The sequence below is a fragment of the Miscanthus floridulus genome, chromosome 14 (assembly GCF_019320115.1).
Source record: "Miscanthus floridulus cultivar M001 chromosome 14, ASM1932011v1, whole genome shotgun sequence".
In the NCBI taxonomy this organism is placed as follows: Eukaryota; Viridiplantae; Streptophyta; class Magnoliopsida; order Poales; family Poaceae; genus Miscanthus; species Miscanthus floridulus.
In genome coordinates this window covers 80,421,117-80,493,205 of record NC_089593.1, presented here as the reverse complement: position 1 = coordinate 80,493,205, position 72,089 = coordinate 80,421,117, and the positions used below count along the sequence as shown (strand labels likewise).

The window sequence follows — 72,089 nt, the reverse complement described above, 5'->3', positions numbered from 1 at the left end:
TAACAGTGGCAGTGGTCATTGAGTAGGTTACATCTATGGCCGACCATTCTTTCGGTATTGTGAGGCACAAGAGAGTGCACTCATACGGGCATTGGACTTCATCGATACAAGCAGATACATAATCCGTGACATCAATTACCATATATGGCTATAGAGGAATGTTAGTGTGCATGGCCCGATCGATCCAGGCAGTGATTCTGATAGTAATTAATGTTTATTTAGCTAGGTTTTCAAGGTCGTAGTGTAATTGGGTTCTAATTTTAATATGTACGGCTTTGTGTGTTTAATTATTATCATGCATGTAATTCGTGTAACATTTATTGGGCAACTAGAAATATACATTCCAGTGTCGTATTGGTCTCAAAATTATTCTTAGGCTTGCACATGCCACGTGTGAAGGAAACACCAAGTTTGGGATTTTCCAGAGATGGTTTGCTACTTTCTGAGGTTTAATTGAATTTCCGCGCGACGACACCGTTTAATTATAGGTTGAACTGAGTCTACCCACGAAAAGATCTAGAATAGTGCCAAACTTTTACACAGGCTCTAATGTGCCCTAGGGATAAGAATTTTGTGGAGGTGGATGAAAAAATCTATTGGGTCCAAGATGAAATTCACCCTCGTTTGTCTCATTCGACACAGAGAAAAATATAATAAATAAAAAAAAGATTAGAAAAACCTTAGATCCTGTGTGGGGTCTTAATTTGGGTGTACAATCTTATCAAAAAAATTCAAGCCATTTCAACATAGGCGGAGTATACATGCTTCACAGAGGTACATGTACCCTTTCATCGAACCACGACTATACACATAGGTTATTAAGGTTTCTGTGGTTCATAGGCATTTCGGTGTCGTATTGGTCTCAAACTTTTTCTTAGGCTTGCACATGCCACATGTGAAGAAAACACCAAGTTTGGGATTTTCTGGAGATGGTTTGCTACTTTATGAGGTTTAATTGAATTTCCGTGCGACAACACCGATTAATTATTGGTTGAACTGAGTCTACCCACGAAAAGATCCAGAATGGTGCCAAACTTTTACATAGTCTCTAATATGCCCTAGGGATTAGAATTTTGTGGAGGTGGATGAAAAAATCTATTGGGTCCAAGATGAAATTCACCCTCTTTTGTCTCATTTAGGACATAGAAAAATATAATAAATAAAAAAACTGATCAGAAAAACCTAAGATCCTGTGTGGGGTTTTAATTTGGGTGTACATGCTTGCCAAAAAATTTCAAGCCATTTCGATATAGGCGGAGTATACATGCTTCACAGTGGTACATGCGCCCTTTCATCGAACCATGACTATACACATAGGATATCAAGGTTTCTGTGGTTCATACACATTCCGATGTCGTATTGGTCTCAAACTTTTTCTTAGGCTTGCACGTGCCACGTGTGAAGGAAATACCTAGTTTGGGATTTTCCAAAGATGATTTGCTACTTTCTAAGGTTTAATTGAATTTCCGCGTGACGGCACCGATTAATTATAGGTTGAACTGAGTCTACCCACGAAAAGATCCGAAATGGTGCTAAACTTTTACACAGGCTCTAATATACCCTAGGGATAAGAATTTTGTGGAGGTGGATGAAAAAATCTATTGGGTCCAAGATGAAATTCACCCTCTTTTATCTCATTCAGCACACAGAAAAATATAATAAATAAAAAAACTAATCAAAAAAAACTAAGATCCTATGTGGGGTCTTAATTTGGGTGTACAAGCTTGCCAAAAAAATTTCAAGCCATTTCGACATAAGAATACATATGCTTCTATTTATTTAGTATATAAAAGAAAATTTTTAATATATATAAACATCACTGTCGGTTTCAAAAAACTGGCATTGATGAGAATAAACCGACAGTGATACTGGTTATCACTGTCGGTTTATTTTTGAAAATCAGCAATGATATATAAAAAATTAAAAAAAATTATGCCAGCCCTCAGGTTCAAGCGCGGGTCTCGGGCTGCAGAGTTCAGAGACTTAACCGCTGCGCTAGTATAGGATGTGTGCCAAGAGTTATTTACTTTTTCCTTTTGACCTTTATGCCGTTTAAAAAATTATAAAATAGAACAAAAAAATTTGGGCCGCCTGGGACTCGAACACGGGTCTCGGGGGCTAAGTTGAGGGGTCTTAACCGTTGCGCCAGTAGGAGGAGTTCAAAAGAAAACGAAAACTTATCCTACTTAACACCTAAGTTAACACCTAACTGCTACACAACATCACTGCCGGTTTAGGAAATGACCCGACAGCGATGTACCCCATCACTGTCGGTTTGCAAGCAAAACCGACAGTGATGAGCTATTTCCCAAAATAAATTAATAATTTATAAAATAGAACAAAAAAATTGGGTCGCCTGGGACTCAAACACGGGTCTCGAGGGCTAAGTTGAGGGGTCTTAACCGTTGCACCAGTAGGAGGAGTTCGAAAGGAGATGGAAACTTATCCTACTTAACACCTAACTACTACAGCACATCACTGCCGGTTTGGGGAGTGACTCGGCAGTGATGTGCTCCATCACTGTCGGTTTACAAGCAGAACTGGCAGTGATGAACTACTGCTATAAAAGTGGCGTGGGTTGAAATTATCCCAATTCATTTCAACCCCATGCCAACCCCTCCCCCCACGCTGCCGGAGCACCACCCTGCGCCGGAGCACCGCCCCACGCCGTCCACCGCCCCACGCCAGAGCACCGCCCCACGCCGTCCACCGCCCCAAGCCGGAGCACCATGTTGTCCGTGCCAAGCTGGAGCACTGCGTCGTCCGTCCCACCGTTGAGGCCTTTAGGAGCACACGGACAGCTGCTTTCCCACCCCCATGGTGAGTGCGTGGCTCACTGCCCGCTATGTGTCTGATGAAATATCCCACAACTGCTTACTTGAATCAGTTTGATCATGCAGTGTGTGCTGTCATACAGTTTGATCATGCAACTATGAATGCTAGAACCTAGGTTTGCCACACAGTGTGTGCTGTTTGTTTCTTTGTGTTTCTAGACGCATTGCTAGTAAGTAGTACATTGTTACTTAGTAGCACGTTGCTCAACTCTATTCATCAGTATACTTGGGTTACTTGTTAGGGACTTCATCCCGATTAGGTATAGGAAGTGGATTGGGAAATATGATGACCCATGGAGGGTTCCTGAAAGTGAGAAGGATTACATATGGGATGTCAAGATCCCAGAGTATTTCACTTTTCCAACCGAGTATGATAGGGAGTTAGTCAAGAAAAAAGCAAAAGAAATCATTGGGACATGCTTCAAGAATTTCAAGGGGACATTGTACAAGAATTTTGTCCTCCAAAATAAAGAGCCAGATTTTGATGGTGGACAGTTTAGCAAGCAGAAGGACTTCTGGCAGGATTTCAAGGAATATAGGTTATCCGAGGAGTACTTAGCACTGAGCAAGAAGAATAAGGAGAACTTGCAGAAAGCGACGAATCCTCATCATCTTGGCTCTCGTGGCTATGCCAAAAAGATGCCAGAATTTGAAGCAGAACTTCAAAAGATGGATTGCCTTGCTGAGGAAGGCATTCAGGTTGAGACAGTCGATTGGGAGCCTAGATCGGTATTATACTGTATGGGGAGGAATGTACGGCACGCCGAGGATAGGAGCTTTAGCTCCACAAATGAACCCATGAGTGAACTCATCCAGAGGATCTCCCAGGTAACTGAGGAGGTGAGGCAAGGGACTTGCACTTGTAATAGGGAGAAAGACGTGCTCACCCAAGCACTCGGAACCAAGGAGCACCCTAGTCACACTAGAGGAACCGGTGTTGTTCCTTGGAAACTAGCATTCCCCCAAGAATCTAACACTTACTGGAGCCGCTCGAGGGGTAGAGCGGAACAAGAGGCAGAGTATTTGAGGCGACTAAAAGAGATGGAAGACAGAATGGAAGCACGGATTGAGGCGACTGTTGAAGAGCGAGTCGAGCAAATTTTGTTGTCCAAAGGGTCAGGAGTACCATAAAACCCTACTCCTACTGCCTTTTGCCCATAGCTTAGGGGTCACGGCAGCTGCGGATCGACCCCGCTTGACGAAGAAGAGGCGAATGTGCCTCATCCAGTGGATGGCATCACTGAACCTGTCAATGTCAAGTTGTACATCCGTCAGGAATGGAGAAAGGACAAGGTGGCGCTTGGCCAGGCCAGGCCTGCGGGAGATGGGATAATTAATGGCCGCCCAATTCCACAGGGGTACACTCACGTCACCATTGATAGAATACTTGATAAGAAGTTTAACAAGATACCCATTGAGTACCCCATAGCGGAAGACAGGCCGAAACTTGGTTAAAACAAGGGCTCTCAAGTGGCCTGGCGCAAGCGCTTCATTAAGCTTGACCATCAATTGTCCTCTGATGATGAGGACGGCTACAAGTCTTCGCCCACTCGCGATGATCACTCACCATCTCCCAACAGAGATCACTCCCCTCCTCATCCAGAGCCATCACCCCCGAGAAGATAGAGGTGTCCTTCTATTCCTCTTCATCCGACTCCATCTTCATCAGCCTCGAGAAAAGAGACTCCTCCTCCATCTTCATTAGCGTCGGGAAAACAGAATTCTCGTTGTCATCCTCCTCCTCCTCCTCCACCTCAGCCCAAAACAAGATCAAGGACATCCTCGCAGTCGTAGAAAAGGTCCTTGGATTCAGTCGCTAATGCTCTCAAAGTGGACCAACAGAAAAGAAAAAGGCCGTTCAGTGGCAGCGTTACCACCTTGATGAAAGAAAAAATTACAGCACACATCTCGAAGGAAGATTGTGTTAGTTTCTTCAATCTCTGTGCCTCACTGCCTTCGTATTTGTTGAAGTCCAAATTCGAAAGGCAAACACAGAATAAATACGCTACAACAAGAGACAAAGAAATACACAATAAAGATTTAAGGAACATACAGAAGTATGTCGAAGACAACCCAGGATTAACCATGGAAGAGGCCGCAAACATCTATTATGATGTACAAGGGATGGGAACACCGGCAATGAAGTATGAAAGGGGCAATCTTTTGGTTCCTGATGATGAGTATAAAAATTTGACAACATATATGCACCAGTTGCATGAATATTACATGGCTCAAGCAACAGAGATGGACGACTTTGGTTTTGAGGTTATTATCCATTCGCCACATGTTTTCCATTATCCTGAAGAAGAAAAGTGGGAGTGCTTGTTTCAGCTATACCAGAAACGCTCTCTCGATGTTCAAATGTTGACGCTGTGGACTATGTAAGTACCCTACACACACGATATTACAATTAACTACTCTCTCAAGACAAATTGTTAACTTTTGAGTACTTCCCATGATTTTATGTAGGTGTATAGCAAAATTTTGCATTCTAAAAAGCAAATGGGATTACATAGGCTTCTTGGACCCCTTGTGAGTCAATGAGAGGACATGTCTAGGCCTCTATGGATATGATGTGGAAGACCTGAAACAGAGATTGATTGTTGTTTTCGATGAATTCACGATGAAGAAGAAAACCCACATACTTCTAGCCTACAACTGCGAGTATGTGTTCTCGGCTTTTAATTTTATGCTTCTTTTTTTGTTAAGATTATTCGATAATTAGGATTCTATGATTGTAGCAACCATTTCGTCTTCATTTGTGTCAATCTTGCCAAAAATCTGATCGAGGTGTGGGACTCGAAGAAAAAACCATTTCATCATCTGGATACACTGGTGGCAGTGCTGAATTAGTAAGCGATCCTAATAACATATTATTTTCTAATCACACATACCGCTTTCTAATGTTTCTCCCTTTAATGTTGCTCAGTGTTCGAAGAAGACATATCGGTGGGACACCGGTCCCATTCAAGGTTGTCGAAATGGAGGGGAAGTACCTGTCACAGCCGGCGGGAAACAATGAATGCGGGTTTTATGTAATGTGGGCAATGCTTCGCTACATCGGTGGGAAATCGGAAGAAGCCGATAAGTTGGTGTGTATAATCCCCATTTCATTTATGTCTGTTAATAATTCAACAAAATGATTTAATGTTCCTCTTTGGATATCATCTTTTTTGAACGACAACACAAGAAATATAACCACCAAAGGCTGTTAGACATGGAGATCGTCGCACTGCAATTGGAGCTCGCAAAATTCATCTTAGCCGAGGTATTGGAAAAAGATGGAGTATTTTCCAGTGCACAATCTGTGAGGTACAAGGACCAGTATGGTCCAGAGTGGCTCGCCAGATTATTGTAAGATGTCTGAGAAGCATTGCATAATCTGTGGAGTCCGAGACCATTTCTTTTTTATTTTGAGGGATCAAGATCTGGATAAGAAGATTTGAACTATAACCATAACATTTGTAATGTTTAATATTGATGGACCAATCGTCTACGTAGCGTATATAAAGCAAAACCTGATTCCACAAAAAAATATAAATTAAAATCAATTATAAAACAATAAAATGTGAATGGGCCATCACTGCTGGTTAGCAATGAACCGACAGTGTTGTCTTGCAAAACACTACCTGTTATCAACAAACCGACATTATTGTCTTGCAAAACACTATCGGCTTGAGCCATGAACCGACTGTGTTGTCTTGCTCAACACTGCCAGCTTGAGCCATCAACCGACAGTGTTGTGTAGCTCAACACTGCCGGCTTGAGCCATGAACCGATAGTGTAGGCTTGCTCAACACTGTTGGCTTGAGCCAAGAACCGACACTCTTGAAGCAACCATCACTGTCGGTTGGGACTACAAACCGGCAGTGTTGTTCAACTAGACACTATTGGGTGGAGCCAAAAATCAACACTGTTTCATGTAGATCAGTGTCGGTTTTTAAGAACCGACAGTGATGTCAACCCCCCATCACTGCCGGTATGCCACTGTCGGTTCAAAATCCGGCAGTGAAGGGGGTTTTTGAACTGACAGTAATGTCCAGATCTGGGGTAGTGATATCTGATGCGATTAAGGATGATGTTAGGGGCACTAATACTTAAGGATGATTGTCTATCTCAAATCATGAGTGGTTTTGGAGATAACCCAGCAGCAAGCGTGACATCGCGGCATGGTTTTGGAGATGACCAAGTAGCAAGCGTGACATCGCGATGCTCTACATAGGACAAGGAACAAAATTGAGCTAAAAAGAAAAGCTCAAGAAATAAAATATGTTTTGGTAGTGCATGGATGAAATTGAACTCAAAACCTCCTACAACTAAAAAGAACAAAGTGTGGACATTTTTTGGTGCAACATTTATTTTGGTTCGTTCGTCTGCCCATGCCTGCAATCCCATGACATCTTAATTACTGATTGATCATGTCATTCTCCTTGATTGAATATTGCCTGTCATGTGACAAAGGAATCATGGCAAAATAGGAAGTACAAAATTATTGTGCTATCCATATACACATTGCATGTTTGCATGCACCAGAATACATGGCAATGAGCAAAAGGAAAGAGAATTAACACAGAAGGAAAGAGAATTAAGACAAAAGGAACCTCTTTGCAAAAGGGACAGCTTTTTCCTCCTTTCATTTGGTTTCACGCTCACATGTTCCATCACCCTTGCTTGCTGTTTCTTGCGTGAACCATAGTTGATGTCATCTGTCTTCCATGGCTCAGCCTCCCAATCCTAAGAGAAGGTCCCTACCTCTCCCTGACTAGAGATCTGGCCTACCAGAGGATCTCCTCGAGTCCATCAGGCAGCGTCTCGCATCAGGCCATGATGCGGCGTCCTTTCGATCCGCTTGCTCTCCATGGCGCGCTGCCATCCTGTTCGCGACCTTGGGGCCGCTCCTGCTGCTCCTGTTCAACCCTGACTCGAACCGCATTGGCTTCTACTGCGTCCCGAAGAAGAAGGTCTTGTCCTTGTGTGGGTGGTTGGCACTCATGGATGAGGTGGCGTCTATGATGCTGCTAAATCCATTCGCCGGTGCCTGTGCCCCCTGCATTGAGCTCCCGCCAGTAGGCGAACACGTCGCGGTGGCATCCTCATCGGAACACATGTCTAGGGTCCACGGCCAGTGGGTCCTCCATCCCACCAACGGCTACGGGGACGTAGATGCCGCAGGCAGAGCCATCAAGCTAGAAGATATGAGGGACGTGTTCTTCCGTGAGATCGTGCTCTCAGCACCGCCTGACGCCGCCGGCCGCGAGTGCATGGCCATGGCCATGCTTGGGTGCTCCACAGAGGTCGCATTCTACTAGGTTGGAGTCAACAGTGCATGGACGCTGCTCGACACCAAAATGGAGTTCTCCATGGGGTCCATCGTCCACTGCCAAGACAAGTTCTTAGCGATCGACTGCACTAGAGAAATCTCCATCTACAGCAGCAACGCCGCCAGTGCTACTCCAACCGCGACGCTGCTGCCATCGCTGTCGCCACCTATGGGGCTCTGCCACCATAGCTACCTGGAATCAAACGGTGAGCTGCACATTGTGGGTGCCATGGTGAGCACATTCCACAAGACATAGAGCTTCACCTACAGTAGCACGATCTACAAGTGCAACCTCCACGACCGTATGCCGGAGTGGTCCAGGGTGAGGGACATCGGTGATCAGACACTGTTCGTGTCTAAACATTTCAATGAAAGCTTCAGTGGAACAAGTGTATCCAGGTACAAGGAGAACAAAATCTACATGTCTGAGCCATTGTATGGGGGGATCCATACGACTTGGTCCATCGACTAGAAATCGTTGATATTGCTACCGGCGCATCCGAAGTGAAGCCCGTCCAGGAAAAGGTGTAGGGTTCCGAGGCTCTAGGTTGGATTTGACCCAATCTCTAGAAGCTCTAGAGTTTGTGAGCCTCCGACGCCGCGCACTCCGTGACTGTGTTAAATTTATCAACTTTGCTTTTTGGATTAAATGTCACTTTAACATTGGTATTTAATTTAACAGTATTGTTATCTTATCGTGCGATCCGTGTGTTTTTAGTATAAATTGTTAGTTACCCCGTAGCAATGCACAAGCACGCTACCTAGTACAATGTTTAAGGACTAAAACGGTAATCGATTGTTCTAGGATGAAACTAAGTCCGAAAGAAAAATTTAAGGATTGAAATAGTCATATTTAGGATGAAACTAAGCTTAGAATGATAGTTGAAGGACCAAAATAACTATTCTGCCTTCATTTAATATTAGGGTTGAGGTGGGCCAATCGACCTGGGGGGTTGCTTGACCTCTCCCTAAGTCCTCTGCTATCCATCCAACTGTCGTTACCTCATGTATGTCTCGCATGCATTCCCTCGGTTGGTGACCCTACTAAGCATTACTCATGCAATTGGTGGGGGCATCCCTTCCAAGTGAGATCCATATTGTTCCTTGGATTCAACTGACATTCATTCCACACTTCTAAGCAGTCCTAGATGTGTTACCTTGCATGTGACCACTGTGGAATAGAAGACTTGCCATGCTAGGGTCGGTTAAGCCATCCCTTGGGCCACTTTGGTCCAATTTCATCTAGCGATGTTTCTACCCATATAAACACAACTAATAGAAGGCATTAGATTAAGCCATATATCTATGGTGTATCTTATGAAATCCATTGCTTTATATCATCTTGGAGGTTGGAGAAAATGAGTTCAGGGCCAGCAACAAAGAACTTGCCCCTAGTTGGACATTTGCTTGTCCTGAGGAAAGTCTAGGAATTAAAGATAAAAGATTGAACAAGAACTAAAGTGATTTTAACTCACAACTTCGCAAGATATAAAGCTAGCATAAATATTATTCCAAGATATCCTCATACCTATAGGGTTTGAAGTGCCTATGATGCTTGCCTTTGGAGGTTGAGGAATGGAATAGCTCGATTGAAAACATAGTTTCCCTCCTCTTTCAAGCATGCTTACAATTTTGATATATTTCAAAAAGAAATCTCTAGCCCACTATACTCCTCAAGTAGTACTCATAGATCACTCAAGTGGTTATTATACATCGATGCCAACGGACAATGGCCATTCTCTTTCCCTACAACCTATAGGCTTATGTGGCACTCAGTTAGGGATAAAGAAGGCTTACGTATATTGTGCATATTGTTGAGCCAAAGATTATTCCTATCGAAGATTATGCCCTATCCTGTTGTGATCATCATAGTAGAAATGTTTAGGGTGAGTGACAGAATGGACTCACGCTCAAGGATGTATTAAACGCAAGTAGAGGGCTTGTGTCTGATAGGTATATATATAGTCTAGAATTGATGACCTCCTTATTCTGAAAAAGGATCCCATTCTTTGGAACGTGTGGACATTTGAGATAATGGTTCTCATCCCTCTCCTTTTTTCTTTTTCTCTCTTCTTTTTTTTGTGTTCTCTCTTTTTTCCTTTTTTTGTGTTATCTCTTTTTCCTTTTCCTTTTTAGACTGCAATCCATGCTAATGTTTTGCAAGGTACTTTTGAAGGAGAAAAGGAAAAAATGGTGGAGCATTTATTCTAATAGACTATATGAGTGCATGGCTTCAAGGATACACGAAGAAAATGAACTATGGTTTATAAGTGATCCAAAATTGTAGGGAACATCGTCTCCCCGTCAAAATTGTCCCTAGGGGGGTTTCCTTGTGAAAATTCCTAGGGAAAACATTCTCCTACCTTTTTTGCATCTCCCCCTACGGTTTCATCAATAAGGAAACTGATTGATTCCAGTAGTGAATATAGATGCGTCTATATAAAAAAGCCACATATCCAGCACCTCACCACAGACGCGACTAGTAAAGCGTGTCTGCTATAGTACAACTATAGATGCACCTTCCTAACGCGCGTCTGTACTAAGTCGCCAGCGGGGGTCGCCGGTCCGGAGAGGTCAACACACGTCTGTAATAAAGCGCTTACTGCAGACGCGTGTTGGTAAAATGCGTCTGAGATAAATCTACAGATGCGTGTATATAAAACGCGTTTGTATCTGTAGCAGTTATTATAGACGCGTGTTGTGATTTCTGAGTCTCGGATAACGTGATGAAACTCTAGGGATGCGCGTACGCAACACGCGTCTGTAGTAAGATCTCTTATTGCAGACGCGTGTGTTGTTGCAGACGCGTCCTACTCTATATGTGTCTGTACTTTATGGCTCTTGGCCTACGTACTTCGCCGTTGCAACGTGCTAACGAGTAGAGGGCTGTGGCTCTTGCGCGGCTGTGAGGAGCGCAGGTGGAGTTGGTGGGCGGCGAGCTATTGCCGGAGTTGCGTAGTGTGACTGCAGGCGGGCAACGGGTGGACTTGCGCTCCGCGTGCGTAGGCGGGCGGTTGAATGAGGGGTGTGCGTTAGCCGGCAGGACACGCTACTATGGTGGGTGGTAGGCCAGAGGGGCTCGCTGTTGCAGTGGGCGGAGGTGGGCGGCCAGGCGTAGGTGAGCAAGTCTTAAGCTCGAGCCGCCGGCACTCCTCTCTTTCCCTCTTCTTTGTCGGAGCACCGCCGCATTGCTCAACGGCGAAATTCATCACCATTGTTCCATCTTCTCCCAATTTCCCACGCTCTAAGCTCCGCCTAGTTCTTGTGGTCCTCCTTGAACCCCTGTAGTCACCTCTCGCCGCCACAATCGCCCTTGGCGTCGGTTGCCATCATGGCCGTGCCACCATAGCTGCCATGGGCAGCTCGCCGTGGCCAGCTCGTTCCGGTGGTCCTCTAGTGATCCCATTTATTGTTTTAGCTCTTCTGCAACTCCATGATGCTCATTGGCTCCATTGTTTTACCTCTAACACACAGGTTACGCTGGAACGACAACCTTGCCACTAGTTCATGTCGCCGCACGTGCCATCACCGCCGGCCATCTAGCTCCGCCTTGTCCCCAGTTCAACCAAGCAGCGCATCGACATCGCGGTGAGCTGCTGATGCTTCCTGAGCCCTTAGGCTAACCTATACCATGTTGTATCTGCCGGAGCACCGCCATGCCACCTTCTGTGTCCACTGCACTACCATGGATGTGGTCAAGCTCAAGTCTGACTCTAACTCGTTCCTCTCTATAGTGTACTTGATCAGGTGTGCTTCGACCGTGCTTCGCCATCTCGAGCTATAGGGGATCACCAGTGTGCTCAGCTCTCCTCCCTAGTCCTCCCTGCTCTCATCTTTAGCCTCATGTTCTCTGGCATGTGCTTCTTTATGAACAGTGGTGAGCTTGTGTGAAATTGTGATGAAGTTGCTTATGTGAAACTTGCAATGTGAACTAAGTCTACTGAAAAATGTGATTTTTATTACTAAAGCATTGATGAATTTGCTTATATTCTTCCATTTTCACTCCAACCATTGACAAACCAGCAACAATATATATGTAATAATATATAAATAGATGCATTTCTAGCCAAAGTATGTGACATAGTTTGCGTCATAGAGGTTTACTACTTCATCAGAGTAATTACATCATCACCAAAAGTACGTCATCACAGAGTTTACATTCACATAGTTTCATCAGCAAAAGTTAACACAACATCACATCATCATTAGTTGTTCACCGGTGGCAGAGGCATGGCACCCTGCAACTTGCTATGGAGGTCATGCACATTCTGAACCACGGACGCCAGTTGGTCACCAAGGTCGTCCAGGTTCTTCTTGAGACACTTCTCCTTTTCTTCGTTCTCAGTCTTCTCTTTCTTGAGTTCGTCAACACTCCGCTGAAGACCGCCTATGCTCTTCATGATAGGTTTCAGAACCACTGCCTGTAGGGCCTCATTCATGGTACTTAGAGGGAGCTGATAAGATCGAACCTATATACACAAAAATAGTTATAGGAACATATATGAAAATCCAGCATAAATCTAGATACTGTGACAAAAAACCTACATATAAGTTTCATTTGCATTCATATAAGTTTCATTATCCGGCATACATATCAGAATCATATAAGTTTCATATAATCAATTATAGGATACAAAGTCCATGACCTTGTGAACACCATAATCATAGCAAATTAGAAAAATAAAACATCTAGCTGCCGCTAACAATGCACATAAAGATTTAGAGCGGCCCCAAAGAGATGAAACCCAATCTACTCAAATCACAATGCTGAAATATTGAAGTGGCACCATCAAAATTATTCACAAGATTAAAATCATGATCTATGATAAACATCTAGATAAAGCAATCTACTCAAATCACAATGCTGCTGCAAAATACAATATATGATAGTTTACATTGCTTGTATCAAAACTTGAGCTGCATCTGCATTTATTCTACACTAAGTTGTTTTCTCTGCTCCATCTAGGTTCGGGATGAGAGAATGGCATGAGCCAAATTATTTTAGCAACAAACTCATCCAATTCAGAGGCTACTAACAAAACTATCATGAAATTAAGAAAGAAAACGTACATATAAGCAGTTGTAATCTAAAGAGTGTGAATTACCTGGCCATGGGTGGAGCTTGAACCGCTGACTTCGCCACAGTTGACGCCACTGCGGAGCCATAAATGACATGTCCTAGCTCCTCCCTCGAAGCAGTGGTTGTACATCTTGGTGGCAGACAAGGCCTTCTTGTCCTTCGTCCTCACCGCTGCCAGGTGCTTCGCCTTCCTAGTGATGACTGCAGCCTTCTTCTTCAACCTCGGCGGGGCGGCCAGGATGGCCTTCTTCTTGAAGGCCGGCGTCTTCTCGAACCCTGGCGGGGGTTCACCTCTTCCTTCACCGCTACTGAGGTGAGGAATGGCGGGCGAACCTCCCCTTCTTCCCATCCCTCTGGTTGTGCCACCTCTCTGGCCTCATCATCTTTGACGGTGGCGATTGTGGCGGCGGCCGGGGAGGCAAGAGGAGTGGAGGTGGCTGCGCGTGAGGCGGGGAAGGCAAGAGAGGAGTGGAGAGACGAGATGCCGGAGTGAAGGCGAGTGAAGGAGTGGTAGTTCCAATGCTTTGAACTGCCACACATCTCTGTTGGAGTGGTGAAGGGACGCCCTTCGGATGCGGATGGCTGCAGCCGGTTCCTCATTTGGCTTACTACAGACGATTGTTAATAACACGGGTCTGAAGTAGGACCCTGATAGGACGGCCCCATCACCACCCTGTTTTAATGCATTGGAATCCTTTTAAAAAATAAACACCGGTCCTCGTTTGAACCTACGAACGTAGCGCAATGGTTAACTCACTGGGTTGTTGGCCTGAAGGTCTCGGGATCGATCCCCGCAGGGGTATAAATTGTTTGCCTTTTATTTTACTACTACAGACGCGTTTTTACAACACGCGTCTATAATAGGAAATCTTTTGCGGATGAATGCTTAGTTTGGTTGACAAGATAATTTCAAATCAAAAAGTTGTCAACTACAAAGTTTCATAACTTATCGAGATCTACAACTTTTATTTTGGTAGTTTCTCCATCCGAGGTCATTTAAAAAATTCAAATTTCAAATTTCAAAATTTCAGAAATTTAAACTTAGTTTTCTATGACAAGATGATTTCAAATGAAAAAGTTGTCAACTACAAAGTTTCATGGCTTTTCGAGATCTACAATTTTTATTTTGGTTCTTTCTCCATCCGAGGTCGTTTGAAAAATTCAAATTTTAGTAGTTAATTTTTAAAATTGGGCGTCTATTTGTAGAGACGGCTCAATAGAGTAGTGTGGAACATCAGAAACACCATCACAAAACAGAAATATAACACGAATTACAACTAAAACATCTCAGTTTTCATCATTGCTACTCAGGATCGAACATAGGTCATTTGAAAATTGTGAATTTTAGTAGTTAATTTTTAAAATTCAGCATCTATTTGTAGAGACAGCTCAATAGAGTAGTGTGGAACATCACAAACACCATCACAAACAAAAATATAACAAGAGTTACAACTAAAACATCTTAGTTTTCATCACTGCTACTCAGGATCAAACATCAACCATCACCAAAAGCAAAAGTTTCAATCATGTCTTCTAGATATATATACATATCAACACTCGTGCCCACTGGCAATCAAGCAAGAACCTACGACACTCATTGTGGATCCTACACTCCTTGTTGTAGAATAGGGCCCACTGCTCCCATGCTACCCATCCGGCGATGTCGCCGTAGCCTTCGCCTCGGCACTGATGCTCGTCCTACCGAGGCACCAGATGGGCCAAAGGAGGCATATTAGGCCTCACTGCACATGGCACGACCAAGTCATCCTACAACACCACCCTTGCCTATTGGTGGCGCCATGCATAGTTCTTGTTCTTCCATGTCGCATTGTTCGCCGTCGGACCCGCTTCATCACACTCGACCTTCCGCAACAACCGCAGGGCAGTGGCGTCGTTGGCGGCACTACTGTTGGACCTATGGAGCACAAGAGAGAGAACATACATAGCCATTTCATTCCCTGACTCGGCGGCATGCTCCAGCATATCAAGCCATGGCATGACGGTGCCGCGGTCTTCCACGAAGACGATAGACATCCTAGCTTTGAAGGTGTATGATGGGTTCAGGAAAGAACATTTCAACCTACATGCCATGCTCTTCACCACTATCACTGATATTCTAGGACATCTTAGCATGTTTGGGCAGAGCAAAGAAGAAAAAGACTGCTTTCATTGCTTAGATGACACGAAGACTGTTTGGCTGAATAACTCAAAGAAGAGGGTCTATGTAAGGCACCGACATTTCCTTCCTAAGTCTCATCCATACCTGGAGATGAAACGTCAGTTTGATGGCACTAGGGAGACAGGATCTACACCAAGGCATTTCAGCGGGCAATAGGTATATGAACAGGTGGTAGAGGATACCATGCCTAAAGTTGACCCAGAGAGCACTGTCCTTGGAAAATGAAAGCGCAGTGCAAAAGCAAAGAGTGCCAATAAGAAGAGGTGGAAGAAAATGTCAATCCTATGGGAACTGCCTTACTAGAAAGACATAGCGGTCTACCACAGCATCGATCTCATGCATGTGAAAAAGAATGTCTGTGGGAGTTTGCTTGGGACACTCATGAATGAGAAATGGAAAACCAAGGACCATGCAAAAGCAAGAGCTAACCTAGAGGAATCGGACATAAGGCCTGAGCTCTGCCCTGATGGTACCAGTGCTCAGCCACCTCTATCTACCATAAACCTGACCCGAGAAGAGAAGTAGGAATTGTGCGACTTCTTTTGTAGTGTCAAACTTCCCTCTAAATACGCAGCCAACATCCGAAAGCTTGTGCCTACAAGAGAAAACAAGATGCTTCCCATGAAGGCTCATGATTGCGATGTCATGCTCACAACGATGCTTGCAGTTGGTATTCGAAACATATTGCTAGAAAAAACCTGAATGGCAATCATGAGCCTCTGCTCCTTCTTTAATGCAATCTCTCAAAAGGTCATTGATGAACAATCACTGGAAGATCTTGAAAAGAACATGAATGAGGTGATGTGTCTCACTGAGGCTTACTTCCAGCTGACTTTCTTTGACATATCCATCCATCTCATTTACATTTAGTTAAGGAGATCAGGTATCTTGGACCAATGTTCCTCCACCACATGTATCCATATGAGAGATTTATGAGCACTCTAAATAGGTATGACAAGAGTCAGGTCCATCCTGAGGGAAGCATGGCACAATGCTATTCTACTGAGGAGGTGGTCGACTTGTGCCTCGGTTACATGGACCCCACCAATCCAATTGGCATCTCCAAGTCTTGCCATGAGGGAAGGCTAGCGGGTAGAGGGTGTGTTGGGGAGAAGCACATTACTCTAGAGAGAGATGCCAATGAACGAGCCCACTTTCTAGTGTTGCAGCACACAGCAGATGTGGAACCTTACATCAAAGAGCATATGGAGATGTTGAGGCAACAAAAGTCACACCAGGGTGAAGCTTGGTTAGCAAGGGCACATATGAGTGGGTTCAACATCTGGTTCAGAGATCGACTTGCTAGTTCAACCTCTTGCACAGACAAAATGCTTCGAAAGCTAGCAAAGGGGCCTTTCTTCACAGTCACAACCTATCAAGGCTATGACATAAATGGATATACCTTTTACACCATTGATCAAGACAAGAAGACCATGTACCAGAATAGTGTTGTTCATGTAGATGCATTTGACAGCAAGATGTAGAAGACAGCGTACTATGGTAAGATTGAAGAGATATGGGAACTCTTGTATGCAGGCTTCAAGGTGCCTGTTTTTTGGTGTCGATGGGTTCAGGGAAGTCAGGGTGTCATGAAAGATAGGTATGGATTCACTATGGTTGACCTCAACCAAGTTGGGTACAGGGATGAACCATTTGTAGTCGCAAGTCAGGTTTCCCAAGTCTTCTATGTGCGTGACACTAGAAACAAAGAAATGACAAGTGGTTGTCCCTAGGAAAAAGCAGGTTGTTGGACTTGAAAATCCAGTGGATGAGGAAGAGTTCAATCAATCCAATGAAGTGCCTCCTTTGGATACTTCCATCCTCCCTATGATTTTGGCGAGTGAGCTCACTCCATACCTAAGAGATGGTCGTAAAGAGGTTGCCCCTGGGCAAAAAGACGCCGAAAACGGCAAGTACACAAAAAAAGTTGGCCATGTGAGTTTATGAACAATGTGCAATCTCATTTTTAGTTAACAATATATATTTGTCATCACTCTTACTTACAATGTGATGTTACTTTCAGGAACTTTTAGAAAGGGATTGTGGCTAATGAGAGAAGTTCATGTCATCTAGTCTAGGATGTTAAGCCCATAACTCCTTGTAATGTGTATGGTACCTTGTGGATATATGCTTAAATTTGCTTATCAAGACTACTTCATTTCATTTGTCTCATGACATGCATAGGGTATATATGCCGCTAGAATTTGATGTGTCATATCAGCACACATATGAGCAGCACACATAATCATCCATTCATATCATAGGAGCAGCACACACTTATGAGCAACACACACATATATAGCTAATTAACATGTAGGTGTCCATACATATCCCCATAGCATCCAGTCACTGCTATGGTCTTAACAACAACACACATAACATATATATACATAGATAGCTCTCTTCTCCTCCTTAGCCAACATCTTCTTTAACTCATGAGCATCCAGTACATAAGCCTCCAGTATTTGAGCACACAACACATACATGAAACCAGCAGCATCCAATGGCTGCTATGGTCATCACAGCAACACAAATATGCACCACATATAACATATATATTCATAGATAGCTAATTAATTTAAGGTGTTCATACATGCACTACTGGAATCTCGATTTTTTCTGACGGTGCGAAAACCCACGGAAAAATTCGAATACCGTCAGAAAAATATTTTTTTGACGGTGTACCCTCAGAAAAATACCAACAGAAATATAATGACAGAAAAATCTAATTTTTATGTAGGTTCACCGTCAGAAACAATTTTTCTGTGGGTCTCACATGCACAGAAAAATTGTGTTCGCCCAGATTAAAACTAATTTTTCTGTGTGTTAATCCACACAGAAAAAGAAATAAACGCACAGAAAAACACATGTTTTTTTCTGTCGGTCTAGGTGAACTCACAGAAAAATTCATTTCACCCAGATTAAAAAAAATATAATAGATAGCATACATATAAAGATCCAAATGTTCAACACATTCATTAATGACATCCGGGCTACATATAGATGATGTTCAAATGATCCGGCATCAATACATTCAAAAGCATTACCATCTCATCTCAAAGTTCAAGTCTCAGTCAAGATGAGTAAAGTACCAGCATGCATCATTGAGTCATATTATACCTAAAACTAAAGCTAACAGATTAGAGCCTATCAAGGGCCTTGAGGTACTTCTGCTTGCGGATGTCAAAGAAGATCTTCATGGAGTAGCGGTTGTCCTCCAGCTTGGTGAAGCCGCTGAGGTACCTCTCCACCTCGTCCCACTCGCCGCCCTGCACGAGGTCCTCGAAGTGCTTCATGTTGAAGTAGAAGCCCGACTCCTGCTCCAGCCTACACGGGCAACCGCAAAAAGCATTAGAAATCCCAGCTCACCCAGCAAAGAAAGGCTCCAAAACCCCATTCATGATCATGGCGAGTACTCACTTGTGCACCGTCTCCTTGAACTTCTCCTCATCGAGGAACTGCAGGATGAGGAAAACCAGCTCCCTGCTAAGAGACGACATGGCTCCCCTGATCACAGTCGGAGCCTCCAGCTCTCAAAAACCCGCCTAAACCTCGGGCTGCCACCCATGCAGGCATTGAAGGTTGCTACTGCTACCTCACTTATAGTGCCACAATACTTTTCCAAAAGTACCACAAACTAATAAACTAGTGAATTCTACATTTTCACAACCACAATTGAACATAGTTTTGCAATTCAGTTAGCCAAATCAACTTGGATCATGATTCCTGGCTGACCAAACCATGCTTTAAAATGTCCCATGGGGAGAAGAAGTCCAGCACTCCTGAGGCATCAAATAAAAATGACCCATGGGGCAAATCAGAAAATACATGGGACAAAAGAAAAGGAAATGGAGGTGATGGTGCCTGGGAGAAGAAGTCTGATGATGGCCATGGCAATTGGGAGCATCCCAGCAACTGGAAATGCCAGGGGCAAAAAGAAGGCAGATGGTAACTGGAAATGCTGGAGATGGAATTGGAAGACCAAATGCCAAGTCTAATGCAGGATCCAGTTGGGGTGAGAAAGATAAGATGGAGTCTGATGAGCATCTGAAAGTCCCAAAAGAATCAGACACATGGAATACAGGGAAATCAAATGGAAGTCCATGGGATAACACTGATGCACTACAGGATTCCTGGATTAACAGTATTTCACCTGGAGCAAAAGAACAAGAGCAAAAGAACTCGAGAAATGGCTCAGATTTACCCATTATCAGCATGACAACTGCAACTTAATTTCACCTGGAGCTTAATTTAATTCTCTCTCTCTAATGGGAATTGAACTGGCCACAGAACTGGTTGCTTGTACTGGTACAAGCCATCCTAGTTAAGCAGCAAACAGAACAAAATATCCCAAGTACCAGCTCATAAGGTGCTAAAGTGCAGAAGTTCTCTAATGGAAACTTAATTCATCATAGCCACTCAAGAGTAGTACAAAACAAAAAAAGTCACAAGGTACGTGAATGGTGGAGGCAGGCAAGCGCTGCTCCAACATACATGTAATCACTTGATCGATAAGAAAAGATGAACTTAAAACTCAAGGCTAACCTCACTATTGATTAAATATAGACATCATCAACCACATTTCTATGTTTCCAAGTGACATTGACACATCATAAGCATTAATAGTGGGAATGGGTTTAAGGTAGGCAAAAGGGGATGATATTGGAACTGCATTAACATGTGTAATTGCACCCGTTCATATCAAGTTGACAGATGAAATTCCATCCATACATAACAGATTGAACGGTGTACAAAAAGAAAAGACAAGTATACATGCAAGTCCAAACGCTTGCAAACAAACAAAATGTTCTGTTTCATATTTACTGAGATTTTGGGAAACAAGATGTCCATAACAAAACCAGTGTGGAACATTCAAATGAATTAGACTGATAAACAAATCGAAGTTAGTATTCATATGGATCCACTATCTGAACTGGGTTACAAATGAGGTCAATATGAGCTTTTTATGAATCTTTGTCCAAACGAATACATCTCAACATTCTTGCCAGTTTCCGAGTCTCCTAGACCCCATGTGCATGTTAGCAAGACAATTTAATATGCAACGTGTAAATTGGTGCAGAAAATGCAAAAAATAAGGTACTTCAGCTCCCTGACTTAACAATCACTATACTGCTTTACATCATGACAGAGTATTGTAGGTCTAACCAACAAATGCTGAGTCATTGCTCCACTTATTTTCGATTCCTACCAAAGATGCATTAAACAAATGCAAGAAAGAGGCTGAACACACACTGCTTTTATTGAAAAGCAATTGTTTGTGTATGCTGCACAAAAACACACATCAAAGCCAATAATTCTAGTCGAGCAAAGCAGCATGGGATCAAAATTCACACACACACATATGGTCCGTCCAGGTTTTTTGAAAGCAGTAGGAACTAGGGACATTGGTTCAGAATTTCAGATACAAAATATATATCAGTCTATCTCAGCAGATTATACCTCTTCTTTTTCTTCCTACTCTAACCAATCCCAAGCAGGATAAACTACAGTGCTTAGCTGCTTCAGATAATTAAGACCAAAAGAGCAGGGGAATGGAATGAAGCCAACACTGATAATTTGACTAATGGTAAAGTGTCTGTACCAACATAGCCCACATAATATTCATTACTATCACTGCATATATTTTACCTTAACTATGAAGTCCTCTGCCTGCACATCAACACCATTAGCTTTTTAAACACTTCAGGCACCAACCCTTGCCACTTGAGATACCCACCTGGATCCATTGGAGGCTGCCATAGTCGCCGTCCACCTTGACGGATCCGGCCATGGTTGCCGAATCCCATACTCTCCTGTATGTCACCGCCCCTCGAGCCGCCCAGGTAGCCCGCACTACCTCCACCACCACCCATGCCACGGCGTCGGATCTGGAGGAGGGCGGGAGGGAGGCGGCGGGACCAGATCTAGAGGGGAGGGGCGGCGCGGCGGCCGGATCCGGGGAAATCCGGGAGGGAGGGAGGGAGGGAGGCGGTGGGGCCAGATCCAGAGGGGAGGGGCGGCGCGGCTGCCGGATCTAGGGAGAGAGAGGGGGCGGCGTGGCGGCCGGATCCAGGGAGAGAGAGGGGGCGGCAGGGAAGGAGAGGAAGGGGCCGGTCGCCGGGGAAGAGAGGGCGGCACCGGGGAAGAGAGGGAGGGGAGGGGCCGGCCACCGGTGGGATCCGGGGAGAGAGCGAGCTGGGGCGAAGGGAGGGGAGGGAGCGAGCCGGGCGAGATGGAGGGAAGGGAGGGGAGGGAGCGAGCCCGCCGGATCCGGGAGAGGGAGGGGGCGCTGGGGTCTGGGTGCGGAGGAAGAAGAAGGGTTCGGGTGCGGAGGAGGGGGTGGGGGGAGCTGGGTAGGAAGAAGGGAGGTGGGAGGGGGAGGGGGCGCTGGGGTTCGGGTGCGGAGGAGGGGGAGGGGGGCTCCTAGTGGTGGTTTGAATTTTTCTGTGCGTTTTAAAATAACCCACAGAATAATTACGATTTTTTCTGTGCGTGCATGTATTTTTCTGTGCGTTTTTAAAGAACCGACAGAATAAATTGTATTTTTCTGTGAGTGCTAATTTTTTCCGTGTGTGTATTTTCATGCACAGAAAAATCATATAATTATTCTGTGGGTTTTCGTATTTTTCTGTCGATATATTTTGAAACCGACAGAAAAATTACAATTTTTCTGTGTGTCGAAAAAAACACACAGAAAAATTCATCACCCACAGAAATATTCGAGTTTCTAGTAGTGATGAGCATCCAGCACATAGATAGCTAATTAACTTAAGGTGTCCATACAGTATATCACCACACATAGATGAGCCAATATCCATACAGCATATCACCACACAGTACATATATTAATTAAGGTAACTTAAGGTCATCAATGTTTCAGTGGCATGATCACTTCGACTTCTTAGCCAGGACGTCGTCCACCTCCTTGGTTAGGCCCTCCAACTTCTGAGTCACGGCAACCAACTGGCCACCCATGGTGTCCACCATCTCCTTAGTAGGTCTCTTCTCCTCCTTCTCAGCATGCATCTTTTTCAACTCTTGTATTTTCATAGCTTGATTGTTCAGCAACTCCTTGATGTCGTCAAGCGTCCAGTGAATAGCCAAGAGCTTTTCCTGTAGTGCTTTCATAACCACTGCTAGCAGGGCCTCATGCATGGTACCTGGAGGGAGCCTAAAATCACGAGCCTACATATATGCACAGAAATAGTTCAGTTAAATTCTTACAATGCTGAAACTAAAACTGAAGCTAGAAAATTCTTGACAATGCTATTTTCTAAAACTAAGGTAACTAAAGCCTGAACATATGACAAACACTAACTTACACTAAATTACAACTAACTAACATTCAGAATAAGATAACTGAAGCCTGAAGTAACATTCAGTGAACTAAAATAGTTAACTAAAACATTCAGTTAACTGGAACTGCAATGCTGAAATAGAAAATGCAGGAAACATATCATGCCAAATACTAACTTTTAGATAACTCTAAATAAGCTAGTCTTCTCATCACAACACCAGGTAGTCTTCTCATCACAGCATCAGGTAGTCTTCTCATCACAGAAAATGCAGGAAACATATCACGCCAAATACTAACTTTTAGATAACTCTAAATACTAACTTTCTCATCACAACATCAGGTAGTTCACATAAGTGCTTGTCTTCTCATCACACAATAATAGCAGAGAATTTAAATAGCACTAAAACCCTAAATAAGCTAGATCACAATTACTGAAACTGTAATTTATATAGCACAATATATATAAGCAGCAGAGCAAACACAACAGTGTGCACAAGCATAGCAGCCTAGGTAGTGATAAGCATAGCATATAATGCCAAGCACTGATCATGAAACCCTAACTAAGCAGGCCATGGTTGGAGCTTACCTCACTATGCTTGGAGACGCACTTGAAGCCGGTGCACATCTAACGAAGGCATGTCTTCCCATTAGCGTTGAAGTTGTGCCTGCACTTCCCCACCACTGGTTCGCAATCCGATGACATGTCCACCTCTACGCGACCGACATCGGCTCCTTCTCTACCCTCCTCCTCCTCACCTCCTCCAGCTTCATCACTGCCGGCGAGGAAGAAGAGGGCCCCACCGTCGAGGAAGAGTGCATGCCCTTCTTCTTCACCACCACCGATGAGGCAGACACAACCTTCTGCTTCTTGAACCACGACGAGCGCACCAGGACGTCCTCCACCTCGACCTTCACGTCCACCACCGGGACGGCCACTGATGACGAGGGCGCGGCCATGGAGGAAGAGGCAAAATGCCTAGTCCCTGGGTCCCTTTGTTTGTGGCACCTCGCGGGCTTCGTCATCTCCAAGGGCGGCGGCAGCTGTGGCGGCAGAGAGGGTGGCAGCAGTTATTTTATTAATATGAAAGGGACGCGCAAGTTCGGATCTAAATCTAAAGGGAAATAGTAGTATAGACGTGCCTTGACTACACACGTCAGAAGTGACAACTACTCTAGATGCGCCTTTACTACACGCGTTTGTAGTAATTAATTACTGCCGACACGTATTCCCAACACGCGTCTGCAGTAGTTAAATTCATAATTTCAATTTTTAATCTTCGAATACAATTTTAGTGCAGTAAATGGACTAAAATGGAAATGTCGTAAACATAAAAGTTATAGAACTCATCAATATCTACAACTTTTATTTTGGAAAACTTTTCATGTGACTTTGTATAATTCAAAATTTGAATTTCAAAAAATGAGAAGTTCAAACAAGATTTTCAAACACCAAATGATGTTAGATGAAAAAGTCATGAACATAAAAGTTGTAGATCTCAACAAGATCTACAACTTTTATTTTGGAAAACTTTTCATGTGACTCTGTTTGGACCATTCAAATTTTGAATATAAAAAAAGACAAATTCAAACAACATTTTGAAACACCAAGTGAATTCATATGAAAAAGTCATGAACATGAAAGTTGTACAACTCATCAAGATGTTTAATTTTTATTTTGGTCATTTCTTCTTCTGAGAAAGTGATAGTAACGTTGTTCGCAAATTTTACATAAATCTCATATGATTTCATAAATTATAAGGGAGATATGTAGATTTTATGAACAATGTTACTACCACTTTCTCGGATAAAGAAATGACCAAAATAAAAGTAATAGATCTAGATTAATTCTATAACTTTTTTGTTGATAACTTTTTTAGCTGAAACCATTTACTGCTTCAAAATATTGTTTGAAGTTGCTATTTCTTGAAATTCAAATTTTAAATTGATAAAATACAGTCACATGAAAAAATGACAAAAATAATAGTTGTAACAACACAATAAATGGGTAGAGTATGATTTTACAAAAATTTGGGAAAAAATCATCAAATTGGAAGTTAGTATAAGGGAGAGAGACTAGTTACAAGTTTTAGCCAGAGATTAAAAAGAAAAAGCACACTTGTTCATCAATCTTTGAACCAATAGAAATTATCGCGTACCCTATTTAAATTATTCAAACCATTTTATGTTCGAACTCCTTACATAGCGCAATGGAAAGACACTTGCTTCTGGGCCTGTAGGTCTTAGGTTCGATCCCTGGGTGGGACACAATTTTTTGACCTGCTTTTTTTATTGCTACAAACGCGTCTTGGCCACATGCGTCTATAGTAAGAAATGTTCTTTTGCCTGCCCATTTTTTCCAAATTTCTTAGCCTTCCCGCATTCCCCAAGTCCATTCACATCCAACTTCCCGCATTCTAGGGTTCTGTTGTTCGCTCCCCGCCGCTGTCGCCACATCCGTGCGCCTCCGCTGTCTTCGCCCCCGTCCAATCCCACATTCTAGGGTTCCACCGCTGCCACATCCGCCCACCGTCTGCATTCGTGCGCCTGTGTCCGCCCGCCTTCATCTCTGATGTCGTTCACCGAGGTCTGATAGCCACCGTCTCCGATGCTGTCCTCCGCCATTGTCTCCAAGTCCATCCAGCAGGGCACGACGCACCGTCTCCAAAGCGGCTGGGCATGGCGGTGGCTGCTCCAAAGGTACTATGAGTGGAGTAGAGGCCGTAGGTCGATGGCATCTTCCGCTTCCAACAACCCCTTTGTCCTCTCTGATAGTGCTAGCCTCCTCCTTCGACCCCACCTGGTGAGTTCTAACATGGATTTTCTTCAGTGAGATGTAGCAGCTTTGTGATTTTGCAATAGCCAAGGATTTGTAGTAGAAAATGCTATTATCAAGTCTCTATTTGTTTCTGGTTGAGGGGTTTTTGATGGATAGTTGCCAGGTATAGTAGATAGATAAGGAGCAGTAGATGGATTTTTGAAAATTAGAATGTCTGGTTATGCTTGTATGACGGATCCTGGTAGTTTTGTTCTGGTTGAGTGGATTGAGATGTTCTTGTGCCTATGACATTAATGAAATACTAGACTAGTAGCATTGGTTTCTAGAGCCTGAACTCGTACATTAATTTTAGTCTTATCATGTAGATGCTATACAATGGGTTGTAAATATTGATCTGGACTATTACCTTTGCTATATTACTAAACACTTGCTCATACTCTACTTGTGCTTGTTGATCAGTATAAACTCTTATGGGTCATACTTAGCTGAGAATTTCAGTTAGTATTACATAATGTTGTATTTTATGTTGCTTCCTAAACTATTGATCTGGTTGTTGATGATCTAGTTGAGTGGATTGAGATGTTCTATAGCTTGAACTTGTAGATGTATTTTAGTCTACTCTGAATTTTCTATTCTGAATTGTACATCATCTCATGACATTTTTGCTGTTGTTTTCACTGTATATGTGTCAAACATGGCTCTGCGGTGCTGTGAAAGGTGTCTGCACTGCTAGCTATTGACTGTTGTTACAGTCCCTATCAGAATGGTAAGATGCAGCTTTGTGATATACTAACACTAGTTACTATTAGATGTTAGTGCTCTATCATGTTCACTAACAACCTTGCTCACCTTTGTTTGATAGGCGTCTGATCATGCATCTATGGCATCATCAGTAGGAGAAGACGAAGAACCAACTAACATTGGAGAGGAGGGACACAACAGAGATGCTAATGAAGAGGAGGAAGAGAGAGATGCGGATGCAAGGGACCAAGAGGGAGATGGTACTGCAGAGGATGAAGAGAGAGATGCTAATGCAGAGGCACATCAATCTGAACCTCCTCATAAACCCTGGACAAGAAAGAGGATAGTCACCCGGTGGCCAGATGACAAGCTAACCATCACATGGCTCACTCCGACTGGGTTTCTCACAGAGAAGAGGGCCCAAATAAGAATGAGGAGGCTGGTTGGTCTGATTGCTAGACAAAGGATCTCCTTGGTCCTGCCTTCATTCAATTCACTAAGTGAATAAGACAAGATCACTATATTTGATGAGTCCAGCCTTGGTTGGAGTTTTCAGAAGAATTGTAGGCTATAGTGTGTAAGAAGATAATGTAGATGGTAGCCAAGAGTTGGAGAATCCACAAAAGCGACCTTGCACGCAATTTCATCAACAAAGGGTTGGATGCCATGGTGAAGCACACATACATTCTGAAAGAAGATTGGGCGGCATTTGTGCAATTGAAGGACAATGAAGAAGCAAAGGCAGCAAGTGAGAAGTACAAGAAGCTTTGAGAGAGGAACAAGCATGACCACTACCTAGGGATAGGAGGGTATGAAGGGAAAGCCACAAAGTGGGAGCAGGAGGACAGGGAGTTAGCTGCCCAAGGCATTAGTAATCCTTGGGACCAGTTTCCAGGTGGCCGCCCAAGGAATTTTCTATGTGCACGGAGTACTTTGGTTAGGTTAGAAGGAAGTGCTAAGATTCATTGGTTGAAAGATTCAACTGAAAGTGTATCTAAGCTAATTTTAGAGAAGCAAGAAGCCCTTAAGTCTTCAGGGCTCTCTTTCATTAGGGAAAAGGATGTGCTCATAGAGGTCTTGGGCAGCATAGAACAGACAGGCCGCGTGCATGGTGTGTCTAGTTATAGTGGTTGGAAGCATTGGCCGGACTGCACCGGCATGTACAGAAAGAGGAAGCAATCAACAAGTGATGTGGATGTGGAAGCCATCAAAGAAGAAGTTAAAAGCCAAGTGTCAGAAGAAATTACCAAGAAAGTCACAAATGATAGCATGGCCATGCTGCGTGACCAAGGAGTGCATTTGAGGTCACCTTCCAACACCCCTAGCCCTGTAGGTGGTCAGAAGAGCAGATGTGCCTCAGCATCGGATGCAGTCGAAAGAGACTACTTCAATGGACTTGAGGCAACTCCAGATCCAGATAATGTGGACCTTCTGACAGAGGCAACACCGTGTAGCCTAGTAATCAACCCTAGAGGTTATCAGATGAAGGTAGCAAGGGGTCGGGTCTTCCCAGCACAAACTGTCATATGTTAACAACTAGTAATGGAACATTATGCCATTGTACATATGGACTATGTACATCCGGAACATGAGGATAGACCGCTGAGTCCGCCTCCAAGTCCTGAGGTAAGAACTCTTGGATAGGCTCTACACACGAGGGTCCAGTGGAGGAGAGGCCAGATTATGGTATCACCAAAGGTTCTCTCTTCTCCAAAGTTATCAAGACCTCCACTGCTTGTGAGTTCCAAAAGCAATCTAAAGGACTTTGTGTTAGGCAATGAGAAGGCGAAGAGTAGTGCCTCTAAGAGTGCAACTATTGACAAGCCAAACAGTGGCACTACTATAGAATAGAGTGCTTCAAAGGAGACTGATGCAGCGCCAAAGCAGCCTAAGTCCACAACTGCTCCAGCTGACCCACCGATAAAGCCAAAGAAGGCTAAGTCCACAACTGCTCTAGCTAACCCATCAAAATAGCCTGCAACAGTCAAGAGTGACAGCAAACTAGAGCAGCAGCAGAAGGTGGACAAACCCACCAAATCATCTAAGAGTGACCCTAGGGGTTCTGTATGGAACAGGGCCAATGCCAAGTTCAAATTTGGAGAGCGATTCCTATCATAAACAGAGCTTGAGAAGGCAGGACCTGGGTGTGTTGCTCTTCATGCTTGGTACATGAAAGAATGTGAAGAGAAGAGGACAACCATGATGGTTGCTGTGTTCAAGAAACAACATTTTTGACATCTGGTAGACATTGTTTTTCGCTGTGGGATTAGAAGACTTGTTTTACCTCTTCAAACTTAATGGATTGGATGTAGGACTTCTTCGCGTGTTGTCACTGTAAGTACAATTTCATCTATTTTCTGGCCTTATTCATTTTTAGCTAGGGATGCTCTTCATATATTTGCTTGCTAAATTGCTTTTGTATGCTTCTTTATTCCTAGATGCTTGATTATAGAAGCTAGGGCCAAAGATGTGTCTGTTGGCATTATTGATCCAGATCTAGTGTTAATAAAGACTATAAACACTGATAGAGGCTTTAGCGTGGATTATCTGGAATATTGCCTAAGGAAATATGCCAAGAAAAAGTTTGTGATGTTTGCACATAACTGTGGTGGGCACTGGATTGTTGTCATCATCGCTTAAATGTGGCAGAAGGTGATATACCTTGACTCCAATAGAGGCAAGAAGTGAGATTTGACTCCTATCAAATCTATGATAGATGAGTGAGTATTGTCTAACCTACTATTGACCCATGTATTTCTTTCTTAATTATGTTAGTGAAAGTAAAAAAAATTGATAACAACTCATGTATGTGTAGGGCTTTTGGCAATTGCCAACCCAAGCCGAAGAAAGGTTAGAGAAAATTGAAGTTGACCCATGCATTCAAAATTCTAGTAAGTAGTGCTTCACTTCTAGTTGTGAAGTCATTTTGTCAATTTAATTATTTACCAAGTGTTTTCTATGTTTGCAGTGCCAGCAGCAATGTCTGGACCACACATGTGGGTTCTTTGCGGGCCACCACTTGATGCTGGCAATGGCACAGGCCAATCTAACTGATCCTCAGGTACAACTACAAATATATATGTATTTATTACTACTTAGCTGCTGTGATCTACTTGAAATGCCTTGATCCCCTCTTGTTGTCATATATACTGCTGCTGTCAATTTTTGAATTGCTGCTGTGATCTGGAATAAGATAAAGCTACTGCTGTGATCTTCTGCTATGACCCCTTTGTAGACTATGGCTGGCTTATATATATTTACTTGTAATTTTTGGTACTGCTGCTGTCACATATATATATTGTCATCTGTTGTTGTGCAACTTCATTTTATGGATGATGGCTATACACATGTTCAACTTCATCTTATGACTACCTTTCTTTGTCTTAGGATTTTGAAGTGCAGTCCACTCCAATCAACTTTGCAGACATTAGAGAGAAGCTCGCCTCGTTTATTGTATCGCAGATCCTCGACAAAACAGGCAAGTTTCATTGTTCACATACAAAACCATGATGAAATATCTGGTATATATGTTCATTTGATCTGTGAACTGTATTTAGAGCCTGTGAGATACAGTTAGAGCTGTGGGATATATACATGTGAGAATAACCTAGTGATGAACAATCGATCTGTGAACTATGTGTGATATGTGTGTACTGTGAACAAATTAAGTTTTGAGATGAACAACTATGATCTTGTATATATATGTCATTTCTATGAGATCTGTCTATATATATCTGTGATCTGTGTATATCCGTGTTATTTGGGCTATGTTGTGGGCTACAGACGGGTCTAGGCTACAGACGCGTCTGTAGCACTTTCCTTACTACAGACGCGTATGTAACCTAGACCCGTCTGTGATAAGGAAAATACTACAGACGCGTGTAGAGAATATGAGTATGTAGTATGCTACTTACTATAGACACGTTTACAAACGTCATCTGTAGTAGTGTCCTTACTATAGATGCGTGTATTGTACACGTGTCGGTACTATGTTTCTTCACACAGACGCGTTTACAAACATCATCTGAATTAGGATTCTTACTATTGACGCGTGTATTGCACACGCGTTGGCACTATGTTTCTTCACACAAACGCGTTTACAAATGTCGTCTATAGTAGGATTCTTAGTACAGGAGCGTATAACAGACATGTGTCTGAGATATGGTTCTTCACACAGACGCATCTTAATCTTGTTGCGGACGTGTGTTGGCAACACGCGTCCCTAGTAAAAGCTTACTGCAGACACGTATAGATACTCACCGGTCTCTGTTAAGGGCTTATCACATACGCGTATTCGTTTTTGTGACAGTCGCGTATTGGTAACACGCGTCTGTAGTATGTGTGTAATAAGCCTTATTACAGACGCGTTATGGCATATGTGATGTGCCTGAACACGTGTCTGTGATGTGCTTTTTTTATATAGTACAACCCCCAACGTGCGGCATGCCATGCTTCAGAGGACACATATAATTTTCAGAGGACACATATTGTGATACATATGAAATCATCTAATGAAGCTACTGTTCTAATATATATCATGGCAACACACTGCTGCACAACTGTCAGAATTTAGTGAAAACATGTATGCAAAAAGTTCTCTGTTAAATCATAAAAAAGATTATGCTCTTCAAAATACGTTCCTATTTATACATATAACTAAAACCTAAAATGCTTATCAGGGGACACCAAAATTGCTGCTCGTTGCAATGGATACCATGACAAAGAAAGCAAGAAAATTATGGCATAGCTCAGACTCCATTGCTAGCACCTAGTGATCTCATCAATCAATTAACACTGAGTGGTAATATCAACAAAATGTGAATTTATCTCTTTACTCAAATTTCTTATAAGCACCAGAGAACAAATCTCCTGTGGCGCGCTGTACACTTAGTGTTTGGGATATCACCTCCCCTCAGCATAGATGATTTATTTGTTAATTGGTCTAAAGTTGGTGGTATTATTCACAATTCATTGTTACTAACAGCAGCATCGACTTTATGTTGGACAATTTGGATAACAAGAAATGAAGTGGTTTTTGACAAATGTAGACCAATTTTTTTTTTGCAGGTACTCTTCAGAGGAACCCATTGGCTGCGGCAATGGGCAAGACTACAACGGCGTGATGATCTACGGGACCAGCTGACATCTGCTGGGCGGCTTTTGGAGACATCAGCCTTGCATTTCTTTAGTTCCAATGGGTGGTTCTCAAATAGATTTATCGGTCTTTCTTAGTCAAGACTTTATTTCACGCTTTGTGTTTCCAAAGTCTAGCTGTAAGCTTGTGAACTGTGTAAGTTGTGTGCTCACCGTTGGGTCGAACCTTATAATAATTGGCCTGATTCTACCTCATGGTAGATGAAGCCGGATATAAAATATCCTTTATCTTAAAAAAATAGGAGATATGCATTCATTAGCACACTCTACTATCGCCATGTCTAGGTGAAAACCCTGCATATTCTTCAATGTCCAGACAAGCTTGCTTTAGTTTCATTTCCAGATGCAGCAAAATAAAAAAAACACCAGCATCTTGGGATTTAGGGAATCACCATGGGAAAAACAGAGAGGGCACCTGGGATCGATACTGGTGGCAGTCAAAGGTGGAGGAGGTGCAGGTAGCCGTGTAGAAGTCATCATCGTGGTTCTGGTGTTGCTGAGCGTAGAGCACGGCGGCGAGGGCCTTGGCGTCGATAGTGTCAGTGGCGTGGTTCAACTATTCCCCACGAGCGTCCTGCTCCTGATCCCCACGGGCGTCGTGCTCCTCCCCGTTGCGAGCGAGGAGCAGGGGCCCACCACCGGTGCCAGAGTCCCCGGTGTGCCAGCAGCTTGTCCTGGTCGGTGGCCTCGTGCTCAAGTCGCTCGGCGTGGGCGCACAGCCCGGTGGCATCGACGAGGTGTGTGCGGAGGGAGGTGGCCTCGTCCGTGGTGGCGGCGGCGTAGGCCTAGAGGCGGCGTTCGGCCTCCATCCAGGAGGCGCGATCGTCCTCACGGCAGCCTACGTGGGTCACCGCAGCTGGTCCTCGGAGCGTCGTGGGAGGAGTGTTTGTGACTCCGGCCACCACCCGGCCATCACCGATTGGCCAGAGGAGGCCGCTGGAGCTGGAGAACTCGCCATGCGCGGCGTCGAGTGGTGGCCGGGGAGGTGCGGAGGGCAGGAGCGGGGCACGCGACGTGATGGGGCAGGGAGCGGGAGAGGAGTTGTAGTAGCGCATTGGGGAGAGGAAAAGTCACGCGTCGGGGATAGGGGGAGTCACGCACGTGTTTTTTTGAATTTGAGTCGCACGAAGGGATGGGATGACTGATGGCTGAGTGATGAGGTTTGATCCAAACAATCTGAGCCGTTGGATTTGAGTGAGTGAGAGAAATGAGAAGTTAGAGTATATCTGGTGTGTTCATTTCGAAGATTAGCTGCTGTTGGGTGCATTTTTTTGGATGCACTTAGAAGATTACATGACTGTGATGGATATGTTTTGGTGTGGCTTTAAAAAAGTTTACATCGGTGCATTATATGTGGTAGAGATAAATTATCATTTTAATCTTCACATCAGCTTAGGTCTAGTACAGGTCTTCTGGGCTTTGGCTTGAGTACTATAGCCCTAGGGAGTAGGAGCCGATGAAGCCATGTTATGTATGGTTTGCCAGCTCCTTGTGTATTTCATGAAAGAGGAAACCACCTACTAGGAACCTGGGTCCTGATGGAGAGGGATCGCAGGTTGTATGAGTGGGAGATCGGAGCGCGAGGTTGCAGTGCACGAGGAAGACGGCGCGGCGGCGCCGTAGCTGCAGCAAGGAGGCGAGGGCTAGGGCAGAACTCCCGGCTCCCAAGGGAAGCCGGAAACAATTAGGTATGTTTCTGCTTAATCCAAATCTCCAAGTCTTTACAGGTATTTATACTTCTTTCTAATAATAATATCTCTAATAATAATATGACTAAATAAAATAACTATGGGCTTTTATGCCCCCCTCTGGCCGGCAGCCCTAGCCCTTGATGGGCCTATGCCTATAATGGGTGCCGGTCATAACATCTCTCCCCACCTGCGAAAACAGCTCGTCCTCGAGCTGAAAGTCTGGATAGGCAGCCTCGAAGTCGTCGATGCGTTCCCATGTAGCATCCTCCTCAGCCAACCCGAGCCATTTAATCAATACACTCCAGACACCCCGGTGTTGCTGCGCCCTCAATGCTCGATCCGGGGCTGGCAGAATGCGGCCGTCCTGCATCGGGGGCAGCACATCGGACGCCGCCGGAGGATCGCCACAATGCTGCTTCAGCAGGCTGACATGGAAGACATCATGGAGGCGCGCGCTGTCAAGTAGCTGTAGGCGATAAGCAACGTGGCCAATGCGCTCCAGCATGTGGAAGGGCCCAGCCCAGCGAGGCCCCAGCTTGTGCTTGGCACGAGGGTCCAGCGACTGCGCCGTACGGTGGAGGAGGTGGAGCCAGACCCACTCCCCAACATCGAACTCCACCTCCCTATGGTTGGCGTCGTAGTACTTCTTCACAAGTTGCTGAGCTTGAATAAGGCATTGACGGACCTCAGCGAGCATGTCATCATGGCTGCGAAGAAGAGCATCTGCGGCCTCAGTATGTGCTGTCCCCGGCCGATATGGAAGGATGGCAGGCGGGGGACGACCGTACACCACCTCGAAGGGCATCGCGCGGAGGGCGGTGTGGAAAGACATGTTATAGCAATATTCCGCCCACCAGAGCCAATCCACCCAAGCGCGAGGCCGGTCACCTATAACACAACGCAAATACATTGCGATTACCTTGTTCACCACCTCTGACTGTCCATCCGTCTGAGGGTGAAACGCCGTGCTCATGCGTAGATTCACGCCGGCCATCTTGAAGAGGTCACGCCATACGTGGCCGGTGAACATGGGGTCCCGGTCGCTGACGATGGACGTCGGAAACCTATGAAGGCGGACGATGCCGTCGAAGAAGGCGTGGGCGACGGACATGGCAGTGTAGGGATGACCGAGCACAAAGAAATGCGCATACGTGGAGAAGCGGTCGACGACGGTGAGAATGATCGACTTGCCGCCTACCTTGGGCAGCCCTTCGATGAAGTCCATGGAGATGTCCGCCCACACCTAGGACAGCACCTCCAGCGGCTGCAGGAGCCCCGATGGCCGAAAAGCATTAGTCTTGTTGCATTGACAAACAACACAGGAGCACACCCAATCCTGCATGGACGTGCGATCGCCCGGGAAATAGAAATCTGAACGAAGATGATGTAGTGTCTTCTGAACGCCTTCATGGCCAGCCCCATGAGCGAGCTGTATAGCCTAATGTCGCAGGTCGCCAATGTCAGGAACAAAGATGCGGTGACCGTGCAGTAGGAGTCTGGCATCCTCACGCTAGGGAGCGGCTAGCTCACCCGCGCGCAGGCATTCCTACAGGAGCACGGTGTCCGACGCTGTCGCCGTGGCACAGCGCACGTCGTCGATGTAAGAGAAAGACGATCCCGAGATGCTCGCAGCTGCTGCTGTAGCGCCGATGTCGGGAGCAGTGTCGACGTCGCGGCGGGAGAGGGCGTCTGCCACTGTGTTGATGCGTCCCGGACGGTACTCAACGGCGAAGTCGAAACCGAACAGCTTGCTAACCCACTGATGCTGAGGCACCGTTGACAAGCGTTGATCCAGAAGGTACTTGTGGCTGTAGTGGTCTGTTCGGACGAGGAAGTGGCAGCCCCACAAGTACGCCCGCCAGTGTCATACCGCCTGCACCAATCCTATGAGCTCCCGCTCATAAGCGGCAAGCTTAAGGTGGTGTGCGGCGAACGGTCTGCTGAAGAAGGCGAGAGGGCCCGTGCCCTGGTGAAGGACGGCACCGAACCCTGCACCCGAGGCGTCGCTGTCCACTGTAAAGATGTTGTCGAAGTTAGGCATTTGAAGGACCGGCCTCGTGGTGAGGGCGCCCTTGAGCGCCAGGAAGGCCGCGTCAGCCTCGGTGTCCCAGGTGAACGCGTCTCACCACAAGAGACGCGTCAGTGGCACTGCGATGACGCCGAAGTCCCGGATGAACTTCCGGTAGTAGCCGGCGAGGCCTAAGAAGCCACGCAAGGCCCGGGCAGACCGCGGAATGGCCCACGAGGCGACCACCGCGATCTTGTCTGCATCCATGGCGACACCCTCGGCGGATATGACATGGCCAAGGTAGGCCACCGAGGAGGCCCCAAATGAGCATTTGGAACGCTTGAGGTGGAGACGGTGGCCACGGAGAGCGTTGAGGATGACACCGACGTACGTGCTGCAGGTGCTCCACCCACGAGGAGCTATAGATCAGTATATCATCGAAAACACTAGGATGAACCTACGGAGATATGGGTGAAGGACATCGTTCATCAATGCCTGGAACGTGGCCGGAGCATTGGAGAGGCCAAAAGGCATCACCAAGAACTCATAGTGGCCTTGGTGTGTCTGGAATGCCGTCTTGCTGATGTCGTCCGGGTGCATCCGCACCTGGTGATAGTTGGAATGGAGGTCTAGCTTTGTGAAGAAGCGGGCGCCGTGAAGCTCATCGAGGAGCTCATCCACCACCGGAATGGGAAACCTGTCCTTGGAGGTTTGCGCATTGAGGGCGCGGTAGTCGATGTAGAACCTCCAGGAGTTGTCCGCCTTGCGAACCAGGAGAACCGGTGTGGGGAACGGGGATGTGCTGGGATGTATGATCCCCTGCTCCAGCATGGCGGCGCATTGTCGCTCCAACTCGTCCTTCTAGAGCTACGGGTTGCGGTAGGGGCGGACGGCGACTGGAGCGGTGCCCGGTAGGAGGTGAATCCGGTGGTCATAGGGACGCACTGGCGGAAGGCCACGCGGCTCGTTGAAGACCGAGCCGAACTGAAGGAGTAGCCGGTCCAAGAGGTTTTGCCCTAAGTCGTCGCTGACCACCCAAACCGCGGTTTGCCTGGTGGTGTCTTCGGCGGAGGAGCCCAGCCCCGTCCACAAGACGCGGTGGCCAGCATGCGTGAAGGCCATGGAGAGGCTCTCGCAGTCCCATAGTATGGGACTGAGGACTCACAGGAAGTCGAAACCGAGGATGAGGTCGAACTCGCCGAGACTGATGCCGAAACAGTTGATGGAGAACTCCTCGGCGCCGATGGTCACAGCGATGTTGTGGGCGAGTCCGTGGCACTGCACATGGTCGCCGTTGGCCACGAGCACCCATAGCGTGGGATGCGGAACGGAGGGAAGCTGCAGACGACTGAAGAGATCGGTGTTGATGAAATTGGTCGTCGAGCCGGAGTCGAGGAGATCCACCAGACGGTGGCCCCATACTGTCATGGGCAGAAGCATGGCGTTCTTTGGGCGCACCCCAGCGAGCGAGTAGAGGGACACTGTGGGTGGCGCCCCAGCTGTGCCCGATGCCTCCCCCGTGGCCTCCAGGACTAGAGGGGTGACCGCGGTCGGCTCCTGGAACACGTCTGTGGCTGCAACCTCGGTAGGGATCTCGGCATCGACGTAGTCGTCGTTCACCAAGTAGAAGATGCGTTGACAGACATGCCCGCGGACGTATGGTTCGTCATAGTTGAAGCAGAGGCCTTGACGACGTCGTTCAAGTTGCTCTGCTGGTGACAATCGGTGGAATCGTGGCTGTCCGGGGTTTGTCGTCGGTAGCGGCTATGGTACAGTCCCCGAGGAAAGAGCTACAGCCGGCCAGGGAGCTGGCGGAAGGCCGAGACGCGCCGGTGGACGAACAGCGCGCTGCTGCTACGGCTGTTGTGCAGGTAGGAAGGCTGCCGCGTGACGTTCGTAAGCCCGTGCGTAGTACATGGTGGATTGTAGGTCCTATGGATGTTGCATCTCGACGTCCACCTTGATATGTTCAGGGAGACTGCCGACGTAGAGCTGCGCCTTTTGACGAGGGTTGAGGTCGCGCTCATGGCAGAGGACGGCGTTGTAGCACTCCGAGTAGTCCTGGACCGTGGAGGTGAAGGGCAGTCGAGCCAGCTCCGCCAAACGTGTGCCCTGCGTCGGTGGTCCGAAACGAAGCTGGCACAGCTCACGGAAATGCTCCCAGGCTGGCATGCCTTCATCTTGTTCAAGTGCGTAGTACCATGTCTGTGCAGCGCCGTGGAGATGGTACGACGCCAACCATGTGCGATCCGAGGCGAGAGTGCGTTGGCCGCGAAAGAATTGCTCGCACTGGTTGAGCCAATTCAGTGGATCCACTCCGCCGTTGTAGGTGGCAAACTCGAGCTTGTAGAAGCGCGGCGGCGCTGGGGCACCCCCGTGCGCTCCGTGGTCAGTCCCAAGGGCTGCCGGTGCGGTCGACCTGGTAGCGCCGCCGTAGCCGAGCGACCCGTCCATGCCGCCGTAGAACATGCCGGATGTTGGGGCTGGAGGGACGACGGAGGTGGTCACCGCGGACGGCGTAGGAGAGGTAGCCATCGTATACACAGGCAGCGCAGTCGACCCCAACATCGCCCACGATGGTATGGGGGACGGGGAGGGCGGCCACTGAAGCAGATGGATAGGCACCCCCGGCCCGCTATGGGGCATGCCGTAGGAGAAGCGCGTCTGGTGCGACACCTGCGGCGCGCCTGGCAGCGGCAGGGTAGGAGGCGGCGGCTGTGATGGTGTAGGAGGCGGCAGGAGGCTGGCCAAGGACGCCTGCATGGCGACCATGTTGCGGCCAAGCTGGTCCATGTTGCGGCCGATCTGATCGACCACGCCGGCCAGAGTGTCCAGGGTGATCGAGCCGCCCGGCGAGTTGGATGCGGACTCGGTTGAAAGCTCGGAGGACGCCGTGGACAACGGCATGGTTGACAGCGGCGGTGGAGCGGCGTGGCTGAGCGGAGCGGAGGTCATCGTGCCTGGAATCTCTGATACCAAGCTGCTAGGAACCCGGGTCCTGATGGAGAGGGATCGCATGTTGTATGAGTGGGAGATCGGAGCGCGAGGTCGCAGTGCACGAGGAAGACGGTGCGGCGGCGCCGTGGCTGCAGCGAGGAGGCGAGGGCTAGGGCAGAACTCCCGGCTCCCAAGGGAAGCCGGAAACAATTAGGTATGTTTCTGCTTAATCCAAATCTCCAAGTCTTTACAGGTATTTATACTTCTTTCTAATAATAATATCTCTAATAATAATATGACTAAATAAAATAACTATGGGCTTTTATGCCCCCTCTGGCCGGCAGCCCTAGCCCTTGATGGGCCTACACCTATAATGGGTGCCGGTCATAACACCACCATTATAGAAATGTTTTTTTACAGGCGCCACCTATTTTTTTCAAAGACGGCCTACAGAAAACTGTTTCTAATCAGCTCCGGGAGCAATGTAACTTACAAACCACGTTTGCAGGGTAACTCTGTTAAGTAAACCATCACTAAGAATCGGTTGGCTTAAGAGAACCGTCCTTGGTAATATGATTTTTAGGGACGGATCATTATGCCAATTGCCTATGAAAATGGGTGATTTTGTGGGGAGGTTTTGTTAGGTCCACCACTCCTAGAAATCGATGTTGCAGAGCTTGACAAGATCAAAAGCTTTGTAGTTAATAAAACTTTTTCCTGGTATCATTTAGGCATCCAGATCTATAAAACTCTTTAAACGTGGTGACCTTATGAAAAGTTCTTCCTCGCATGCATGATTCTGTAGATCCACAGTGCTTTCACGTCATCCGTTCAATGCTGCGCCCATCCTTCCGATGCCTTCCACGCACCCACGCCCGTCTCCAAGACTCCGGCCTGTCCTCGCACCCGCCGGCCCTATCCTATCCCAGACCCCCACCGGCACGACAGTGACTAGGAAATTCCCATCCCGACACCCTCCGTTTTCACGTGAAACCTGAGAAAGCCCGCAGCTGGAGGAAGCTGGTAGCTGGACGAATGCCTGGTCCCGTCTGAGAAAGGATACAGATTGGGGGTAGTAGAAAATAATCTAATAAAAAATTGGAAAAATAATCTAATAATAAAATAGATGCATTTTTTAGATATGTACTATTCCTATCATGAAATATAGCATATTCTAGTTAAGATAAGTAGATGGTGGATAGTCCAATTAACTGATAGCCCAGTTAGCTCTAACCCAGAATAGAAGAAGGGGCAGATATGAGATCAGACATCCGCCCTGGCTCAGTTGCTTCACGCGAAGGCAGCAGCCAGCCCAGCCCACACCCTTCAACCGGACACCAGGGTCCACGTGCAGTGTTTGTGTTTGCACCTTTTGTCTATTTATTTACCAGCAGGAAATACGATAAAAATATTTAGGTCCACATTTAGTCATGTAGAAGCAGTGGCTCAGTGGTAGTTAAGGCATGTCGAGTTGCTCTTTGATTGCTTGGGTTGCAAAATTTTTTGTTCACAAGCAACTTTTTTCCCATCCGCACCACATATATGCAGAGCATTTTTAGTTTTACCATATATATACGTGCAACAAAGTGTAAAATTATTTGGCTCAAAATAATTGAACAAATCAAATTTTGGGTTTTATTCTTTTTGCAATCACAATTTTTATTTTTTCCCACTAAATATATGATAGCGGGCGTATTGTTTTTTGCATGACAAATTTAAAACGGTACACTATGATCATCCAGAAAAAACCATCATGAGCTAGTGGGCCGGGGATATCCACAGGTGCACATCCATGACGGAAAAAGAATTATCGTCACAGATTGTGTCTGTCAGTGACGGTTTGTAAATCTGCCATGGAGAATCCGGTCACGGATTAACAAGTTTCTTGTAGTGGTCACCTGTGCAGTTAGTTCTCCCACCTATGCTACTTGTTCTCCATGTTACCGGGCCTGTATTTTGCAGTTTAATTGAGGACCAAAGGCTAGAAACCCTGCTCCTGTCATTACTCCAGAACAAGAAGTTATCTATGAGCTCCTGGTACATCCCATACCTAGCTTACACTTTTAGATAGCTAGCTGCACAAATAATGCAAGTGTACGCAGGCATTTAAAAAAGGGTAAAGTCCAATTTACATCCTCCAACTTTCACCAAAATCCGGATTTCAACTTCGAAATTCAAAACCGGATAACTTTGGCCCTCCAACTCTTGAAAAAGTTCAACTTTCAATCCTCTGGGCGGTTTTGGTGATGAACAGTAACTTTTGATATTTTTGAAGGCGCTGAAATTTTATATTATTTTTTAAGCATCTTAACGTCCTCAAATGAAAAAACTCAAAACTACAAAGTTGTAGATCTCATTGAGAGCTACAACTTTGGTATAAAAAGTATTTTCATTTAACTCCATACAAATAATATATTAGTGTTCTAATGCGGCAAGCGCTATTATGGTGCTGAAATTTTATATTATTTTTTCGAGCATCTTACTGTCCTCAAATGAAAAAAATTAAAACTATAAAGTTGTAGATCTTATCGAGGTCTACAATTTACATATAAAAATTATCTTCATCCAACATCGTATTGAAGGGTTTTCTATTTTTTGAAATTTGAGTCTCATCACGCGACAAAATTGATGAGACTCAAATTTCAAAAAATACAAAACCCTTCAATACGATGTCGGATGAAGATAATTTTTATATGTAAATTGTAGACCTCGATAAGATCTACAACTTTATAGTTTTAATTTTTTTCATTTGAGGAACGTAAGATGCTCGAAAAAATAATATAAAATTTCAGCACCATAATAGCGCTTGTCGCATTAGAGCACTAATATATTATTTGTATGGAGTTAAATGAAAATACTTTTTATACCAAAGTTGTAGCTCTCAATGAGATCTACAACTTTGTAGTTCTGAGTTTTTTCATTTGAGGACGTTAAGATGCTTAAAAAAATAATATAACATTTCGGCGCATCCAAAAATATCAAAAGTTATTGTTCATCGCCAAAACCACCCAGAAGGTTGAAAGTTGAACTTTTTCAAGAGTTGGAGGGCCAAAGTTATCTGGTTTTGAAGTTCGAGGTTGAAATCCGGACTTTGACGAAAACTGGAGGGTGTAAATTGGACTTTACCCTTTAAAAACTAGCCACTGCAGTGACAACAATCGTTCATGGTCAGCAACAGTGGACCCCTTCAGCTAGGTTAACAATCGATACTTATCACTTAATTTCATTGATGTTGAGAATGCAGCTTTCAAGCTCTTGGTTGTCAATGCTTCTATGAGGAGGACTGATTAGGGCATGTTCTTTAAGCTGACCTGAGTTCCTTAGTGCTGAATAGATTAGCAGTTCCTGAACAAGGAATTGTTTGTTTTTTGCGTCATGCTTTTCTAGATAATGCATACTGTGAATCTGGCCCCTGGACATGGCCGTCTGCTAGCTGAACAGCAAGGGTCATGACTGGAGCTAGACGCCTTGTGCCACCGGCCATTGGTGTCGTGGCCGGCCCTCAACACTTTGTGAATTTTTTGGAATCGTATTGAAGCTTAGTTTTAGTTTTTTTTTCATGCTATTAGTCTTCTTCCAGGTGGACTGTTTTCGCATGCCTATTGTGACTTTGTTGCTTTTATTTCCTCTCTTGGTTGTAAGGGTCTGAGCCCAATGGCTCCAGTTTTTATTGGCTCTCAGCTATGTACCGTCTCCGGATGGTAGAGGGTGGAACTTTGTTTCCTTATCTAAGAGAGCATTTAAAAACCTAGAGAGCAGTTAGACAAAGACGCAAGACAAGTGGTGGACAGGGGATGAAATTGATCGAGGACAACGAACTAAAGCCTATGTTTTGGATTTTGTTCAGTGCTCACCAGGTTGCTGCACATTTCACTTTTATAAGCTTGTGGTAGTTTTTTTTTTAAAAAATTTGATACACAATCATAGGGATTTAAGAAACTTCAATCACCAGACGTATCATTGGTGGCCAGAGATCGAGAATAATGCACCAGGGCTTCTGTAATATAAAGTCAATCTGGTCGTCGCACACATTACTTACTTTGCCATGCTGTGTTGTGAGACCGGAATAAGTGGACAGTAGATAGTGATCGTGCCAATGATGGAATCAATCGGTTTTCTTGGACATGAGCATAGGCCCATGCCCAGGCTGTTATATATTTATGACTGGAATCAACCGGTTTTCTTGGACTTGTTACGTGGGTGAACCATTGAGCTTATGAACGACCAAACAACACAAGTTTGCTCTCAATTTGCATTTCGTGGACTTATTCTATAATTTAGTGACAATTTATTTAGTGGTAGCTGATGAGACTATCAGCTGTGAGGTGCGTGTAGTGATCTCATGAATCTTCAGACCTTTTGGATGGGTCCTTCAAATGTGTTTATAGGGGTAAGGTGTGTGTTCACAGAACTGAGAGTATTTGCAAACTCGTGAGAGAAGTACTATATATGATTAAACAATAAGATACAAGATCAGCTATGACAGCATTGACATAACAAATGATGACCATACTCTCAAGTACAATAATATAATTTGGGTATATAAATATAATTTGGGTGTTCGATAATTGGGCCCATCTACATAGAAAATTTGGGCCCCTATGCATAAAAGGCGTCAGGCACTTCTGAAGATAGGAACCTGGAAGAAGATCAGAGGATTGAAGATGGGAGTGTAGCTTGGACGATTAAATAGAGATAATTATTATAAGGTTTAAACTCCAATGTCCTCTCTGGTTGCTCAGGTCTCTTATACCTGCAGGATATGATCATTATTGCTCGGTCTACTGTGTTCGCTGTTTTCCAAGAGCTCCTGATGCCTACCACGCCTATTGCTCGATCTGCACCAACGCATGTTGCATGACATGCAACCCATGCCTCCTGTGGGAATTCTGCTAGCAACCGAACAACTAGGGAACAAAAAGTGTGTTTGGCTTAGGTTGGATTGATGCTAATTGTTGCTCATTGCCCATTCATACCTCGATCAAAATGGTGGTGATGTCCCCACTTTTCATTTTCATGATAAGCTAGTATATTTACTTTTGTCTAGTATCATTTAGGCGTCCAGATATATATTAATTAGTTCTCAATTTTGAATTTCAATTTTTAGAAGTTTTCAAATACCCATGGATAGAGATGTGCTATAGATTAAAGTTATAGTGCTCGACAAGATCTAAAACATTGTAGTTGAAAATTTTCACAATTAAGATACTTTACGAGTTCAAATATTGATTACAAGATTCGTAACTATTAGTATAAGAGGACTGCATCATATGTATGGTAACAAGTGACTTTATGGTATGGTGGTAGGAGGCGGCTGCACTTGTGTGAAATGAACTAAAAAATCTTGTGATAGCTGTCAGTCCTGTAAACCTCTGACCACGTCAAAAAAGTTCATATTTTTTACAACTTCTAAACGATTTTTTTAAAAGCCTGAAAATTATTTTTAAGGATTGTTGACTAAGTCAACCACCCCAGAAAATCATTTATAGTGACCGTGGACTTCACAAAACTAACCACTCCTGAAAATCATTTTTAGTGGCCGTGGACTTCAGAAAACCTACCCTAAAATAGATTGTTCAGAGTGGTTATTATGAGAGCACCGTTCCTAAAATTCAATTTCTGGGAACGGTTTTAAAACCATTCATGAAAATCACTTAACAATCGATGACATAGTAAAGGTTTTGAGAACTGCCCTGAAGATTGTTTTTGACCATGAGCAGAAGTCATTTCGGTAGTAGTGAACTAACCCATCTGGCCCATAGTGCTACAGTAATTGTTGCAAGAGGAGCTAGAACTGCAAAAAGCCTTGTGAAGCATTCCCTTAGCATAGAAGATAGAAGCAGGCTTGTGCTAGGGCCGCAATTCAAAATGTTTTAGAATTGATGTGGGTTGGGTTGTTGGTGAAATCAAGGCTGAACTGCATTTTTTTCCACTTAATGTACATTACTACATCTGTTATATTTTAAATTAAAAATTCTTAATCATTGATCAACTTCATAAAAAATTTACCACAATCTACCACATAAAATTTGTTTGATTAAATTCTCCATGGAATATGTTTGGAAAGTGTGCATTTATTCATACATGAAGATGCCAATATTTTCAATTCAAACTTCATCAATCTTGAAGAAATTTGACTTAGTCTTTCATTTTAACATTTTTGAATAAGAGGATAATTTATATTCTTGGTGAAGATGAACTTTAGGCTATATTTGCTATTGTTTTATTTGAAAGAGGCACTAAAATGTGTCACGGATAACATATATGATATATATTAAGGAAAACAAGATATTTTCACAGAGAGTATTCCTAAAAGCCTCTCCGTCAGCTCCTAGAAAACACATGCCAAATTGTAGATTAATCCAAATGCATAAAATAGAAAGGTGCTAAACTTCTTCCTTTCACCAAATAACCCCCGTATCCCAAAATAATTGATGTTTGAGATTTGTCCTAAGTTGAGCTATTTTAAGTTTGGCCAAATTTATGGAAAATAATATCAATTTTTATAACACCAAACAGATATAATATGAAAATATATTTCATGATAAATGTATTTATAATACTTGTCTGGTATCATAGACATTAGTACTTTTTATATAAATTTGGTAAAACTTGAAATGGTTTGACTTAGGACAAACCTAAATATTAATTATGTTTTGACGGGGGAAGTAGTTTGTGATACTTTTGCTTGCAGCTATATATTTTTGGTTGCAACCATTTATAGAGATGGGCATCTTAAGATGGTGGCCTCTAAAAATTGATTTATAGATATGGACGCTTAGAACGCCTGCCACTATTAATAGCAATTTTTCATAGATGGAAATCTATCTTTGAAAATTGGTTTATAGAGACGGTCATCATAAGGCGACCGTTTCTATTAACCGATGATTTTTAGAGAAGGGCATTTTTCTAGAGGCCGCCCAGCTATCCATGTAGGCGAGGCCCCAAAATATGCTCATCTCCGCTAAACAGAGATGATGTCTCCCAAAACCATTTTGTAGTTGTGTATACCTAGACACAGGCCCGAAGGACACACTATAATCAGCCTGTTTGCTGGTTGATTTCTGGGCTGATAAGCTCGGCTGGTACTGGTTTGTTGTGAGAGAAAAACACTGTTGACTGGCTGATAAGCCCTGGCTGAAACCAACGAGCGAACAGGCTGAATCTAGCTAATGAAGCAGAGGAAAGATTGACAGTTGTCTGCCACATCTTCGTCGTTGTAGGTAGTGTATACAACTGGTGCCACCATCTATTCACGCTGAAGAAGTAACCCAGAAATCCAGAATATGGAAAATCAACCCTTGCATTTGCGTAAGTATTATTTCTGGTGCTACCCATTTCTCTACTCTATCTACAATGGAATTTAGTCGGTCAAACGTCTTGAGGCACCATACGTATGTATACTATCGCTGCTGTGCTTCCCAGAAGCAGCATACCCAAATCTGCAAGACTTTATCTCTTCCGATTTCCTCCTATATAGACATTCACCAAACCTAGTATTTCCCAGGTCCATATCCTATACTCTTATAAAGCAAAACCCCATTAGCAATTTTTTCTGATATGCAAGGTGTCCACCTCAGCAGTCCACTATTGTATGCAAGGTGTCCATCTCAGCTGTCTATTATCACTTGCAATTAAAGTTCACTAGAACAAGCAATTATGATATCCACATCAGCAAGACATATCTTCCACTAACATACATTTAGTTGTCTACGTCAGCGTGCCACGCTATCCATTAACATTAGTTTATAATAGTTAATCTCTTCCTAAGAATTGTATGAATAGTTAAATTTCATTCCAAATCAATGGTTCCGCAGCAACGCGCAGGTTGTTCTTCTAGTTATATACTAAAAGTTATGAAACTAAATCAGGAACGTCCACAGTTTGCAGGTCAAACACTTGAAAAAAAGCATATCAACACTAATTAAACATGTTCCTGTGTAAATAGTTAATAAATTTATGAAAACCAAAGACTAGCAGCAGACAGAGTAAGAAACAACAGGCCTTGTCCATACAAGTTTTGTATAACTCTTTGCATTGATGTCTAAAGGACACATATATATATATAACCCCTGTTTGTACAATAGAGTCCTTGAAGACACAGATCAAATATAGTGCCAAATGCACAAATCACCTAGAACATCATTGGAAAATATATGCCAAACAACACATATGCTACATGTGAACATGTCATCATGGCTTCTCTCGTACTGGAATGTTAAGAGCACATCCAAAGACATGTGGAAATGAAGCACATGATGCTAGACACAACATTCACTACTGCAGATTTGGACATCACTGCCAGCCTCATCACTGCTAGATTTGTGAGAACCGGCAGTGGTGTACCTTCACTGCCGGTTCCGAGCTTGAAAATGAGAAAATGATTGGAGTTGGGCTAAAACCGGCAACGAAGGACCACATCACTGTCGGTTTGTGGCTTACACTGGCAGTGAGTTGGCGGCCACTTATCACTGCCGGTTCTAACCAAGAGCCGACAGTGATTTGGTGCTATCACTGTCGGTTCAAGCCAAGAACCGATGGTGATAAAATAGCAGTACAAAAAGCTAGCGCCGTCCTCTCCTTCCTCCTCTCTCCCATCCCGAGCACATAGGCGCGCGTTTGGGCCGCTCCCTCTATTGTTGCAGCTGCTCTTTACCGTGAAGCTAGCTCTTGGATTTGGAAGAATGGCTTGATCTTTTTGCTTTAAGGTCAGTAACAAGCATCCATTCCTTTGATTTTGTTGCTTAATTAGCGTTGTTTTGATGGCTACATTGCTTGATTCTCATTCTAGTTCTTTCTCCATTCTAGAGAGCACTTTTCTAATTGGACTTTGTGCAAGGCTTGCAAGCAAATTGTGGTGAAACCATCATCCAAAAGGTTGGTGTCTTTGAACACATTTAAAATCTAGCTAATTACATGGTGGTCAAGATCATTGTTAGTATGTGATGCTATAATTAGTTCTTAATAAGAGTAGAGTAGATTCTTTTACAATTTTGGTGAGCAAATTAATCCATGTGTCACCTACCAACACATTGGAGCTATATTGTTGTTCAAGGTCATATCTCCTATTTTAGTTTTTTTTTAAAATTAGTGTCTCCATTTTTATGTGGCATCGAGTAGAATAATTGTTCTTCATTATTGTGAAATAATTGTTTTTTATGGGGCTACGATTTTCAATTTATATGGCCAGGGCTACCAATTTCAATTTTCCAATAATTAGTGTACAATAATGTTTTCCAAAAATGGGGTGACAAAATTAAATAAGTGTAGAATAAATGGTACTTTCGAGCTACTATTGTTGTTCATGAAGCTTGACTTCTTGTTAATTTCTCTGTAATTATTGTCTCAATATTTTTTTGTATAGAGATGGATCGAGAGTGGTTGCATTTGTCCCGAATGGACAAGCGGTACATGTATGGCGTCAGTCAGTTTATCACCAATGCCAAAGCCCATGCTAGGAATGGGAACCCTATCTTCTGCCCATACAAAGATTGCATGAATCAAAGGAAATGGGCCCAAATTGAGTCTGTACTAATGCACTTGATTACCATGGGGTTCATGCCAAACTATACGATATGGACTATGCATAGCGAGGTTGGTGTGAATGTTCTATAGGAAAACGATGATGATGTGGCCATGCCTAACATAGCCATCCATGATGCTAACGAGGAACCCGGTGTCAACATGGAACCTATGGCCACAGTTAATGATGTGTTTAGGAACATGCTAGCTGATGACACCGAGGATAATGATGGCATTTCTCAGCTGCCACATAATGTAGAGACCGGATGTCTTAGTGAAAGACAACTGAGAAAGCTAGAAAAAATAAGGCAAGATGGCAAAACACCATTGTATAAGAATTGTCCAATGAGCAAATTGGAAGCCGACATCATGTTGTTAGAGTTCAAATCGACAAACGGATTGATAAAGGCTTTGATCAGTTGTTAGGTATAATAAGGAAAATGCTCCTAGAAAAACAACGAGTTGCCAGAAAAGACATACCTGGCCAAGCAAATGATCTACCCCATCGGCCTCGAGGTTGAAAAAATCCACGCGTGTTCTAATGATTGCATATTATACCGTGGAGACAAATACAAAGACTTGGATGCATGCCCCAAGTGTGAAGCTCCATGGTATAAGGAAGGGCCGTCAGATGAGGGTACCAAGACTAGAGGAGGTCCCGTGAAGGTCATTTTGTATTTCCCTATAGCTCGCCGGGTGCATAGGCTATTTTCATGTGCAAAGTCAGCCAAGCTTTTGCACTGGTATGGCGAAGAGCATAAGAAAGATACAACGATGAGGCACCTGTCGATGGGAAGGACTGGAGGACAGTCAATATTGTGTCCTATAAGAACATCGGTGGAGAGGTAAGGCACCTTTGGTTTGGTTTGAGCACAGATGGGATGAATCCTTTCGACCAGGTTAGAAGCAATCATAACACCTGGCCAGTGATGCTCTGTATGTACATCCTTCCACCTTAGCTCTGTATGAAGCAGTCGTACATCCAGATGCCACTACTGATCCAAGGGCCAAGAAAACCTAGGAATGACATCGATGTGTTTCTAGAACCAGTGATCGATGAACTAGTGGAGATGTTTGAAAAGGGTGTGGACGATGTTTGGGATGAGTACAAAAAGGAACATGTCACGATCAAGGTAGTACTTATCGCTACAATCACTGACCTACCGGGATGAGGTTACTTGTTTGGAGAGAAGACAAAAGGCTGTACTAGATGTGTCGAGTGCTTGGATGACACCAATGTGGTACATCTGCCAAAGAACTCAAAGATAGTTTATACTGGACACCGTAGGTTCCTACCTAAGGATCACCCTTACTGTAGGAAAAAAAGATTTTGATAGGACTATTGAGAAACACTTACCTCCAAAATATCGAGACTGGCATGCGATACTTCAAGAAGTCAACAAACTGGAGGTTGTCCTTGAGAAGGGGCACAATACAGTAGCAGCGCCTGATGGGAGGGTTTGGAAGAAAAAAATGGTTTTCTAGAAACTACCTTACTGGCCAGTGTTGAGTGTACGCCACTGTCTTGATCCAATGCACATTACTAAAAATGTGTGCGGTAACACGCTTAACACCTTGATGGACACTGGGGGGACATCAAAGGATTCACTAGCCACATGCCTGGACATGCAACACTTGGGAATTAGGAAGGAGCTGCATCCCATGGCGCTAGAGGATGGCCAATTAGAACTTCTGGTTGCGTTGTGGACCTTAAAGAAGGAAGAAAAGTGTGCACTTATTTCTTTCTTCAATGAACTCAAAGTCCCGATGGGCTACTGTGCAAACCTGAAGAGGCTAGTGAACATGAGAGAACTCAAGTTCAACTATGGTTGTATGAAGGCCCATGATTGTCATGTCATTATGACTCAGCTGCTCCTAGTTGCCCTTTGTGGTATCCTCCCCCAAAGGTCAGCGCCCCAATCATAAATTTATGCTCGTTCTTCAACGCGATCTCAAAAAAGGTCATTGATGTGTCCATGCTAGACCAGCTGCAACGAGACATAGCCGAAACTCTCATTAGGCTTGAGATGCATTTCCTACCGACTTACTTCGATATCTCGGTGCATCTGCTCATTCATCTTGTTGACCAAATTAGAGCCCTTAGCCCAATGTACCTGCATCAGATGTTCCCTTTCGAAAGGTTGATGAAAGTTTTCAAGAGGTATGTTAGGAACAGATTTAGGCCAGAAGGGGGCATAGTTGAAGGATGGTCAACGAAGGAGGCCATTGTGTTCTGCACATATTATCTGGACATCAATAGGTTTGGAGTTCCAGAATCTCATCACAAGGGAAGACTAGGTGGCAAAGGAACGATCGGGGAGAAATCTATCACAGTAGACGACCCCGTTTCTTTTAGACAGGCATAGTTCGCTGTTCTCCAGCAAGCAGAGGATGTGATGCCATACATTGACGAGCATAGGCAATCGCTACAAACTTTGTATCCGAGCAAGTCGTAGGCTTGGCTTGATAAAAACATAAGGAGGAGTTTGTCAGCTGGTTGCGATGCCGCTTGATTGGAACAACGTTGTATAATCAGCAGGATATCTTAGCCAAGGGACCTTTGAGTACATTGCTTAAGTACCAAGAATATGAGATCAATGGATTTATATTTTACACAAAAAAAGCAAGATGAAAAGAGCACATACCAAAATAGTGGTGTTCGTTTCGATGCTCATGATGAAAACAACAACGTGCAGATGACATACTATGGTTTCATAGAGGTGATATGGGAGCTAGACTACGGTCAGTTGAAGGCAGCTCTTTTTCGCTACCAGTGGGTCCGGCTCAAAGAAATTACCACTGACAGAGAAGGGTTCACTACCATTGATCTCACCAAGACCGCATACAGAGATGACCCCTTCGTCCTTGCAAAAGATGTTATGCAAATCTTCTATGCAGGGGACAACAAGACAAAAGCAAAGCTAAAAGTAGTCCTAGAAGGAAAAAGGAAGATTGTCGGTGTCGATGGAGTGACGGTCAAAGAAGACTACACGGGCTATCAGGAAATGCCTACATTTGGGGTGAACGTACCCCTACCTATCCTTGAAGAAGGTGACAAACCTGCTTACGTCCGGCGTGATCACGATGAGGCCCTCATTGTTGGACCCAACGAAGATAGTTAGATTATTATTAACTATGTAATCATTATTCAGACGTTGTATCAGTAATTTACACTGAATAACTAATTTATATTTTGTGTGCATCTCTATAATTTAATTATTGACTATGTAATCAAATATTGAGATGATGTTCACAAACACTATTATTTGATAATTATAGACCATTAATTAATTATCATAGAATTAAATAATCAAGACACAAATTTTTATGTGATTTTAGAATATAAACTAACTACACTATTTCTATTAATAAATAAATAAAGAAAAGCAAACTAAGCGAACTTCCTATCCTAGCTCAGCGGTTAAGGCCACACACTTTGTACTTCGAGACCCGCGCTCGAATCCCAGGCTGGCAAAACTTTTGATTTTGCATTTATTATTTAGTAGTGCGTTATGACAGGATAAAAGAAAAAATAAAACTAATCTAACCGAACTACCTATCCTAGTTCAGCGGTTAAGGCCGCGCACTCTTGACCCCGTGACCCGTGCTTGAATCCCAAGCGGGCCAAACTTTTTTGATTTTTCATTTATTATGTAGTAGTAGTGCATTACGATGGGATAAAAGAAAACGTACAACTAATTCTAACGTAATCCCTATTCTAGCGTAGTGGTTAAGGCTCCAAACTTAGAACCCCGAGACCTAGGTTCAAATCCTAGGCTTGGGAATTTTTTTATATTTTTTATAAAAAGGCTGCGACGGCAGGCAGCCCAGCTGCTGGATGTCAGCATGGCAGGGCCCATCACTATCGGTTTTGGTTTAAAAACCGACAGTAATAGAAGCTATCACTGTCGGTTCCCACAACCGGCACATAAGGCAACCTTCACTGTCAGTTTTTAAACTAAAACCAACAGTGATGTCTAGATGCTCCTCACAGGCCAACAGTGCTCCCGCTGACCACCACAGTAAGAGCACTACTCCCACCTACCCCGACAGCTTTAGTTCATAAACTGTTTACACCAAAATTTGGGAAGAAGAACGTGGGAACTCGAAGCTTCTAGGATTGTGTCATCAATGAATCGATTAGATGTGAATCGGTATCAGCTGATTTAGATGCAATGTCATAATTGGCTATTTTATAGATGATGTCAGCAGACGGCGTCAATGGGCTATGCTTGAATGGTGCTAGGAAGATGTGTCGGACTCTACAAATAAGAAAAATTAGGGTCTAAGTTATTATTAAGTTGGGAAGTTTTCTTTTGTTCCAAGAATTGTAATGAGTTGTATTTGAGTAGGATTCATATTTAGGTTTCGGATATAAATATTAGGCCTTAGTTATTGTACAAGGGAACAAAACACTCAATCAATATAATATTTTCGGCTTTCACCATTGTATTAGGAGTAGGTGTACTATAGGTCTCAGCGGGTTCTTCAGCAAACAGGGCTGCATCTACTGATCGACTTCCAGCTTGCTTGTGAGTACCGTCACGACTTGTATTGTGCTTATAAAGCTGCATCAACTAATTGATCTTTTATGAGCTATAATATAAGTTAGTTATCGATCCATATCATTATTTGTAAGGCTGCATCAGCTGATTGATCTCTTATGAATCATAATATAGATCAAAGTTATCGATCTTGTGTTAAATAACTTGTTGTTTAATATAATATCACCAATTATCAACTCTGCTAAGATTAGTAAGATTTTCCTTGCTGTTTTTTGGTTGATTCACCGGTTATCGATCTTGTTATAATTATTATTTTATTAATTATAACAAAATCACTCGATTGAGATAGAGATAGATCGTCATCATAGCATCTTAATTGATCATTCTTTGATCTGGTCACGCTTTAAATCTTATAATTGATGGCTTAACTCCACTAGATCGGCTGTTTATCTCTATTCCAATCAAACATAGTATGCAACCAAAGACATATTTTAATCTTGAATGTACTCACTAGTTAATGAGATCTAATCTAATGACACTACCATAGCTGCATCGATCCGGTCGAACCTCACTGGTAAGATTTTAGATTAGAAATTATCGATTAGTGGTCTTGTCCATGATCAAGATATGTACTCTGTTTGTTTGCTATGACTGCATCGGCTATTTTAGCCAATTTGCCTATACTCTCACACATATAGTATGTTTTCATGAATCTGTCAACATATAGATAGTTTTATAGATTCTTTGGCTTTAGTTTGTTATCATTATCATAACTGCATCAATTCGATCAAACCTCACTGTTGATGATAATAGGTTAGATTCAAACTGTTTATAGATTCATTTATATTAGACAGTCAATTTGTTCGCATATTATACTCTTTTCATCAAACTTATCGGCTCAACGCTTTATATCAATCATGTTCTGTTTAGACGATGATGCTTTCTTATATCGCTTGTTTGCTGATTATCAATTCTCTAATCATTCGATGACATCAATCGACCATTTGGTCATATATGTTAGAATTTTAAGGAAAGATCTTCTGATTTTGTATTTGGGTGTATTGTACTAGTTTTTGTCTAGATTAATCAGTCATCATAAATCTGCTATGATCCATGAGCATCGGTTATTTTGATTCATATTATTTAATATTAGCCAATAATCCTTGATTTAAAGATCTTCATTTCATGGATACGTCGCATATCGACTATTTAGTCAACAACCTTATTGAATCAGCTATCTAGCCGTACATTTGGAACTGTCTGGTGCAACACCGACATGTTCCACCTTAAATTACTGATAAGATTCTCTCCTTGTCAATTGCAGGTCAAATTGACTGGCACATCGTTGGGTTTTCAGAATTGGCTGGTTCTGTGTTGAAGCCAAGCAAATCTCTGGTCTCGTTCTACTCAGATCCTTCGACTTGCTGTGTGTTGATCACATTGCCACATTTTTGTGTCAACACAAACAAAAACATACCACGACTGCTAGCCCCTATAAAATGGCCCTCAGCTGGGAGCTAGCCTCTCAATAGCCAAGTCTTGCCACCCTCTTGCTGCTTATTTCTCACTTCATTCTCTCTAGCAAGTATGCACATCTATGGCCTCTCTATGGGAGAAAGCCCTCCACATACAAATTTTAATAAGTGTGGTCATCCACAAGTATGGTGCACACAAAAGGTACTAGAAGAATATTTCTAAAGATAGAGCAACGTCGAAGCTTGGGGACGCCGCGAGGTTGACAGAGTCATCCTATTCAGTGTGCTCTAGACTGTCTGACCAGAGCGGCATGGATTCATCGCTGCTCGACAACCATCCCATGTGCTCTGGACTATCAGTCTAGAGAGGCATGGGTTCAACAGTTCCCGGCAACCTCTCTGCTTGTCTCTCGAAGGCATAGCTCGTCAGCCATCTCTGGCATTCTCTGGCAGCTATTTGACCCTACCTGGGTGTTAGAAGAATGATTCTGAGGTGATTATCTTATAATATATTTGTACACTTCGATTGTAACATTAACCTAGACGAAAATAGGTTTTTGTTATCATATATTTAATTTTAGTGTCATGTCTTTGTTTTCGTATATGTAATTTTATTTCAAGGTTTTTGTTATTTTATGTTGTATTTTCATAACCGAAATATATATATATTGATGTTTGTCTCTTTAAATGACAATGCATGTATGGATACTTTACATATATATGGTGCCCTAATAATTAATTATCTAGCATTTTTTGGGTGGACGACGGTATTTTTCTACCCATATATGAAATTATACAATTGATACGAAATTTTTGGACATTATTTGAGAATTAAATAAAGATCACAAGAATACTATTTTTTCATAAGTAATGACCTTTATTGCAGCATGTATGCAATGCATTTATTGCTGCATACATGCATATATTGAAGTACGTGCTACGTGCTGTTAGCCACATCACTGTCGATTTTCATACAAAACCGACACTGATAGGGCTGCATCACTGTCGGTTTCATTATAAAACCGGTAGTGATGGACACCATCAGTGTCGATTTTGTTTTAAAACCAGTAGTGATGTGTCTGCCCTCCTATAAAAAGGAGCCAGGAACATACACACGCACACACCCTCACTTCACTCTTATTTCTCAGTTTCACGTACTCTCACTTCTCACTCTTTTCACTCTACGTGGTCATGGCTCCTATATATTTCATTGCAGGTATATATATGTTCTCCTCTCTCACATTGTAGCTATGTATATATGCATCATCAATCTATATTTATTTAGTTTGCGACATTTTACTTGACATATTTTATATAATGCAATATATATTTTTCTATTCTTATTTCTTGAATTTTAATAGGTACAATGCAATATATATATTCTCCTCTTCCATATTCTAGCTATGTATATATATGCATCGATCTATATTTATTGAGTTTGCTTCATTTTACTTGGCACATTTTATATAATAAAATATATATTTATAGTCATATTTCTTGAATTTTATTAGGTGCGATGAACGGACCTCCCCCACCACTAGAACCAGGTTTCTACCCTGGCGATGATCCATTCGATCCTGATGTGGCCATTCCAAACCACCCTATTCCAGCTATCATATGAAATATTTTCCAACATCTTATTTTTGGATGCTAATTAATTAATAATTGTAGTTTAAATTCGGTAATAAGTGTTGTTTCATAATATGTATGGACTCATTCAAATAATATCATTGTTGCATATGTCATAGATGATAGCCCCGATAGAGTGGCTGCAAGCAGTACTTAGCTTACTCATGGTCTTGGACATCGTTGAGAATACGACATCTGCTGATGATGGTCAAACTTGGACCTGTAACCTAAGCTTCTACATCCCTTCGAGGCTATCAGGGCATCAGGAATTTATCCGGAAGATGGGATCATGGATGCCTAGCAGGAGAAGTGCCCATTTCTCTGCAGTACACAACTGTTTGGTGGCACTTCAGCACATTTGCTATCAGGAGACCGATTTCTCGCACTTCAAGATAGAAGCTTTGCGTGCTGGTGATGTCCCCGTTCTGCATGTAAGTGAATACTGGCTGAGCTACAACCAAATGGATGTGGTAAAGTCAACGTCACTGATACCTAAGTCCTAGTTATTTATTGTATTATTATTATTATAACGATCTCTTTTTTTGCCCGCTTGCAGGTGATGCTCCATGACAGTACCTATGCTGCAATGGGCATGTCATCCATTCTAGACCAAGCTACGGAGAGACTCGGGTATGACTGGGAGTACTACACTGGGAACCTTGGCCAGCACACAACTGTAGGACACCAGTTCTGCATAAGATTTACTAATGGGGCCAATGGTCATTCAGTAGGTTACATCTATGGACGACCATGTCACCGGTCTTTTAAGGCACGAGAGAGTGCAGTCGTATGGGCATTGGCCTTCATCAATAGCTGTGGTTACAGAATCTGAGATATCAATTACCATGCTTGGATGCAAATGAATGGCGCTACGCATCCACCCCAAATTAGTGTTTGTTTAGGTTTAATTTGCAAGGTTTAAGTTTAATTCGGCTTGTGTTTGTCATGTAATTCATGTGCTGTGGAACAAGAGCTCTAAATTCTGGTGCCATATTGGTATCAACTTTTTCTCAGGTTTGTACATGTCACGAGTGAATGAAACACCAAGTTTGGAATTTTTCTGAGATGGTTTGGTACTTTCTCCCATTAAATTGAATTTCCACGCGACGTCACCGATTAATTAGAGGTTGAACTGAGCCTATCTCAAAATGATCCATAATGGTGCCAAACTTTTCCACGGGGTCCTATGTGCCTTAGGAACCAATTTTTGGTCGAGGTGGATGCAAAATTCTAGTGTGTTCAATATGTAATTGGGCCTCTTTTGTTCCTTTTAGCACAAAGAAAAATATAATAATAAAGAACATGATCATAAAAACCTAAAATCTTGTGTGGGGCCATAATTTGGGTGTACATGCTTGCAAAAAAAATTGAAGCCATTTGGACATAGGCGGTACATACCTGCTTCACAAATCTATAGAAGCCGTCTCATGTTACAATGACTAAACACCTAGGTTCTCAAGTTTTCTATGGTTCATATGTATTCTGGTGTCGTATTGGTCTCAAACTTTTTCTCAGGCTTGCATGTGCCATGGGCGAAGGAATCACCAAGTTTGAGATTTTTCTGAGATGGTTTGGTACTTTCGCCGATTGAATTGAATTTTCGCGCGATGTCACCGATTAATTAGAGGTTGAACTGAGCCTACCCAAAACGATCCTGAATGGTGCCAAACTTTTCCACAGGGTCTTATGTGCCCTAGGGACCAATTTTTGGTCGAGGTGGATGCAAAATTCAAGTGTGCCCAACATGTAATTGGGCCTCTTTTGTCCCTTTTAGCACAAAGAAAAATATAATAATAAAGAAAATAATCAGAAAAACCTAAGATCTTGTGTGGGGTCATAATTTGGGTGTACATGCTTGCAAAAACAATTCGAGCCATTTGGACATAGGTGCAATAGGAATATAAATGTGTGAATTTATTCAGTTTTAAAAAGAAAAAATATATAATTGTCACTGTCGATTTAAAAAACCTGGTGGTGATGGGCAGGTATATTTTAAAAAAAATTCAAAAAAATTATGCCCACCCTCAGGTTCGAGCGTGGGTCTCATGGTCCAGAGTAATGTGCCTTAACCACTGCGGTATGATAGTAGTTGCATTAGGCTTATTTTTTTATTTTCTTTTATTTTGTTATAGTGTAGTTAGTTTACGTTAAAAAATAAAACAAAATTGAATTTTTTTGGCCTGCCCGGGGTTCAAACCCGGGTCTCGAGCTATAGAGTGTAGTGCCTTAACCACTGCGCTAGGAGAGTAATTGTGTTAGGTTTAGTCTTTTATTTTCCTTTATTTAGTTATAGTGTAATCAGTTTATATTCATAAATAAAATAAAATTAAAAAAATTTGACCTGCCCAGGGATCGAACCTGAGTCTTGGGCTTCAGAGTGTAGTGCCTTAACCACTGCACTAGGATAGTAATTGTGTTAGGTTTAGTTTTTTATTTTCTTTTATTTAGTTATAATGTTGCTAGGTTATTAAGAATTTTAAAAAAAATGGTTTTACTGGGCTATCAAGGGTTCGAACGTGGGTCTTGGGGTCAAGGGTGCGGTGCCTTAATCGTTGTGCTAGTTGTACGAGTTCAAAAGGAACTCAAAACTAAATCTACTTAACGGGTAGGTGGTACCGGCACTACTGCAGCTCATCACTGCCGGTTCTAGGTTAGCACCGGCAGTGATGAGCCCCCATCCCTATCGATTTGGCTTGGCTATCGACAGTGATGCATGATCACTATATAAACCGAGCGCGCGATGGCAAATTATTTGACCCCTTTCAAACGCCCACGCCGCTCTCTTCCTCCATGCAGGCGAAGCACCGCCTCCACCCGTGCGCCGCCATCCGCTACCCTCGAGCCCTCCTCTTCCTCCAAGCTGATGGCCATGCTTCACGATGCGCTCCGCCCCAGTAAGGAAACCGCCCGGCACCGTCCCTCACCCCGCGGTCCACCACACTACGGTGCTCAACGCCATGGGCCTCAACACCCGTGGTCCTCCGTGCTGCCGTCCCCCATCCAGCGGTCGTCCACGCCGGCCGTTCGAGGAACTTAGGAGCACGCGGAAGGTGGCTTCTCCAAGCTACATTGTGCGTGCTGCCCTCACTGCCCCTCCTCTATTCGGTGGAATGCCCGTGAGGATAACATCCTCCTTTATCATGTAGCGCGGCCTCTTCTCTCCGTCCCTGGCAGTGAGGACCGCTGTCACCACCATCCCTACCATGGCTGACAACGTCAGCCACGCCTGCACCCTCGTCTTCCTCGATGCCACCGGAGTACTGCCACTGCCCAGGCCCTCATCTTCCTCAACACCGCCAGAGCACCGCTGCCACCCACGCCCTCATCTTCCTTGTCCACCCTCGCCACCATGCTTGTATCTGCCAACACCAAGGCCCTCAGGAGCATGTGGAGAGCTACTACCATGGCCCCCCAAGGTGAGGGCATCCGACACTACCCCTTAGGTGTTCGTTGAAATACCCATGAGGATAACAACAGCCAGTTTATCCCTTTTTCTCTAGATTTCATGTAGAAACACTTCATATTTCCTTAGTAGCAAATGTTCTTTGTTCTATGGCAAACAAATTAGCTTAAAATACTATGGTCATTTGTAGCACGGTTGAAGACATACTATTGCTCAAAGTGGGATTGAAATGAGTTAGATGTTGAAATTCATCAGATAGTTGTGTTGAAAATTGAAGTTTGAATATTTGAATATAGTCTACAACTTTGCTTACTCTACAACATGTTTGAACGACATAGCACTATCAAACAAATTTGGTTAAATGTATAGGCAACCATGGCATGGTTTGTAGTGCATGTTGGTCGGGTGTCTAGGATCTACCTTACCTAGGAAGATTGCTATGCTCAAGTCAATCGCTACCCAGTGAATTTGTACAAAAAATACAACACAAAAGCTAAAGCTTTGAGGGCGTACTATGGTGCAAGGAGTGCAAACCAAAGGCCATCAGCCAGCACTGGAGATTGAAGAGAAGCCACCCGCCAAAGATATGAAGATTAGGAGAATTGCTCCTTGGTCTTGGAAAGATGTCATACTTTGATTAATGGCTATGGTCATTACTTTTCTTATTTGGAAGTTGATGTAGGCTTAGTTTCATAGAACAGTAGGTGGATTTTGTTGTATGCAGCCAATCAAACAATGAATTTGTTCTAGGCGAATAGTATTTGGACTTATTATTAGACTTTGCATTAAATCTCTATTAGTTGGGTAATATATATGCACAAATGCTACTAGTAGTTGTACGCAACTAAAACTAACCATGATCATGTCATAGCCATGACTCGTTGTCGCCCGTTAACCCATCACCCAAGAACTAATAGGCAACAAGAAGCAACTAATATCAGTGGGACGGGAGAGCAGCATGATCCGACAAACGGTGGCGGGAACAATCAGGACGGTGAGAACGAGGTACCATGGACCCCTGCCACTCTTCTTGAGCTGGATCAAGAAGACCAAGATGACTAGGTAACTTAGATATCATGTGACTAGATAGCCACACACGCTAATTAATTTAGAGTCTATTAGCTTACTTGGTGTCTCTAGCCGAAGGTTCAGCCGACCGAGTAGCCAGATGGTTCGGGTAGCAGCAAGGCCAGAACCATGCGAAGCATGTCATAGCTTCCTACTGGTAGGAATGTAGACTAGCACATCACTGAGTTTGACCAAGTCAGTGAGCCGCTCGCACCTAAAAAAGCTGCGGCCAAATACAAGACTATCATTGGGGCACTTGTAAGGGACTACATCCCGATTAAGTACAAGAAGTGGATTGGGAAAGATGATGACCCATGGAGGGTTCCCAAAAGTGAGAAGGATGACATATGGGAGAAATAGATCCCATAGTATTTCACTTTGCCACAGGACTATGACAAGAAGCAAGTCAAGAAAAAAAACAAAAGAAATCATGGGGACATGCTTCAAGACATTCAAGGGGACATTGTACAAGAAATTTATCCTCAAGGATAAAGAGCCAAATTGGGATGGTGGAGAAGCAAACGGACTTCTGGCAGGAATTCAAGCAATACAGGCAATCCGAGGAGTACTTGGAACTGAGCAGGAAGAATAAGGACAACTCGCTTAAAGCGGTGAATCCTCATAAACTCGGCTCTCATGGCTACGCCAGTAAGATGGATGCATTTGAAAGGGAACTTGAGGAGGTGTAACGCCTTGGCATTGAGCTTGAGACTGCCAATTGGGAGCCCATATCAACATATTTTTGTATGGCGAGGGGGGTACACCACGGCCCGGACAGGAGATTTAGCTCCACAAATCCAGCCATGAGCAACCTCATCCAAAGGATCTTTGAGGCAAATGTTGAGGTGAGGAAAGGGACCCGTAGTACTAATAGGGAGAATGATGTGCTCACCCAAGCACTCAGAAATAAGGAGCACATTGGTCGCACTAGAGGAGCTGGTCTTGTTCCTTGGAAAATAGCATTTGAGGAAGAATCTTCCACTTATCGGAGCCACTCGAGGGGTAGAGCGGCACTAGAGGCAGAGTATATGAGGGTTCTTAAAGAGATGGAAGACAAATTCAAAAAATGGATTGATGAGAGGGTTCAAGAAAAATTCAATGTACTTATGGCATCCATGGGATCAGGAGTACTACCACAAGAACCTCTTCCAACTAGCTTTAGCCCATAGTTCAGGGGGTCGCAGTAGCTGCGGATCGACCCCGCTTGACGATGAAGAGGTGAATGCGCCTCATCCGGTGGACAGCATCACTGAACCCATCAATGTTGGCTGTACATCCATCAACATTTAACAACTGACAAGGTGGTAGTTGGCCAGGCCTAGTCTGCGGGAGACAGGACCATTAATGGCCGCCCAATTCCAACGGGGTATGCCCACATCAGCATTGATACTATACCTGATAAGAAGTATAACAAGATGCACATTGATTACCCCACATAGGAAGCCAGACAACACCTTGTTCAGAGCAAGGACGCTCAGGTGGCCTGGCACAAGCGCTTCATTAAGCTTGAACAAGTAATAAAACTGAAATACTTCTAGCCTACAACTGCGAGTATGTGTTCTCTGCTCTTATTTTTATGCTTGTTTTTTGTAGTTATAATTATTCGTTGACTAGGGTTTTATGATTGTAGCAACCATTTTGTCTTCATTGTTGTTGATATTAAAAGAAATTGTATCAAGGTGTGGGACTTGAAGAAAAAGCCACTTTCTTTGCTCGACCCCCTAGTTGAAGTGCTTAATGCGTAAGCGAACCTAATAACATATTATTTTCTAATCGCACATAGCATATTCTAATGTTACCCCTTTTACACACTTTATAATGTGGCGCGGTGTCCGAGCAAGAATGGTTGGTGGGACAAAGGTCCCATTCTAGGTTGCACCAATGCAATTGGAGACCCTAGACCAGCTGGCGGGAAACAATGAATGAGGGTTCTACATAATGTGGGCAGTGCTTCGCAACCTCGACGTAAAATTGGAGGCGACAGATGCTTTGGTGTGTATAATCCCCATTTCATTTATATGTGTTAATTCATCAAAATGATCTACTTATTTCTCTAACATTTCTACCTTTTGAAACCGGTTTTTTTAATGACAGCGTAAGAAATTTAAACACAATAGGCTATTAGAAATGAAGGTCAAAGCACTGTCATCGGAGCTAGTAGCCTTCATCGTATCGAAGTGCTTCAAAAAAAAGAAACATTCTCCATTGCACAGTCCATGAAGTACAAGGCAAAGTACGGGCCAGAGCGGCTCGCTAGACTATTATAATTTCTTTTTTATTTCAAGGGATCGAGAGCTTCATAAGTACATTTAAACTGTAACCATAACATTTGTAATGTTTAATGTTGATGGACCTGTCGTCTATGTAGCGAATATAAAGCAAAACCCGAGATTCCACCAAAAAAATAAAATAAAATAAAATAAATTATAAAACAGTAAAATGCGAAAAAGAGATTGCTGCCGGTTAGCACAAAACTGACAGTGATGGTAAAGAGGGCACTTCCGGTTCATGGCACAAGCTGTCAGTGTTGGTTGAGCCATCACTATCGATTTGAGCCACTAGCAGGCAGTGATGGCTCAACCAACACAGCCGGCTTGAGCCATGAACTGACAGTGATGGCTTGCTCAACATTGCTGGCTTGAAACACAAGCTGACAGTGTAGGCTTACTTAACACTGCCGGCTTGAGCCAAGATCCGACACTCCTGAAGCAACCATCACTATCGATTGGGTCTACAAACTGGTAGTGTTGTTCAACTAGACACTATCGGGTGGAGCTAGGAACCGACACTGTTGCCTATAGATCAGTGTTGGTTCTTAGGAACCAGCAGTGATGTCAACCCCCCGTCACTGTCGGCATGCCACTGTCGGTTCAAAATCAGACAGTGAAAGGGTTTTTTGAACTGATAGTGATGTCCTAATCTAGGGTAGTTGAAACGATTCCGATTTCTGCAAAGGGAAATCCACAGAGTCGAAGTGTAATAAGACCATTGTAGATCATATTACCCAAATTCCAGTCGAATATCACATCCATACAACGATAATATCAGAGTACAAATAGTGCGGAAATACATAAATTATTACATCGCCGCATTGGCGGAATCAAAGTAGCACTCATTCAGAACAGCTTGAAGATAAGATCGCCAAACTCGAGCGTAGGAACGAACCCCTCAACCGTCAAACTCCGCGGAGCTATACTCCTCAGCAGAACCTATGTGCCAAAATTTATCAGTACAATTTGTACTGGCCACTCCCAACCCTATGAGCATTGCTTTGTGGAAATTGGATGCAAGTTGGATATAATCAAAAGGAACCTATAGGGCTGGGGTTTCCTATATTATAGCATATCAAGTATATAATAATAGTTGGTCAAGTTTTATCACCATTCCCACACACATTCCACCCCATTCCCGTCTAGAGCCAGGTTTCAATCCTGGATCGATATACCACCATCTCCACACCATCACCACATTTCCATCATACCATCCCACATCATCTTCACACCATCGCTCAGTCGACAGGCCAACTCCCTCTCGGCACTGTCTCAAGGCCCGTAGCCCCTGGCTACGACCGAACACTCACTCCCCGGGGGAAGAAGAGAAGGACTCATTTCCTATCTAGTTTAAGCGAAACCCAGGAAAGGTCCATAGCCGTCAAGTCGGCATATGTATCGATCGATCAACCATACACTCTGCAGAGATTTTACATGCCCACAAGATTAGCCATCCTTGGAGTCTAGAATCTCCTAGGTAGAATTCCGGTCGCTTGCTAGCCTAGAACGATGCCACCCTACCTCTCAGCCTTGGAACATCCCAAGTCTAGTCTGGGATGGCTAATACTGTGAGTCGTAGACAGAGCCAGGGCCCTCTGGATGTCAGGAGCCGGGTCCACAAGGCCTCCTAAAGTCTCGGTAGGGTGGGGGGGGGGGGGGGAAACCGCGCACCCCGTACCTCCTTGCACACGTTCACCTAGCAGTAGTGGCACCGCTCTACCAAGTAGTCCGACCGTCCCACACCATATAGGGTGAGTGGGATGTAAGGCTTCCCGGTGAATCTGAGTACTAGTAAGTCCTTAGGGATGACCAAGCCAGAATGTCTTCATCAGGGTTTCCAATTACCGTGCCACCACAGCACCTCTACCCTGGGCTCCACCTCTCCGAGGTTCACACCCGAGGCCACCTCCAATTACCATTTACCCGCCATAGGTATTCCATATTCAAGTGTCCAGGTAGCACCCCATGGCAAGACTCGCCCCAGGCTCGTCATTATTCTAGCTCGGTCGACACAACCCTCACCCTCCACGCACCCAAGTCACACACGCAGCACTCTCCCCATGGTCCAGATGACACCAATTTCCTACCATGCATCAATGTAATGCAAGCGTAGTAGTAGTAATAAGTAATGAAGTATAGCAGCGAGCGTGTGACTAGCCTAACAATAGGGTGAGTAGGGGTAAGGTTGCATCAAGGCAAAGGCCATCAAGAAAGCATACTACCATGCAAGTCCTATCATAGTGTGTGTATAACAACAAAGTAAAGCGATAGCAGTTCTACATGAGCCATGCGTAATAGGTGCTACGAGATTGGGTGGGATGTGGCACCTTCGGTGCAGTCGTCTCCGTACTCCTCATGGTACTCTCGGTCCTCGTCCGTCTGGTTCTCCTCTGAGTCTGTAAACGATCGCATTATAGTCGCGTTAGCGACGTCTATAGAATAGCACAAAGAAGCAATAAGAATTTGAAAGAGCTAGATGCACTCAAACATGGGTTCATTGCGTAGGGCTCGATGAATTTTGGTCCTGGTCTGGTGTTTTTCTAAGTTCGTATGAATTAGTTATGAATTTCCGAAGTTTCAATCATTTCTGTTCAATGGAAAAAGGTTGAATTAATCTTGGGCTGACATGTGTCATGGTAGGATTGGTTCACGTGACATGTAGGGATACAGCTGGTGTGGTGGTCAGAAGAGGTTGCCGAAGTGGTCGGAAAGATTGAAGCGGTGGTCGAAGATGTCACCGAGGTGGTCGGTGAGATCACCGTCGTGGTCGGAAGGCTGGCCAAGGTGGTCGGAAGGCTTCACCGACGTGGTCGGTGAGATCGCGGAGGTGGTCGGAGTGGTCGGCGTGGTCGACGGGGTCATGGTCGGAGCTGCTCGGGGTGGACTACATGGTCGTGGTCGGAGCTGCTCGGCGAAGCTGCTCGGGGTGGTCAACGTGGTCATGGTTGGAACTGCTCGGCGAAGCAGCTCGGGGTGGTCGACGTGGGGAAAATCCCCAGCTATTCCCCGACGGGGCTACCGCCGGTGGTGAGGTCACCGGCGAGCCTCTCGGGTGGTACTAGTGCGCGGTTAAGGTAGGCAAAAGCATCGCCAAGCCTCGGTGGGGTCAAGGTGGCGGCTGGGGCTTCCTAGGGTCCCGGCCATGGTGAACGGCGGCATGGGTCCATCGGCGTGCATGGACAGGGCTGTGGTGGTAACGAGAGTCTAGTTGGAGAAGCATGTGAGCTCCATGGTGCTTCTACGGCCATGGTGGGCGTGTTGAATGAGCTCCTGGTGCTCCCGGTGGCTCTGGCCATGGTGGTGAGGGCAATACAGAGGTGGTGGCGCTTCGACATGGTGCGGTGCAGCAACGCAGGGCTCCGGTGGGCTTCTTTCCCGGCTAGGTGAGTGCGGCATGACTCTCGTCATGGCGGGGCTAGTCAGTGTGTCAACGTCGCCTTTACCGTGACATAGAAGACGAGGTGGTCTCGTCATGGTTGTGCTCTCAGCCATGGTGAACGGCTCATGCATGTGCGCTCCTGCTCCGATGTACTACTTCATGGCTGGGATCCTCCTTTTGGCTGATGGCAGCGCACACGGCACGTCCTGGGTCTCGGTAAACATGGCCATGGCGATCTCCCTAGCTAACCAGTTGGGCTAGGCCGGAGCTCGAAGCTTCAGCAAGGTTCAATCATGGCGGTGCACGTTCCAGTTGGCTAGGGAGGTGGTCTCAGCAAGATGGCTCACTATAGGGTTCATGGCGGTAGGATGGTGGTGCAGTGGTGAGACGAGGCCGTGACGAGGCCATGCTGTGCCATGCCGAGTAGCTACATCGCTGTAGCTGATCGGGGCGGCGCTCCTGGATCCGGCGAGCTCCTCTCTGTAGTGGCCTCCTTCTCTTTCGTGCTTCTCCCTCCTCCCTCTCTCTCGACTTGGCGCGGTGTGGTGCTGTGCCCCCAGCGGCGGCGGCGAATGGGCTGAGGGTTAGGGTTCACAGGCATTGGCTTTTTATAGCCAAGCTCCAAGGGCTTCAATGGTAGACAACGATGGGCGGTGGTGATGCACCGAGCGCATCCGACGGCTCGCGTGCGGTAGCGTAGGCGCGGCGCAAGGGGAAAACAGGGTCATGCGATTTGCGTGACCCCGGGCCCATGCCTGCTCCGCGGTTGGCTCCTGGTCGCGTGGTGGAGGGAGCGTGGGGAAGACGATGACGCTGTAGCTGGGTAGTTGACAGAGGGGGCCTGTTTGTCAGCTTGTCCTGATGCGGCGGCGTGCGATGCGTGACGTCTGATGGGTGGGTCCGACTCGTCAGTGGATTGTGCGCGCGTGGGCAGTAGGGCATTGCTGGGCCGGCTTCGTGGGCCACGTGCGCGTGTGGGAGGGCAGGCGGGCTGGTTCACAAGGCCGAGCAGGCCTGGGCTGCTGCTACTGCTCCCTACTCTTTCCTTTCTCTTTTATTTATTCTTTTTCTATTTTGTTTTCCTTTTTCTTTTATTTGCACAACAAGAGATCAATAAAAAGCAACTCACTTGTCTAGAATTAAAATGCATGCAAGAATGTAGGTGTTAGGGATTCTAAACACACACCTATACAACAAGTGACATGCTATGCTTATGACTAATGCAACACTTAGGGTTAGCTCTTACAAATGTCACTCATCATCACATGGGGTTTAATAACAAAAAAATTTTGTAGTTGGGATTTTTGGTGTGTGGATTTTTGGGTTGTTACAGTCCTACCCCCTTAACAGAATCTCGTCCCCGAGATTAAAGCGTAACATACTCTTCGAAGAGGTAAGGATAGTGTAGCCAGAGGTCAGACTCTTTCTCCCATGTTGCTTCTCTCTCTGTGTGATTGCTCCATTGGATCTTGCACATAGGAATAGTCTTGCTTCGGGTCTCTTTGGTATCTCTGCCCAGAATTCTAATAGGATGTTCTTTATACTCAAGTGTATCTTGAATGTCAAGTGTATTAGTTAGAACTACTTCATTGGGCACTCTCAAACACTTGCGTAGCTGAGAGACATGGAATACGGGATGTACACCCGCCAATTCCTCGGGTAGCTCAAGTTTGTAGGCGAGCTTTCCAATCCTCTTGCAAATCTTGTATGGGCCAACAAATCTAGGGGCAAGCTTTCCTTTCACATGGAATCTGACAGTTCCACGTAGCGGGGATACCTTGAGATAGATGAAGTCTCCCACATTGAACTCAAGTTCTCTTCTCCTTTTGTCAGCATAGCTCTTGTATCGACTTTGAGCAATTCTCAAGTTCTCCTTCACTTGAGCATTTCCTTCTTTGGCATCTTGAATCTTGGTGGAGTCAAAGAATGATCTTTCTCACGGTTGGGACCACATCAGAGGTGTCTTACAAGGTCTGCCATACAGAGCTTCAAATGGTGACATCTTGATACTAGCTTGGTAGCTGTTGTTGTAAGAGAACTCTGCATAAGGTAGGCATTTCTCCCAATCAGAGCCATAATTTAGTACACTAGCGCGAAGCATGTCTTCTAAGATCTGATTTACTCATTCTGTCTGTCCATCTGTCTGTTGGTGGTAAGCTGTACTGAAATTGAGTTTGGTTCCAATAGACTTGTGCAGAGCTTCCCAGAATTGGGACACAAACTGAGGACCACGATCAGATACAATACTAGAGGGAGCTCCATGTAGTCTGAGAATATGCTCAACATATAGATCTGCTAATTTTTCTGCATTGGTCTTGGTCTTAACTGGTACAAAGTGAGCAATCTTGGTCAAACGGTCAATAATCACCCAGATGGAATCATTGCCTTTCTATGATCGGGGCAATCCAACTATGAAATCCATGGATATGCTCTCCCATTTCCACTCAAGAACGTCAAGAGGCTTTAGCAAACCTGCAGGCCTTTGATGTTCAGCCTTGACTCTATTACAGGTGTCACATCGGGCCACATGTCCCGCAATGTCTGTCTTCATGCCTTTCCACCAAAAGTGTTTCTTCAAGTCTTGATACATCTTTGAACCTCCAGGGTGAATACAGTACTTAGAATCATGAGCTTCTGACAGAACTTTCTCTTGTAGTACCGAGTCAGATGGAACATAGATTCTGTCCTTGAACCAGATGGTCCCTTGTTCATCTTCTTGGTGGTTGGTCTTGTAGCCTAGTTTCATTAGACCATGGAGATATTCAATCTCCTCACAATTTTTCTGAGCTTGATGGATGCGTTCTGTGAGATCATACTGTATGCGGAGCTCATTTAGCAAGCCATGCGGTAGTATCTCAAGTTGGAAATCATCAATCTCTTCTTTGAGCTCGGGTGGTACGGATTCAGTGATTAAGGTGTGATAGTAACTCTTGCGACTGAGAGCATCTGCGACTACATTAGCTTTTCTCGGATGATAGTGAATTTCTAGGTCATAGTCCTTAATCAACTCTAGCCATCGGCGTTGCCTCATATTTAGATCTTCCTGAGTGAAAAAGTACTTCAAGCTCTTGTGATTAGTGTAGATATCACACTTGTTGCCTATCAAGTAGTGCTTCCAGATCTTCAAGGCATGCACAACTGCTGCTAACTCAAGATCATGTGTAGGGTATCGGTTCTCGTGTTCTTTCAACTGTCAAGAAGCATAAGCTATTACTCTTCCATCTTGCATCAATACACAACCAAGTCGTCGACAGGATGCGTCGCAATAGACCACAAAATCTCTGCTGATGTCAGGCAATGCTAGCACAGGAGTTGTGGTAAGCTTCTATTTCAATCCCTAGAAGCTTTGTTCGCACTCGGGCGTCCATTCAAACTCCTTGGTCTTCTTCAGAAGATTGGTCATTGGACGGGCTATCTTGGAGAAGTTTTCGATGAATCGGCGATAATTTCCAGCCAATCCCAAGAAACTTCTGACTTCTGTCACATTACGGGGTTGTTCCCATTCTTTCACAGCTTCAATCTTAGCTGGGTCAACTGCAACACCTTCAGCTGATAGTACATGGCCCAAGAAGGCAACTTCCTATAGCCAAAACTCACATTTGCTGAACTTTGCGTAGAGCTGATGTTGGGCTAGTTTCTGAAGTACCAATCTCAGATGATGTTCATGTTCTTCAGCGGTGGACGAATAGATAAGGATGTCATCAATGAATACCACCATGAACTTATCCAGTTCATCCATGAAAACCTTATTCATCATGTTCATGAAGTATGCGGGAGCATTCGTGAGTCCAAAGGACACCACGGTGAACTCAAACTATACATACCTAGTCACAAAAGCTGTCTTCGGGATGTCACTCTCTCGAATCTTCATCTGATGATAGCTGGACCTGAGATCAATCTTGGAGAAATACTTGGCACCTCGAAGCTGATCAAGCAGATCATCAATCCTTGGCAGGGGGTACTTGTTCTTGATGGTGACTGCGTTCAAGTTTCGGTAATCAATACACATTCTCATTGAGCCATCCTTCTTCCTAACAAATAGAACAAGGGATCCCCAGGGTGAAGCACTGGGTCTAATATATCCCTTCGAGATGAGCTCATCAAGCTATTTCTTGAGCTCGGCCAGTTCATCAACTGACATGCGATAGGGTCTCTTAGCAATGGGTCCTGTTCCCGACAAAAGATCAATGATGAACTCTACATCATGGTCTGGTGGCATACTCAGTAATTCTTCAGGGAATACATCAGGGTAGTCTCTTACCACAGGCACATCATGAACTGTCTTTTCCTCTTTTTGTGATTCTGAATTGGCTTTAAGGGCGCACAAGATAGAGGTGGACTTTCCGGACTAGGGTTCACATCTAATGACTTGGCCTGATGGGTGGGTCACTTGGACATATCTAGGTGAACATGATATGATACCTTGGTGAATGGTTAACCAATCCATACCTAAGATGACATCTAGGCTCGTGGAAGGTAACAGGGTTAGGTTGGCTTTAAAGATAAGACCCTCCATGGTAAGACTCACTCCCTTACAGATGTGGGTGGATTTTAGGTCACCTAAAGGTGAACTGGTGATGATAGGCTTTTCATGTGGGGTTATAGGCAGGTCATGCTCTCATGCAAACTTGGATGATATGTATGAACAAGTTGCTCTAGAGTCAAATAAAACTGATGCAGTATCGCCATTAACTAAAAACATACCATACACAACATCAGGGGCAGCCTGTGCTTCCTCGGCGTCCAGATGGTTGAGATATCCACGGGTAGCAGATCCCTTGAACTGAGACTTCTGAGCAGCTGAGTTCTAAGGGCACTTGGCGGCTCTGTGACCCGGTTGGCCACAAGCGAAGCAGGTGAAAGGCGTACCGCCTGTAGAGGTTGGCGCAGGTGCCTTCCAGTTTCCAGTGCCTGGTGCAGAGTGGTTCTGTGCTGGGTGTTCATTTGCTGAGCGGGGACAGTTGGGACGGTCCTGAGTGTTGCAGTCCTGTGCATAATGGTCCCGGGTGTAACGATCCTGAGTAGGGTGGGAGTATTTGGTGGTGTAGCCTCCACTACCCCTACTCGATCTAGGGTTGTCATCCCTATTGTGGCGAGAGCGTTCCTTGGACGGTGCATCTCTGCGGAACCTCTTGCGATCACGTCCACAGAAGGACTCCTCAGGCTTATGCTTCCTCTCCCTATACTCTTCTCCAGCTTCTGCACGGTCCTTCTCAATCTGGATGCAGTGATCCACTAGAGCTCGCAATGTGTTACTCTCAATACCGCCAAACTTCAGCTTGATGTGCGGGTTGAGTCCCTTGCGGTAATAGTATAGCTTCTCCTTCTCAGAGTTCACAACATAGGAAGGCGCATAGCGCAGAAGATTGGTGAAATGAGTAGTGTACTCAGTCACCCTGTCCTTTCCCATTTTGATGTTGTGGAACTCCTCAACTTTGGCCTCCATGACACCCTTGGGGATGTGATACTCAGTGAATGCTTCGGCGAACTCATCCCATGAGATGTTGGCAGGGTCTTCATGGGAATCATTGAAACTGTCCCACCAGGTGCGTGCTGCACCTGTGAGCTGGTGTGTGGTAGCTCCAACACACTCATCGTCGGTGAAAGTAGTGAGGTCAAGCTTCTTCTCCATTTCCTTGAGCCAGTCATCAGCTACAAGCGAGTCAGGGTCGGTGCCATCATAGGTAGGTGGCCTTAGCTTCAGAAATCCTTCCAGCTTCCTTTGGAAGTCATTCTGCTGACCTCCCTGGCAACGGTTTGCTCCTTCAACAAGAGCTACAAGAAGCTGGGTCTGTTGTGCCATCACTTCTGCTAGGTTTGGCGGTGGTGGTGGAGGAAGGTTCTCCTCAGGCGGTGGGGTATTCTCCAGGTTGAAGGGTATCCCTCCGCGTCCACGGCCATGGCCACGGCCACGGTTGTTGCCACCATGTCCCCCATTTGGTTCGACTGGTTCGGGGGTGAGCGCACGTCCACGGTTCATTAGGCGATTAGATCGGCGATTCGGCATCTGTAATACGGATCATAGGAATTTTAGTGCTTGTGCCATAAGTGCTTATAATTCATTATGATTACATGATTTTTATGATTTAAAGAAAGACATTTATACTATCCAACACTCATTACAAAGAAGCAATAAGATCCATCAGATGCAATAAGATCCAAAACATTCATTACATGGGTTTTATTACATAGCATCATCTCCAGTAGCTACACTTGAAGATGTGCGAGAATCGTACTACGCATAATGCCTCATAATACATCTCATAAAGGGTACATCAGGGGGTACAACTTACGGAAGCTGCAGACATGACTCTTGACCACGTAGGGTCATTCTACTCTAACTCGTATACCGCAGCTGGGATACGACTGTTTTCAATCTCGATCTCCTCGTCAGACTTGTGAAGTCGGGACACGTACTTCAAGGCCTCGGCGAGCTCCTCAGTAGGCTTGGCTCCAGGTAGGGTAGGGCAGGCGTCTAGGTTGAGGCGAGTTGGGGCTAACTCAAACTCCTCTATCCTAGGCTTCGTCTTGCTGTGAACCTCCTTGGGTAACTGATCCCACATACCCTTCATCTCCCTGAGGCGCTTCTTGTCAGACTTCTGCTAAGCCTGCCATGTCCTCTCACACTTGTCCTGTAGGTAATCGGTCTACCTGAGTGCCTCGATCAGGTGACCCTGGTTGCGAACGGCCTTCTTCCTAAACTCCTCTAGATCTTGAGTCATGGTCTTGTTCCGAGATTGGATCTTCAGCATATCAATCCCCTTAGATCTCTCTCTGTCTCCTCTATGGTTGAACTTGGCCTTCTTGTCGTCCAACTCTCT

At 44.4% G+C, this 72,089-nt stretch overlaps 1 protein-coding gene and 2 pseudogenes across 1 annotated transcript; 2 read left to right on the top strand and 1 right to left on the bottom strand.

Annotated features, from left to right (window-relative positions):
* Positions 1-18,553: 18,553 nt before the first annotated feature.
* On the bottom strand, positions 18,554-18,964 carry LOC136503852 (protein TOPLESS-RELATED PROTEIN 2-like). Its single transcript, XM_066498798.1, has 2 exons — positions 18,834-18,964; positions 18,554-18,740 (listed from the first exon to the last, which is right to left on the bottom strand). Exons 1-2 carry the CDS (start codon positions 18,911-18,913, stop codon positions 18,554-18,556), a joined length of 267 nt encoding a protein of 88 aa, XP_066354895.1. The 5' UTR covers positions 18,914-18,964.
* Positions 18,965-26,366: 7,402 nt separating this feature from the next.
* On the top strand, positions 26,367-28,078 carry LOC136503850 (uncharacterized; annotated as a pseudogene).
* A 19-nt stretch (positions 28,079-28,097) lies between these two features.
* LOC136503849 (uncharacterized) lies at positions 28,098-28,951 on the top strand (annotated as a pseudogene).
* Positions 28,952-72,089: the final 43,138 nt, after the last annotated feature.

What these genes read in the sequence shown, in the direction of transcription:
- LOC136503852 (XM_066498798.1), bottom strand. Translation starts at nt 18,913, where the DNA reads ATGTCGTCTCTTAGCAGGGAGCTGGTTTTCCTCATCCTGCAGTTCCTC. An exon ending in TTCAAGGAGACGGTGCACAA is followed by an intron (nt 18,741 to 18,833) that starts GTGAGTACTCGC and finishes TTGCCCGTGTAG; the next exon opens with GCTGGAGCAGGAGTCGGGCT.